This window comes from Ostrea edulis, chromosome 2 (assembly GCF_947568905.1).
Source record: "Ostrea edulis chromosome 2, xbOstEdul1.1, whole genome shotgun sequence".
NCBI lineage: Eukaryota > Metazoa > Mollusca > Bivalvia > Ostreida > Ostreidae > Ostrea > Ostrea edulis.
The window spans coordinates 107416960-107477907 of record NC_079165.1 but is presented as its reverse complement, the minus strand read 5'-3'; the positions used below and the strand labels follow the sequence as shown (position 1 = coordinate 107477907).

Below are 60948 nucleotides of genomic sequence, written 5' to 3'. Positions count from 1 at the left end.
GAACGTATAATTGTAGGGAATTATCTAAAAGAAAGGCGAAGATAACGAACAGTGATCAATCTCATAACTCCTGTAAGCAATACAAAATAGAGAGTTGGGCAAATACGGACCCCTGGACACACCAGAGGTGGGATGAGGTGCCTAGAAGGAATAGGCATACCCTGTTGACCGGTCACATCCGCCGTGAGCCGTTGGTCAGTTATCTATAGACAAAATCAGTCTGCCAAGAACGGCCTAACAATCGGTATGAAGCACGGCAGACAGCATTTGACCCAATGATAGGTTATAAAAATATCATTGCATTATTAACCTCCCCTATTAGATGTGCCCAAATCATATCGTCTGCAAACCTAAATTGTAAGTTAGTAATTATTCTGGTTTATTATCGTCACTCCGTTTACCTGATCAATATATAGGACTCATGGCGGGTTTGACCAGTCGACAGGAGATGCTTATTCCTCCTAGGCACCTGATCTCACCTCTGGTGTGTGCAGGGGTCCGTGTTTGCTCAACTCTTTATTTTGCATTTCTTATAGGAGTTATGAGATTGATCACTGCTCGTTATCGTCGCCTTTTATTACACAGTATAAATATAGAATTCACATTCATTATTTGAACAACAATAGAAATGCATGTATAAGGAACATGATGTTTCGTTTTCTAATACAAAATGCATCATATACAGTGTTATATGCTGTTTGCGAGGAATGTTCTCTAATCAATGTTTGAATACAGAATTTAGATCGTTATTGTTGCCATAAGGCCACAACAAGAGATTTTCTTTCATTATGTAGAACATTCTAAGTACTAGTAAGGAATAGCTGAAATCGTCCCATTTATCATAAAGTTGAGTTGTTAGTTTGTCGTTAATATCTATTTTCAATTAGATACATGTATCTAAGTATGAAGCAGAAGTGGACGACTCTGTGGTGTCTTTTATTTCGAGTTCACAGGAATATATCAAATCGACATATGAATGAAAATTACTATTGTTAATAGATAAATCGTCGTCGATATATCTAAATATCGAGTTGAAAGCCACAGCAAGAAATATTTTCTTCTTATGAAAAAGATTTTGAATAAATTCAAAACCAGGTCAGCTAATAAAGTGGCACATTTCATGCCCATGGAAATTCCAACAGACTGTTGGAGGACCTGATCATCAAATACGACGGATATATTGTTAATGAGGAACTCTAATACCTTTTTAATATCATCTATAGAGTACTTGTGTATACTCTAATACCTTTTTAATATCATCTATAGAGTACTTGTGTATACTCTAATACCTTTTTAATATTATCTATAGAGTACTTGTGTGTACTCTAATACCTTTTTAATATCATCTATAGAGTACTTGTGTATACTCTAATACCTTTTTAATATTATCTATAGAGTACTTGTGTGTACTCTAATACCTTTTTAATATCATCTATAGAGTACTTGTGTGTACTCTAATACCTTTTTAATATCATCTATGGAGTACTTGTGTGTACTCTAATACCTTTTTAATATCATCTATAGAGTACTTGTGTGTACTCTAATACCTTTTTAATATCATCAGTAGAGTACTTGTGGATACTCTAATACCTTTTTAATATCATCTATAGAGTACTTGTGTGTACTCTAATACCTTTTTAATACTATCTATAGAGTACTTGTGTATACTCTAATACCTTTTTAATACTATCTATAGAGTACTTGTGTGTACTCTAATACCTTTTTAATATCATCTATGTAGTACTTGTGTGTACTCTAATACCTTTTTAATATCATTTATGGAGTACTTGTGTGTACTCTAATACCTTTTTAATATCATCTATGGAGTACTTGTGTGTACTCTAATACCTTTTTAATATCATCTATAGAGTACTTGTGTGTACCTGTACAAAGAATGACTGATAACAGTATATGGATTTCATCTGTCTATGTTGTAATAAAAAGTCTAGACTTCTAGATATGAAATACAGGATGGAGACTTGTAGTTGAAGTATGATGGAATACGAGACTGAGCGTTTTATGCCTGTGTCGACATTTAAGTTTGCGGAATAGGCGGTGTGATTTGGTGTCTTCATCAGATGATCAAGGAATTATTCGTGGGTATTGGACTTCTGAAAATCCACTAACATTATTTTATAGCCATTCTAGACCGTAATAGTCCTTCAGATTTGTAGTTTTATTCTATGAATTATGCCTTTAGTACTCAATATTACCATTGAGTAAAGTTGTAAACTATACATAAAAGTATGTTAAATAGAAAAGCGCCAAGTCTTTGAACTATGATTCATATTTTCATTTTGATTAGCAACCTAGTGTTATATTCCTGTGTAACAATTCTTCGTAATGCCACAACACAAATTTCCAACTGGACAAGTACATACAAAATCACAGATACTGAATAGTTTATGATATCATTAGACTTTGAGTTGAGTTCTCGGCAATACACAAACAGGATGCCAGGCCACATAAGGGACATATCACCGGTGTCAAGTTTAGACCAATTTCACCTTTAGACAGAAACGTGCTTCAAATGAGCTCGATTGCCTTTCTGTTGAAATTCAACCCAATGCGGATGTAAATAAATATAAATATAGACGCACTGCGGATTTAAAACACAATGTCACTAAAACACTTGTCTGTAAATAGAGGAGCCTCTCGGAGCAGGTAAACAAATATATATTGAACTTACTGAAAAAATTCAATACACAAAGACGTAGTCATGGACATCGTTCATAATAAAGAATAAATAAATGAATAAAAAAACAACAACACACAAACAAATATACACCATGTCATTTGATTCACTTTTACCTTACATTAACAAACAATTAGGTATACATCATATTCGCACAAAATTTCACTTAGTTCATTTGAAAGTATTAAATAGATTATCTGAAGAATCCAAAGTAAGCTCATACTTGGATTTTTCAACACCCGAATACAGACTGAATTCTATGTTTACTGATATTGTCCATCACAGGCTCTTTTAACCACCGCAGATTACGGATGAAAATTCTTACGAATCATGCCGTCATTTCCGAAAATTTATGAACAAAGGAGAGGATGCTGTAAAGATCAGCAGTAATCTTGGTCATAAAAGTTCAGTTTTGCATTTCATGTCTACACTCTATATTTTCTAAAAATTCCTTCTACTATTGCATCCAATCTTTTTAATTACAATATTTACGGTGTACCCATCGTTAACAATTTCCACTATGGATTCGGGCTCTTCTTTAAACTATATGACCCAGATGGATTTGTCATTACTGAATATGCAAATATAGTTGAATATGATTGCCGAAAACAAGTCTTTTCAAAAAGGTTTAAAATTCAGAGAGCCCTGATCTTTCAACTGAACTTCATCTCTACTGTAAAAATAACCTGAAGATAACGAACAGGTGAATCAATCTCATAAATACCACAAAAATACAAAACAAAGATTAGCCTTGGACAAATACAGACCTCTGGAAACACCAGAGGTGGGATTATATGCCTTGGAGGAATAATAATCCTCTGTTGACCGTTCATACTCGCCGTCAGTCCCATTCCTCCATCCAACAAACGGAGTAACCCGTAGTGAAAATAAGTATGTAAAGAGCATATGAAATATATTAGAAACCATTCCATCTAAAATTATGTTGTATTTGCAAATGAGATAACTTTATAACGACCAGAGAGTACTAACTTTAAACGAGATTGATGAAGCCCCTGTAACATCAACTTGATTGCTATTAGCCTTTCTCGATTTAAAAACTGATCATATGCAAAGCATGCTCTCGAGAATTGAAAACGTTGAGAGACAAACACAACATGCAAAGGTAGCAATGGAATATGGAAAGTTAACGACAAAGAAGCTGAAGTTATACCGTTCGTCATAAAGTTTAGATGTTAGTTTGCCATTAACGTCTGTGTTCAGGAAAAATATTCACATATGAAGTCGAGGTGGCGTCTTGTATTTCGAGTTCAGCAGGAGATATCGAATCCACATACGAATGAAAGTGAATTTTGTTAAGGTAGCCCCATCGTCATGAAAGGTGAAAATAACGAACAGTGATCAATCTCATAACTCCTATAAGCAATACAAAATAAAGAGGTGGGCGAATACGGACATATGACTTTGACTTATTATGGGTTCAAACTAAAACAAAAACTGTATTTAATTTGCACTTAGTACATTTTTATGTAATCAATAACCAAATTACATGAATTAATTGTGCATATTTAGGAAATCATTATACTTGTATAATAGACATATAATGAAAAAAATAACTCATTAATTATAGAGAATATTAACTTTTTCATTGTCAAATAGTTTACCAGATGTTTAATTCATTTAAATTTAGTGAATAAAATTCCTACAAAAGACACATTTCTATCATGTATAATGCAATGTTTAATGAATTGAAAGATTTTGTAAAAATACATGACGTCACAAGAGGATAAAATTACCATATTAGATAAAAAAAAAATTACCATGATGCATCCAAATGTCGAGTTAAAGACCATAGCAAGCAATTTCTTCTTCTCAAAAAGTTTTAGATAAATGCCACATGAAAATTCAAGGACAGATCATCTGATAAAGGAGCTCAATTTGTGCCCATGCGAATTTCAACAGACTGTTGAAAGACCTGGTTTTCAAGTACTGCATACATTTTGTCAATGGAGAACCTCAGTATCTTTTTGATAATGTCTGAAGAATGCTTGTGCATAGAATAAAAATGATGTAATAAGCAATTTTGAATGACTTGGTTTTTTGACGTCATACTTGGATTTTTCAACACCTGAATATAGACTGAACTCTATGATTATGGATGTCGACCATCACAGGCTCTTTCAACCAGCACGGGTCATGGATATATTCCTTCTAAATCATGCCGCCAGTTCCTTAAGCTCCAATTTACAAACAAAGGAATTGATGCCGTCAACATAAGCAACATTCTTCATCATAAAAGGGTTCAGTCGTGTATTCCAATTTATTTCAAGTTCAAGTCTACACCCTGTATTTCCTACACCTATACTTCTACTATTGCATCCAAACTTTTTAATTATAAACAAACTTTGCAGTACCTAGATATAGACCATCTTATACGTAATCCACCAACGTGTTCTTGTTCTTCATCTTCTTTCAACTATAGTCCAGCTGGATATGTCATTACTGGTGACGTTGATATAGCTGAAAATGAGGACATCAAATCACTTATTCTAAAGGGTCCCAAATACAGAGAACCTCGGTCTTTTAATTGGCGACAGAACTCTATTATGAATTCTATCAAAGATTATGCCAGACGATGGGCTAAATACGAAAAAGAAGAACTTGATACATTGTCAGAATGGGTTAAAAGCATAAGAGGAATATTAAAATCCCGCATTAGACATATAAAAACAAAAGTACGTACCATCTATCCTTCTGTGTTTAGTAAACTAGAAGTGATAAAAGAATTAGATAGGTTACATGAGGAATATGTTTTGGTTCCAGTTGACAAAGCTAGTAATAACATTGTCTTTGTTTGTAAGGCGCATTATTACAACTGTATTTTCAACGAACTTGGCATTAATTCCACTTTTGGTAATCGTAATTATACTCCAACTGTCCTTTCAAAAGATGACGTTCTTCAAAACCATGCTTCAGTTTTAGATACATTTAATATCCCAGTCAATGGGTCGAATGAATATGAGTTACTGTACCTATACTGGATTCCGAAACTACATAAAAACCCTTACAAACAAAGATACATTGCTGGATCCAGTAAGTGCTCTACCAAGCCCCTATCTTTGCCCCTGACGAAAATATTAACAGCTGTGAAGGAAAAACTTCAAACTTACTGTGCGACTACTTATGCCAGAAGTGGTGTTAATCAAAATGTGGATTCTAAAAATTTTTAAAGACCTTTTAGTAAACTTGAAATTGCAGAATTTCCCCCAAATCAATAACATTAAAACCTATGACTTTTCAACATTACACAACCATTCCTCACGATAAATTAAAGACTAGACTTTTTGACATCATAGACAGTTGCTTCTTCAATAAAAATGGAAAACGGAAATATTCATATCTAGTGATCAGTCATTCAAAAACTTATTTTGTTAAACACCACTCTGATTCCACGCACAAGTACTCTGAAGTTGAAATAAAAGATATGCTAGAGTTCCTCATTGACAACATCTTCGTGATCTTTGGTGATCAGGTCTTCCAACAGTCTGTTGGAATTCCCATGGGCACGAATTGTGCTCCTTTGTTAGCTGACCTGTTTCTATATTCATATGAAGCAGAATTTATTCAAAAACTTCTACGTGAGAAGAAAAAATCTCTCGCTGTGGCCTTCAATTCGACATTTCGATATATCGATGATGTTTTGTCTATTAACTTAGATATTTTATTGAAAGTAGACATTAACGGCAAACTGACAACTCAACTGTATGACAAATGGGATGATTTCAGCTTCTCTATCGTCTATTTATGTAGCAATATTCCACTATCACCTACATATGATGTTTATATATCAACTGATACGGAAGAGCTTGTTCTGCATATGATCAGTTCTGAAATCGAGGCAGGCTACTGACAAACAAGTTGATGGTGCAGGTGTTTGACAGCGTCATTCAAAGTCAGCATTTCATAAATTCTATAGTTGTTAAAACGATCTAGTTTGCCAAGACAATCTATCATTGGGTCAAATACTGTCTGACATGTTTCATACCGATTGTTAGGCTGTTCTTAGCACACTGATTTTAACTACGGATAACGCGTTTTACCTGAGCAAGATATAGGGCTCACGGCAGGTGTGACAGGTCGACAGGGGATGCCTACTCCTCCTAGACACCTGATTGCAATTCTGGTATAGCCAGAGGTCCGTGTTTGTCCAACTCTCTATTTTGAAATGCTTATAGGAGTTATGAGATTTATCACTGTTTGTTATCATCACCTTTCAAAGATTGGATTCCATAGAACAGGACTGGGGCCCTCTATGGCTTTTTATTTTTATTACACACCTTTCTGATATAAATTATTAAATAAAGAATTATTTCCAGGCCTTGGATGGGGTGTTGGTTTTGGGGTTAAATCATGAGTTCTAGCCTATATAGCTACCACCATGAAAAGGGATAAGGACCAACCAGACGGTAAAATGAATATCGCATGTAAGAATTAAAAAGAATGATAAAGAAGGGGAGCAGGCTCCCCTCCCCTTCCCTAGAGCAATAACAGTAGAGGACAGGGGCACCTCCGCTCCTCCTATTGCAATAACAGTAGAAGGTAGGGGCACCCCGCCCCTCCTTTTGCAATAACAGTAGAGGGTAGGGGCACCCCGCCCCTCCTATTGCAATAACAGTATTCGGAAAGTCCCGTCTATAGGATGATACTGTAAAAAGGAGGGAGTTTTAAAGGAAAATTTGGTTGACACAGTACACTTGTTCCTAGATATTATATCACCTGATAAGCAGGTAGTGTCATATAACCTCTATATATGAAAAACATAATGTAATATGGAAAACAGAGAATTGCGCAAATTGACTCTGGGTATGGAAATAACTTTAAGTATGCAATTCAACAATTGTTTTGAGGCTGTAGATATTTAAACTAATCAGCCGGTACCGGCACATAGCATTGTCAAAAACGTGGAGGGTGGTGGTGGGGGAGGGTGGAAGCATCCCTACCCCCCATTGCAATAACAATATTCGGAAAGTCCCGTCTGTCAGATGGTAATGGAAAAGAGAGGGAGTTTTATCGGAAAATTCGGTCGCATACAGTGCAATTGTGTTTAAATGCCACTATTATCAAATCTCTTAAGCTGTTACGGTGTCATGGTTTCAGTTCTACAAAAATAGAATAAAAACGATATCTATTTTTAGACAATCGTACCACCAATAGACGTCACAAAGAAAGGAAAAACGGTTCTGTTTATTTACACCTGAAACAGGTAAACTGCTACATAAGTAAAATCGCACAGGTGAGTCACATTATTTACAATTCTGTGCAGGATTCTAGACGCTATGTAATCTTGGGGAAAAGGTATTTAGAATTTAAAATCATATATTTTTTTGAGTGTTTTGTTTTTATAAATTGATTAAATAAGCGATGAAATTAAATTTAAAAAAATACTTAGGTATTTGCCTTTGAATAATATAATGTAAGAAAATTGTGCATGAATTATAATCTTTTTAAACTGTATAAGCACCCGCCATTAAAAATCTATCATGGATTTGGATAGTTTTGACAAAGCACGTAGTATGCTCCTGTAATTTAAAAATTTGAAACCAGTAAAAAAATGCATAGAGAACTTTATGCGTGTACCTGCTCTTTATCTCTGCAAAATTTAAAGTGCATATCCAAGCTTAGCAAAGAAGAAACATATCTCAAACATTCACAAAGCGAAACCGTTCTAACAAAAGTATGTTCACTATATTGCACAAAATATTTTTTTTATTCAGCCAAAACTTGAAAATTGTAGCATGACGGGTTGAGTCGCTTTATCTCTGCGAAATTTAAAGTGCATACACAAGCTTAGCAAAGCAATGCATTTCAAAACTTTACAAAGCGAAAACATGTTCACTGTACTGCACAAATTTAAAATTACAGCATGATTTATTGAGTTTCTGCATGCAATCTTCATCCATTTCCAAATTCAGAAATTGTGTTACAATTTACGAATCTCCTTTTACAAAGATGAACATATTAATCATTCTGCGATAGCATTTGAATACTGGTATGGGGAAATCAGAATTGCATAATGTTCTACTCTCTTTATTTTATTCTTTGATTGTCAGACTACATTTTGTTTGTTTGTTTTTTACCCACACATCCCAGCATAAATAATTACATATTCTTATTTTAGTCCGTGATATGTTGTGGATGCCGTTAAACTGGAGCGTACTGTTTGTCAGCCTGGTTGTGGCTGAATCCCGCAAAAACAGACCAGATCAGGAAATGTTCCGTAACATCGATAAACACCAGCTTCTGCTGTCGTTGATGACCGAGTTACAGAGCAGTTACATATTCCGTGACGGGGCCAACGAAAAGCAGAATGGGATTCTTTGGGAGGTAGAACCGCAGAGAGACATATTAATGTTTTGTTTGGCTACTTAGAATGAGCGATAAAGATTCAGGAAATTGAAATTATTTTCATAAGTTTCCCGCATGGTATAAGCCATTTTAGCGTTGATGATGTAATTTAGTATGGCATGTACTGTTGAAGATGTAAATAAGTAATATTGAATAAAAAGATAAATAAATAAATCTCACTTTTTAAGTACAAAAAAAGTATCTGTTAGTTGGGTGTAAAGTATAATTTTCTGCAATGTTTGCAGGGAGCTGGACTTCCGGATAGTACAGTGGGCGCTGTTAGCTGTTTCTCAATTCTGACGGATCTGTCTCTTGCTTCTAAGAACTTTAAAACATGGTCGGCCTGCAAGCAGCTGTTTCCTGCAATAAACTTCACTACTTACCAGGACAGGGACAACGAAATCGATAACCGGTAATGACCCATGCATTCATTGTTAATGTTTCTGGTAGTACACTTTTAAGTAATGCATTTCTTTTATTAAAAAAATGTGAAAAGGACATGTGTTTTAAAATGAACTTTTATTTTTAATTTCAAGAGAAATAGTTGAATCTGAGAACAGAATTAGGACGGGCGACCTCTCTTCGTGGGGAAGTAAGATGATAAACTTCTAGATCATGTGACTACAGATTACAATGTCTAATTATAGAGAGGAAAATTGTATCTCCTCAATCTACAACTGCAGAAAATGTAATTTATTTACTTTCTTTTTCAGAGTACACGTGCAGCTGGAGAATCGGGTGTTTAGTTATCTGTCTTCTGATCACATTGAAAAGAGGTATGCAGTTTCTATTAGTAGAAAACGAACAGTGATCAATCTCATAACTCCTATAAAGGTGAAGATAACAAACAGTGATCAATCTCATAACTCCTATAAAGGTGAAGATAACAAACAGTGATCAATCTCATAACTCCTATAAAGGTGAAGATAACAAACAGTGATCAATCTCATAACTCCTATAAAGGTGAAGATAACAAACAGTGATCAATCTCATAACTCCTATAAAGGTGAAGATAACAAACAGTGATCAATCTCATAACTCCTATAAAGGTGAAGATAGCAAACAGTGATCAATCTCATAACTCCTATAAAAGTGAAGATAACAAACAGTGATCAATCTCATAACTCTTATAAAGGTGAAGATAGCAAGCAGTGATCAATCTCATAACTCCTATAAAGGTGAAGATAACGAACAGTGATCAATCTCATAACTCCCATAAACAATACAAAATAAAGAGTTGGGCAAACACGGATCCCTGGAAACACCAGAGGCGGGATCACGTGCCTAGGAGGAATAAGCATATTGTTTTTACAAATTAGATTTGAGGAATTCAAAAGGACTCACCATTTATGGCATGGAATTTACCTTCCCTGCTCTTCACCTCGTTTGAAGATAAATTAATTATTTCATGTTAATGATATGTTAATTTATAAAGAAAATATTGGTCATCATAAGGTAAAAGATAAATTTCCTCAGAAAATTGGTTTCTTATGGAAAAAGTGCATATTTTTGGTCCAAAATTCTTTCATGCAAACATACAGCCCATCGGAATACAAGAGTTTTATTGCAGCTGAATGTGTAGCTCTCGCTGATAAGTCAATGATGAAAAAGAAATCATGCTTCTCAAATGCACTGGTTGTTTCTGTAAATAAAACAAATAAAAATGAAGTAAATGCACACACACACGCACGCACGAACGCGATTCAAATAGGATTTCATTTTATTGCCTTTATGCATACCAATTTATCATCATGCACAAATCATCCCGTGGGAATTTGGGTTAGGATAGATCCTCAGTATCCCTTGCTTGTCGTAAGAGGCGACTAAATGGGGCGGTCCTTCGGATGAGACCGGATAAACGGAGGTCCCGTGTCGCAGCAGGTGTGGCACGATAAAGATCCCTCCCTGTCCAATGGCCATAAGCGCCGAGCATAGGCCTAATTTTTGCAACACTTCACCGGCAGTGGTGACGTCTCCATACGAGTGAAATATTCTCGAGAGGGGCGTAAAACAATATTCAATCATAATCAATCATGCACAAATCTCAATTCTGAATTAGTGAAAGACAATGTGATTATAAAAGAAATGCCAAAAAAGATCAAAAAATGTAAACATCCACACATCATATTATGTAAAATAAATGTGTATTTTGATTATTTTTATTTTGTAGATTATTTATGGAAGAGGAAGTTAGAAAGGTACCGACGGAATTCTCATTCTCTTCTCGAATTGTAAACAAATATCGGAAGCAGAATTCTGCAATTCATTGTCTTACAAGAAATGCTTTTAAAAAAGAATATATTATAGCATGAGATTATTCATACAAGAATCAGAGAACGTAAATTTTTTTTTTTTTTTAAAGTTGTCACAAAACCTCTGTTTTAGTGTTTCCCGGATCGATGCGTCCGTCCAGTGTTGTATAATATCTGATTGGCCGGAAGCGGTGCCTTATGTCCCGTGCTTCGCTCCTCTACGAGAAGATGATCTGGAGACGGACGCCTCTGGAAGGAAATGTCCGAACTTTTACCGCCTTCCCGGAAGCATTGACAGGAAATGTAAATATGCTACTTGCTCTTACCAATCCATCATATACACAATATTCAGTGCATCGACTTTAATTATCATTTGAGTGGGAGATATATCATATGATATTTAATACCGAATATCAAAATACATTGTCACGTCGAGCGGATTAAATTACATATCCAGGTATCCAGGAAGGTGACCTGAAAAAAAATGCCGGTTTTAATTTTTAATCCTATATATATATATATGTATTCTCAAAATCTCTTGATTTTGAAGTTTCTTTTTATTTCGATTTTGACATTTACAGCATAATGTCGCATTTTACAAGAACATAACGTGTATCAATATTTACTTACAGATGAACTCATCCGAAAGCTCTCTAAGTATCTAGCTGTGGGGGAGGCAATATACCGTGTCGGCATACTTCTGGGCCTAACGGCTACAGACATATGCATAATTAAACAAGACTATAAAGGCGATTCCAAGGAAATTGCTTACCGATGCTTGAAAAAGTGGACGGAAATTCGACCGCGCGAAGGATCACGGGAACTGGAGGACGCCATTGTAAAAGCCGGGTTAGGTGGTATACTTCAACGCATTTTGAATTAAATTGCAGCAGAACGGAACGATTGGAACAAAACAAATTATGTTAATGAATCTTCTGATTTTTCACCCCTCATACTAAGAATTGAATGCTCTTTGTGTTGTCAACTTTATCTGGCCTAACAATCTATCAAGCACATGCTTTCACACTTCATGCATTCCTTTGTATGGTTTATTGGATCTTGTAGTTTGTTCACCTCCTGGGGAAAATTGCAATTTTCTTCCGCGTTCCGATAGTCTAAAATAAGATTTCTATAAATAGAAGTTTTTAAATCGCTTAATCGGATACCTTGTTGGGAAATGAAATAATTCTAACCGTACCGTATTGAATAAACCTGATCAGATAACGATAGTATAATCAACGGTCTATTTAACGTTTTGAACACAAACTGAAAAATTACTTTCACTGCCAGCAGAACCAGAGAAATATATAACAATCAATAGGAATTAACGATTTATAGGTGGGGCCGTTACACAGTGTATGTCTCTGGCAGAATCAACTAAAATGTCAATTTTTAAACACATTTTGTCCAAATAGCTGTGTTTCAAACGTGAAAGCGATGCCGTTTAGAAATGCATATTGTTCTGTAGTTGTTCATTTTGCTTGTGAAGATTAATGTTGCTTGACTGAGCTAAAGTGCAGTACCTCAACAGATAGTACTCTTCTCTTGATGTGCTTGACGTGCACTATTGAACTTTGACGATTTACCGTTTGTTATGACGTTTGCGGAGAAATCTCATCTCCGTCAAACTGAGGAGACGGTTAAATTGGCCGGTAAAATGTACTTACCGCGAGGCCAGTTTTAAGAATTTTGTTCTTGTCACAATGTTTTGTCCTCTGTTGCAAAGATCATTAATGATACCAATAGATGATTTCTCCTTTCAGAAACTCTTGAGAATATTATACAGTAACTATTTGCATGTAGTCGATATCATAACTTATTTCAGTGGGTAATGAATAGCTTTGAGATAATCTTACTGTACACATGTATATCTACAAGAAATAGATAAAAAATATACACTCATCAGTATAATTACTGGTCGCGGTGGACTAGTGGTTATATGGCGATCGCGTTACAGCCATGAGGTCTGGGGTTCGACTCTCTATCTGTGATACACTCATCAGTATAATTACTGGTCGCGGTGGACTAGTGGTTATATGGCGATCGCGTTACAGCCATGAGGTCTGGGGTTCGACTCTCTATCTGTGATACACTCATCAGTATAATTACTGGTCGCGGTGGACTAGTGGTTATATGGCGATCGCGTTACAGCCATGAGGTCTCGGGTTCGACTCTCTATCTGTGATACACTCATCAGTATAATTACTGGTCGCGGTGGACTAGTGGTTATATGGCGATCGCGTTACAGCCATGAGGTCTGGGGTTCGACTCTCTATCTGTGATACACTCATCAGTATAATTACTGGTCGCGGTGGACTAGTGGTTATATGGCGATCGCGTTACAGCCATGAGGTCTGGGGTTCGACTCTCTATCTGTGATACACTCATCAGTATAATTACTGGTCGCGGTGGACTAGTGGTTATATGGCGATCGCGTTACAGCCATGAGGTCTGGGGTTCGACTCTCTATCTGTGATACACTCATCAGTATAATTACTGGTCGCGGTGGACTAGTGGTTATATGGCGATCGCGTTACAGCCATGAGGTCTGGGGTTCGACTCTCTATCTGTGATACACTCATCAGTATAATTACTGGTCGCGGTGGACTAGTGGTTATATGGCGATCGCGTTACAGCAATGAGGTCTGGGGTTCGACTCTCTATCTGTGTGCTGCATCAAACCTCAAACGTTTAACAGTTTTTTGGCCGAGCGCATTAGAAATGTCAGACATGGATCCGCTGTTCTAGCGCCAATCCACTTCTATATCTAAATTATGAATTTCTTGCTTTACAACTAAAACAAAAAGAAGTTTCTGATTAAAGGGATTCGATATCTGAGATGTTTCTGATTAAAGGAAATAGATATTTGAGGTGGCAAGTACGTATTTGTGATGACATTTTGGAAAGGTGCACCTTATTCCAAGATCGAACAAATAATTTGTGATGAATGGACGTAGATCTTTCATCATTCATATTATTATGAATTTGTTTTATTCAGAGATCAAGTATTTTCTATTTCTGAAATGTTTTTGCTTAATGGATTTGAGAAGTCTAGTATAAAATTTTGTTGTTATACTTTCATGTATATTAGACGAATATGATTGGTTTAGAAACATTGGTTAAAAAGTATCGTTACCCCACTGCGTGCATAAACCATGCCCTCCGGGTAACAGTGCATAGCAACGGTTGACAATGTATGGCGACGGGTGACAGTATAAAAATTGTTAACGGCGCAAAATGTTAGCGCGTACGGTTCAAACATTCAATGTAACACGAAAAATATCGCATGTTTTGTAGGGTAACATGTGAAATTGTCACCCCGCGAAAAACCATTGTCGATCGAGGCGAAACCTACAAAACATATTATATCTTCATGACTCTTTGGAGTGTTTTTTTAATTTCTAGATTGAACAAATATTTTTTTATCAATGGAACTAGATCGTTTATCATATCAGCACTCAAAAAATGTTGTTTTTTTTCCTGATGGAATAGAATTCAATATTTGAGAAGTCTAGTATAAATTTGTAATGACGTTTTGGAATGGTGTATTTTATTCCGAGATCGAACAAATATTTTTTGATGATTATGAATGTGTGATGTTTTATTCATAGATCAGATATTTTACGTTTTTTATTTTTGTACTACGAAGATGTTTTTTTATGAAATCAAATTAGATTATACTTGAGATGTCAAGTATAAATTTGTGATGACGTTTTTGGAATTTACTTTTTATTCCAAAAACTGAACAAATAATTTTACCAAAGATTGACAAAATGTTCTAATAATGCAGCTAGATCTATAAGATTGTGATGGTCTTTTGGAATGGTGTTGCTGTTCCTAGATCGAAAACATATTTTACCAATGGTGCTTTCAATATACAGATGGAGAGGTTTTTTTCCCTGACAATGGCTTTAGATTACATTGTTATTTAGTATGAATTTGTAATGACGTTTTTGGAATTATATATTTTATTCCTAAACCGAACAAATTCATTAAATGAAATTGATGTTAATAATTATATAATTATATATTTAATAAAGTATTTCAAGAAACCAACCAATGTGTTTTTCAAAGACATTGTATTCCAGGGCACCAATGCATTGTGTTTTGTATTCATCAACATCAAAACGTATTGCTTTTCAACAGTTTACACGACCTTACTGTGAATTAGAGACTAGGCCTTTTTGACATCACACACAACTGCTTCTTCAATAAAGATAAAACACGCAAATTTTCATATCTTGTGGTCAGTCATCCAAAGAAATTTCACTTTATTAAACACCACTGATTCTACACGCAAGTACTTTGAATATCATATTAAAAAGATGCTGGAGTTACTCATTGACAACATCTTCGTAGTCGTTGGTAATCAGATCTTCCAAACATTTGTTGGAATTTCCATGGGCACGAATTGTGCTCCCCAAGTACGGAATTGTTTTTATATGTAAAATATCTCTTGCTGTGGTCTTCAATTCGACATTTAGATTTAACAACAATATATTAACAATGCTCATTTTTATTCATACACGTGTATATCAATTCGATATATCCCAGTGAACTCAATTAAAACGCCTGAAAATCGTCCACATATGTTTCATACTTGGATATTTTATTGAACATAGATGTTAATAGTAAACTACATATAACTATGAGTATTGAACTTTATGACAAACGGGATGACTTCAGCTTCTCCGTCGTCAACTTTTCAAATTTATGCAACAGTGTTCCATTATCACTTGCATATAGTGTTTGTCTCCCTTAAACGATTCATTACTCACGAACATAATTTAAACAATATTTTATTATGAATAGCATAATAAGGATTAGGCAGCAGGCAATGCCTTCTCCTTACTCACGAACATGTTCGGCGTATAATCAGTTTTTAAATCGAGGCTTACAATTAACTTACAATTAAGCTGATTTTACAAAGGTTTCAACAGTCTCGTTTAAAGTCAGCATTTCGAAAATTCTAGGGTCGTTATAACGATTTACCAATACAACCTGTCATTTAGTCAAATTCTGTCTGACATATTTCGTACTAATTGAGGGCGTTCTTTACACACTGATTTTGACTACGGATTACTCCGTTTATCTGATCAAGATATAGGGCTAACGGCGGATGTTAATATATCATAGATCATAAAAGACGCTGGTTAACTTGATACTGCAGGTATTTACTTGCAACAAGTAGGTATATCTAGGTATTTTTCCTTTATTTCTTAGAATAGGTCCTCAGTAACCCCTGCTTGTCGTAAGAGGCGACTAAATGGGGCGGTCCTTCGGATGAGACAGCAAAAACCGAGGTCCCATGTTACAGCAGGTGTGATACGATAAAGATCCTGTCCTGCTCAATGGCCATAAGAGCCGAACATAGGTCTAAATATTGTGCAGCCCTTCACCTTCTCCATAAGAGTGAAAAATTCTCAAGAGGGACGTTAAACAACATACAATCGATCATCAATCCTTTATCTCTTAACGCTGTGCTTCTTTTTTCTTTATGTACTGCATTTAAGTTTTGTGTTGAGAGTGGCATATGGGCCCAAATGCGCCGGAGGGTTGATTTATTTTTATACTGCCTGTTAACATAATGTTTTTGAATAAACACATGTCACTATAAATAACTAAACTACTACTAAACGGCTCACGGTGGGTGTGACCGGTCAACAGGGGATGCTTCCTCCTCCTAGGCACCTGATCCCACCTCTGGTGTGTCCAGTGATCCGCATTTGTCCTTCTCTTAATTTTCTGTTCTTTATAAGAGTTAAGAGATTGATCACTGTTCGTTACCTTTAACTTTTCATTGTATAAAAAAGAATCAATTGCTTAAAAAATTATCTAAAAAACCTAACATTTGTGCATGTTTATTTCCCGTAGGTATCGTGTGGTTTCTAAATGTCTAATGTTTGTTGAAATGCGATGTCCATTGTGTGGGCAACTGAATATACATGTATGCACTTCTTCTTTGCGTGAATCGTCGCAGTTCATACTCTCGTGCATTTTTATGTATATTTCCTACATTTACATTTCTAGTTACATTCTACTTTCATTTCTGTCCGAATTCCCAGCCGTTTTAAAATAGAAGTATTATATCTATCAAGATCCATCCGCGCATTGTTCACAACATGAGGAAATGGATAGCGTTACAATTTGTGGCACATTAAAAGGAAAACAAAATCCTTAGAAATGTCAAATAACAAAATGTAGATCAGCTATTTCATGTATCTTTTTCGAAGGCATGAGTCAACAAATATAAATGATGGCATCACGGGATAAAAAGCATTTGAATATAAGAGGATAACTTTGGACCATGACTTTGAACCATGGCTACATTTGATGTGCTCGCCAACCGTCACCCGTAGATATGTTATAGTCATATAATGATATATCTAAATCGTATGCTTAATTAATTAATTAAAAACTCTCATTCACGATGTATTTTCGCCATAAATAAACCGCTTTGTTTTTTTGTTTTTTTAAATTCTTAAACAGTGGATTACTATTGAACAATAAATTTTTCTTAAATATTCCTGATTCTAAATTCTCGTGGGAATCCGGGTTAGAATAGGTCCTCAGTACCCTTGCTTGTCGTAAGAGACGACTAAATGGGTCGGTTCTTCGGATCGAGTTCGCCAAAACCAAGGTCCCGTGTCACAGCAGGTGTGGCTCGATAAAGATCCCTCCCTGCTCTAAGGCCGTAAGCGCCGAGTATAGGCCTAAATTTTGCAGCCCTTCACCGACAATGATGACGTCTCCATAAGAGAGAAAAAATCTCGTGCGGAACTTTAAACAATATAAAACCAACCAACCCAATTCTAAAGTTACATTGCTATTTATATAATGATGTTACATTTTAAAGTATACTATACCAAAATAGTAGTCAGGTTAGGCACTTATGAAAAATACAACATCATAAATCATTACGCTGACTTTGCCCCAAATTAAAGTTTGATGGAACAATAGGCGATCACTCTGAATGCACTCACAATTCATTGGTGTGGATATTTTAAAGACGATATCAATTGGTTTGTTCTTTTTTTTTGGGTGCAAAATCATAAAGATGGATTACCGGTATAACTTTTAATTTTTGTGTAAATCAAATATTTGAACAAGTTTTCTCTATAATGGTTGTATCGGTTACTGGTAAACCTTAATTCAATGGTTTATATAATTTATCCCTAATCAGTACGTACTTCATTCGCAATCACGTGGTCCCAGGTTCGACTCCGCATTACCGCAACTATCTTGTTTTCTGAATGAACGGAATTATTTCAGTTTACTATATATTTAAGAAATGAACATCACTTTTGAGCTGTTCATGGTCAGTATGAACGGATTTGGATTTGAGGCGCTAGCGATTCACAGAAAATTTGCCTCAAATCCAAATCCGTTCATATTGACCATGAACAGCTCAAAAGTGATGTTCATTTCTTGTATTTATATTCATTCACTAAAACACCGTTTGTTTACATTGTTTCTATTTTGTTGCATAATAACGAACTCCTAGCCTCTGTCACAGTAGTTATTTTGACATACGTCAACACATAGACATGACGTCACATTTCGTCTCACCCTGCCTTTTATCAACATTGCAAGGTGTATTGTATTTTGGAGGTAGGAAACCGCAAGCTTGAGATGATAATCCATGTAAGTTCACAATCTTAATCAAAAGGTGTGACTTGCGAGATCTTTGTAACAGATGTTCTATTTCTTTCAAATCATTACGCTCTCTCAGTCGCGTGCTTTAAGCTAGTTCATAATCCGTTCATAGTCAATGTGAACGGATTGTGTCTCGTGCTGAAATTGGTTGGTTCATAGAGGAAAATGCGATTTGTAATATATACTACTCAAAATTTGATAAGGATCATAGATATTTTTCTGTTTAAAAAATCAAGAACTGCATAACTGCAATATTGTGTCCAAGTGAAATCAAAAACTTCTTCAACAAACTTGCACGTGCATTTCATACCATGGGAAATGCGTTTCTCATCACAGTTTATGCTTTTTCTACCATTGCACGATTTTCACTCGGGCATCGGTGTCTGATTCTTTCTAAAATTTCAAACTCACTTGAGTGTTTACACTACGTTTATCAACACAATGCCCCCTCAACGTGTAAGGCGTCGCCTGACGACAGAACAACTGGGGAGATGTATTGGAATGCTTGACGCTGGCTATTCACAACGTGACGTTGCAAATGCACTAAACGTCAGCCAGAGCGTTGTAAACAGGACCTGGAACCGACAGCAAACTTTTGGTACAGCAGCACACCGACATGGGGGTGGTCGTCAGAGGTCGACAACCCAACGCCAAGACCATTTTGTGGCTCTTCAGGCACGACGCCATCCCTTCTGGACAGCAACCAGACTACGTAACGACCTCCTGAATGCCTCGGGGGTGAATGTGTCCACTCAGACGATACGGAATCGGCTTCACAATGCAGGTCTCAACTCGAGAAGGGCATGTGTTCGAGTCCCTCTGACTGTTCGACACCGGCGGGAGCGATAGGACTGGGCTGAAGATCATGTCACTTGGACACAGAACGATTGGGTTCAAGTTCTGTTCACCGATGAGTCCAGGTATTGTTTGGACTTTACAGACAGGAGGCACCGAGTGTGGCAACGACAACGTGAACGTTTCCATGATGCCAACATCAGTGAACATGACCGTTATGGTGGTGGTTCCATCATGGTCTGGGGTGGAATCAGCAGGGATGGAAGAACAGATCTACTGATCTTCATGTCCTGGAGAGAGGAACAATGACGGGGGTGCGGTACCGGGATGAGATCCTCGATGTTTACATCAGACCCTACGCTGGTGCTGTTGGCCCTGAGATCATCCTGATGGATGATAACACCCGTCCTCATCGCGCCAAGATGGTGGAGCAGTACCTTCAACAGGAGACAATTGTCCGTATGGACTGGCCAGCGCGCTCGCCGGACTTGAACCCGATTGAGCTTGTATGGAACATGCTGCAGGTTGCCCTTTCACGCCGTAGAGCACAACCCACGACTTTGGCAGATCTCGGAAACGCCCTCGTGGAAGAGTGGAAGAACCTTCCCATTGGAAACATCCGGGTGCTTATTGACAGCATGGCTCGACGTTGTCAAGCCGTCATTGATGCAAGGGGAGGCCATACCCGGTATTGACACTTCATCGACTAAGTGTAATGATGGACTATCCCCCAAAACTGTGTAATTCTTTCTCTGGTTTGCTGTTAACTTTTTGTAATGAAATGCCTTTTGGTGTTGTTATCAGATTTCAAGCATTCCGTATTGATAAAAGTTCATGCCGTTCATGAATTTTCATTCATAACCTGAGTAAACACGTTTCTGAGTCAAATTTATGTCTTTTGTTATGTTAGTGGTAAATTACACACATATAACCTAGTGATCCTTATCAAATTTTTAGTAGTAGTATATATATATATAATCTTCATACGTTCTACAATATGAAAGCAAATTATATATATAAGGTAGCAAATTTTGAAACTGTTGAAATTTAAATCTTGTCAATTTAAACCGTTTTTATGTGTTTTTGCTATGCTGTTTTACTGAAAATGTGAGAATGTCCGACGTTGACATCTTTATATATGTCGAACATCTTTACAAGTGTGGCAACATATGCATTTCCTTTGATTAATAATTAGATTAATCTATATTAATTATAGACATTGATATACTTATAGAGTTATATACAATTATAGATATTAATACTGTTTTTTTTTTCTATTTTGAATCGTTAAAGTGACGTAATATTGACTAAAATACAAAATAAACACGGACATGGAATATCGTGAAAATCCCCTACTGTAGAACACGGAATGTATAGGAAGACATTAACAGGAAGCATACTAATGCCTCATAATTACTCCCACGCTATAAACATCTCTTTTGTAAAATAAAGGCCTTGACATAGTCCTAAAATCCATAAATCACATAAATATTATTATATCAAATGTCCTCCCTCGCTATAAAAATCTCTTTGTAAAATAAAGGCCTTGACATCATGACAAAATCCTAACAGATACCATTATATATAATATGAATTGAAATCTTTAATTCAAGGATATACATTGAATGCTTCCAAAATTCTATTGTTAAGAGTTTATTCTAATTCCGAAATTACTACAATTACTCTTTGACAGAGAATGTGTTCGCATAGAATTAACAATCTAACACAAGTAAATACGGACTAAACTATACCCATAGTCACACGAATACACACAGCGTTGTTAGATTACAAACGTTAATATAAACATTAATATAAAGACCTTTGACAGAGAATGTGTTCCCATAGAATACAGTAACAGACCAGGTAAACAGAACCAAGCTCACACGGAAAGTTAGATCCCGGTTAGGTGTGAAACGTACAGGTGACCTAGACGAAGGTAAACACGGAACTTAATTATATTACCCATGGTCACCAATATGAATGCACTCAGCGTTTTTACAAAATAAGCGTGGGAGGTCACGGTATTTATAAAGTAGTTCATATGCACTTTCAGTGTTCTTGTTATTACATGTATATAGAAAAGTGTGACTACAACACTATATGGCGATCATGTTTAGTAGAAATGACCACAGACATGTACCTCATGATTTACTTTTATTAAAACTTCAGACACACGGGCAAAGAGCTATCTTATAATTTTTATTTGTTGAGAGGCGTGACCCAAGGGTCCATCCCTTGGCCGATAATTTTTAACACCTTTTGAACGATATCTATTTTTGTCTCAAATTATGATATTATACATATACATTGTACACGGACGATAACACTCTGTCATGTGCAGGTTAAGATATTTCAGATGTAAATCAATTTTTGGAATCAAATAACTTTTACTTAGTACAATGTTTTTCAGATAATCGGATGTAGGCAAACCCCGATGAATTTCAAGCCATTTGCATTGGGAAAAAAAACAAATACTGCAATGACTTTTAATATTGATGGAACAGAAATTCAGCCAGAAGATTGTGTGAAATTACTAGGTGTTACCATAGATTATCAACTGAAATTTAAGCAGCATAAACACAACACAACTATCACGTCAACTAAATGTCCTTTTTAAAAAGAGAATAATTGAAGCTCATTTAAATTGATTAGGAAGACTTACAATATACCACACTTTTATCATATCTAACTTTAAATATTGCCCATTGGCCTGTCATTTTTGTGATGAAGCTGAGACAAAGAATCTTGAAAAGATACAGCAGCGTGCTTTATGTTTTATTTATAGAATTCATGTCAGCTCTTATGAATGAAAGGCGAAGATAACGAACAGTGATCAATCTCATAACTCCTATAAGCAATACAAGAGAAAAAGTTGGCAAAACAAGAACCCTTGGACACACCAGAGGTGGGATCAGGTGCCTAGGAGGAGTAAGCATCTCCATCAACCGGTCACACCTGCCTTGAGCCCTATATTTTGATCAGGTAAACGGAGTTATCCGTAGTCAAAATCAGTGTCAAGAATGGCCTAACGATCGGTATGAAACATGTCAGACAGCATTTGACCCCATGATAGGTTGTATTGGCAAACTAAATCGCTATAACGACCATAGAATTGGCAAAATGCTGACTTTAAGCGAGACTGTTTAAATCCCTGCACCATCAACTTGTTTGTCAGTAGCCTGCCTTTACTTAAAAACTGACCAAGTTATGCTCTGCTTCTTTTCGTTTTAGTGCAGGAAAGCTATGGAACCCCCTTTCTGATTTAGACAAATTTCTTCAGTGAAAGGTGAAGATAACGAACAGCAATCAATCTCAAAATTCCTACAAGGAATACAAAATAGTGAGTTTGGGAAAACACGGATCCCTGGACACACTAGAGGTGGGATTAGGTGCCTAGGAAGAGTAAACATCTCCTGTAGACCGGTCACACCTGCCTTGAGCCCTATATTTTGATCAGGTAAACGAAGTTATCCGTAGTCAAAATCAGTGTGTCAAGAACGGCCTAACGATCGGTATGAAACAAGTCAGACAGCATTTGACCTCATGATAGGTTGTATTGACGAACTAGATCGTTATAACGACCATATAATTTGCGAAATGCTAATTTTAAACGCGACTTTTGAAACCCCTGTAAAATCAACTTGTATGTCAGTAGCCTGCCTCGATTTTAAAACGGACGATACGCAGAACAAGCTCTTGCATATCGAATCAGTTGAGAGATATAAACACCATACGCATGTAATAATGGAATATTACTACATAAATATGGGAAGTTGACGATGGAGAAGCTGAAATCAACCGTTTGTTATAAAGTTGAGTTGTTAGTTTGCCGTTGACATCGATCGTCAATAAAATATTGAAGTGCGAAGCAGATGTGGAAGACTATATGGTGTCTTTTATTTCGAGCTCACTGGGATATATCGAATTGACATATAAATGTTGATAGACATAAAATGAATTACAGTTATGACCGGAATAATAATTTAAAAGAAAAAAAAGGGGGGGGGATTTCGTCAGGTTGATGATAAGTACATTAATATCAACATGACCTTGGTAAACTGTTCGTAGTCGGTGAATGTTGATTTCATTAATTTACCAGAAAGCTGATATAATTAAAATTACTACATGAAACAATGGGAGATCAGTGTTATGTGTACAGAAGTACTAATTGCATAACTCGACCCAAATTAGCACATATCAATTAGAACAATGAAAATTTATTCTGATTCTTTATTTCAATGAAAACAGAAAGTGGTAATAAAGTAGAATAAACCACAATAACAAGCAGCTATAACAATCTATATTTCAAATTTTCTACATTAGCTGACTAGATTAAAAGTTGCTATTTGTTGTAAGGCGACCTCGAAGTTCCGAAGAGTAACGGGCCCGATAACAGTATCACCGTGAAGGTTATCGCGCCACTCTCCTCGAGGAATGTAAATGTCTCTCGACCTTGAACCCCTGTCTGTAATCGGGGCGACCAGTAACACATCTCCAACCAGGAATTCGTCGTCACAGTTTAAAGCCTGATCAACATCTGGTTCTATCCACCACAACGGCCGGATCAGAGGTGCTCCTGAAATTTAAAAATGACAATGTCATTCCAAAATCTGCATTTCTCTAAATTCAAATAATTATAGTATTTGCTACATCGTATTATTCAGTGTTAGTATATTCGCTGTTGTGTTTTAGGTGATGTCTCGAAACATGGTTTCGTTAGTGGAGGTACATGTAACTAACCCGATTTTTGAGCTTCCATGGAGGCCTGAAATAAGATTGGAGTCACCACCTCTTCATGCACTTTCACCATCTCTTTTGCAATCGCAACAACTTCCTCGTCATAGTCCCATGGCACAAACGAAAATTGCATTGACGGTAAATAGGCCGTAAGCTGCATCCAGCGGATGTACAATTCCCTCTCCGGCAAAACCACATCAATACCGAGGTTTTCTCCATAGCCATTCCCACCGATCATATCCGGCAGTACGTATGGATATCCCAGAATCCCCATGGTAAGGACTGTGGGAATAAGACTTTTAAACCCATTTTCATAGCCCCACGTAGATTCTTTATCGCCCATTCTAACAAACACAGGATGTCTCTGCGATTTGTAACCGCATCTTACTTCTATCATGTCACCAAATCTGGAAACCATGTCAACATAAAGTGTGGTAAAGAATCCCGGATTTCCCAGTCTGTATCGAGTGGAATAGGAGGATGGCATGTACGTCATTTCACCAGCATCAAACTTGAAAGAGTCGATTTGATATTCAGTTTGTATGTCGCGAAGGCGCGTGACAAACCAATCTACGGCTTCCTCATTAGTGACGTCGAGGATTGCACCTATTCCTTGCCACCACTTTACCAGCGCCGGAACTTTCCCGGCAATATCTCGCAACCAATAACCTTTCTCTACTCCATCAGAGAAAGCATAGGAATCCAAGTTAGCAAAGGGTGTTATCCAAACTGTTGTCCGAAATCCATCTGCCTTCAGGTTTTTAAACATTCCTAGCGGGTCCGGGAACTTCTCTGAATCAAAGTCAAAATCTCCGTACTTTACTGTAAATTTATCGTCAATTTCAATCTGACTGTTAGAAAATCCTTTGCTTTTAATTTCTTCAGAAAATTTTATGACTTTCGTTTGATTTATGAGAGTTTTGTACCTCGCCCACGTTGACCAGATTGGACTTTTGATCATCTTTTCGTCCGGCATACCATTGGGAATATCAAATATTAAATCATGAACGAAATTTCTTATCTCTTTAACATTGCGTTGCTTACATACTGTATAATTAAGAGAAAGATACTGCGATATAAGTTCTGGAAAGTGTGGGTCTTCATATTTCGCCTGAAGGCAGAGCAGACGAGACTTCTTTTCATTAATTGCAACATGCAAAGGGGAGAGATCGCTCACGTACAGACCCACGCCTTTAGAATTGATCCAGTACGGCTCCAAAACGTTACCAAAAGCAGTCTCTTCTGGAACGATATCATTTGAAATGAATGGTTGCATTGGTAAGTCGACGTCATTGAGTGGCCACCTTTGTGTGTGTAATTCCGCGCCCCCGTACCACGCAGCGCCCTCTAGCGGAATGCAGGATGTGGGAAGAATGTCTGATGATGGCTTCGATGTGAAATTCAGCTCAAAGCATTCCTTGCTTTTCAGAGATTTCCTTTTCATTACTGCCTTTAGAGAATCTCCCCACGTCAAACAGAACTCGTTGCGGGATTCGCGACAGTCGGTAGGTGTAAGTGATTTTAAGGAGGCTGGAAAGAACTGTTCGATGAACTTGACACCGTTTTCTGTGATGGACAAACTGACGGAGTCCTCATTGTAAACAAGATTTCTCACCAGTGAACCACATTTGTCAGAATCACAATATTCGTTGTTTATATCGTCTTTCTTCCCTTCAACATAATTTGTTCCCAGAGTAAAACTTACAAGAAGAAGCATACCACTACTACATGTCACAATCATGTCGTCCTCTACGGCCTATGTTCATTAATCTATTCTTCTTATTTTTTTTACAATCAACTGTAAAGAAAAAAATGCTATTGTAGAAGTTAATGAATCAGAGAAAGAATAAGATCAGATAGGAAGAACGCAGATCAATGAGGACACATCATAAAGGATCAGTTTGCATAAAACAGAAGAGGTCACTCTGTTAGGTGAAATAATACACCCTCCTGATATTACAACGACAGATATTGCAGAGCTTAGCGACAATGGAATCTTTAAATGCTTGTATAGGCATGTTATAAACATGGATCCGCGCGCCCTGGTTCACTTATCAAAATAATCTGAAGGATTGTAAACGGATATCAATAAAAAATGTCTCAGCTGCCAAGTGTTATATATCAACTAGATCTTGTGATATACTCTAATACTATACAATTTTGCAAGAAAAAGACACGGTTGCATGCAATATCAACATGCATTACGTCAATACATGAGAGATTATCTTACCGGAACTCCGTATCGCAAACTAAATGTATTGGAACCTGATACCGGGACCAGACTTATTTATAGAACTTAAGGACATTTAATATAAACCTCCCAAAATGGATACATATGTTTATATTGAGGTTTAAATCGACAACAGCGCCGTGGTCTTCCAACAACTCTTAAAATGTGGAATCTAAAAAGATACAAGGCCAACAAGAAACTTATAAAAGCACTGGGAATATATATAATTTTCGTATGGTCCCCTAATTATTTCTTTACACGGGATTACTATACTTCAGCACCAATATTTCTTTCTTTCGTATTTTAGTTTATCTTTTTCTTTTGAAAAACATTTTCATCACAGTTTAACACCAGTTATATAGCGTCACTCCTCCAGGTACAAAATACTTATAATGACCCGTCATTAGAACGAGTCGACAAACCGATTTTAAATTATAGTCTACATTAATAATCCCATTCTTTTGTTTATAACTTCATCTAGCGTAGAGTTAATTAGTTCAGTTCAGTGTTGACGCTCGTTCTGAGCAGACATTGTTATGTTGCCTCATATGTTGCCCTCGATAATTTCAATATGTAGACCTTCTGTCTGTTTTCGGGTTTTGTAGCTTAGGTTTAGTTTATTTAAACAATGATTTATTCACTAATAAGGGAATGGGATCGGGTAGTAGGCATAGGTTTAGTGCTACATATAGTTTGTAATTTTATTGATTTACCGGTAGTATTTCTATGAAAATATTATAGTCCTGAAGAAGGAACAGGTCGTCCCAAAACTTTGACAATTTCATATTGTTCATGTCGTTCATGTGTGTTATATATGGCTTAGTTTGCAAATATTACAAATATTAAATCTATACTTATAAATTAACAAATTTTGCCAATAAACACCGAAACGCTGGCTCCAGAGTTACTGTTTGCATCTTTAATATTGTTTCATATAAGAGGTGAAGTCCTATCTTACTTGATTAGTAAATATCGTAAAACAAATTAAAAAAAAAACTACTGTCGTTTTCGATAAAATACCTGAAATAGCAAAAATGAGAGTAAAGTGACGGGCGCGCTTTGGCTGGCGGATCTAAGCCAGTTTCCTGTTGTTTATTTCTAAATGACAACATAAGAAAATACGATATGAAGTAAATCTGTTGTTTATCGATGCTTGATTTTGATCTTACAGAAGAAATAAGTATTGATAATTGTTGAATAAATAAAATATGCTTGTTCGTTTCTTCAATCACGAGGCGCCTTCAACGAGGCAACATCATAGGCCATTTTCTCACCAGAGTTACGCAAGCTTCACATAAACGTAGCCTGGTACCGAGGCCTTCCGATGTTCAAAGAAGGTCTGTCTCAATCGGAACTCCTCGAATGTATCGCGCACTCGACATAGATCTCGGATGTAATACGATGGCATCCATGAGTGAATTTGATGCATTGCCAACTCCATCGTAATATAATCACGGTGTGACCGTTGGGGCGAGCGCAGCATATCTGAATACATTTTCAAAAAATTTATATTGAAAACAAGGAAAACTGATCTGGTTCACTGTCAATACGTAGGATTACTGCCTTGCTCTTCTCGCCAATGTAGGAACCAGTTTAGCGGGAAATGCAACGAGCTTGTTGTGACGTAGGATGATAGTTGTGACGTGACTGTTTACATTTCTTTAGACAATATTTTAAAAAGAAAAAGGGAAAAATATGATTGTCATCCTTTCCTTTCAAATAAGAAAGGTTTGTAATACTTCAAAGATTTTTTTAATTATTATTTTACGAATCGAACCATCCACCATTTTGTACGAGGGACTTCTGGGATTGTCGTCAAAAAAAAATTCTTGTTAGAGGTTGAGATTTAGCTCGGATTATTTCCCGCGCTCTAGTCATTAGAGCTCGCAGTACGAGCCAGCGTTCCGCGCGCTGGCTCGCTGCGCTCGCTATTACATCCGAGATCTATGTCGAGTGCGCGAGACATTCGAGGAGTTCCGATTGGGTCTGTCTCTGGCAGCACGGAATTCTGGGTAGAGAATGCATCATAGACCTCACCTCGGGCCTTTCCGCCAAGCCCAGAAGTTGCGATTGATTTACAACATGATCAGCATAGAATTGTGTAGGTGTTCAGTGTTAGTTATACTTATACTAGTTTTGACGAGGCCCAAATCTATCATTTTATGAAGATTTATAATCATAATATGTTTTACGGCGTGACCGTGTTTGAGGGCGAAGCAAACAAATGTTGGCATTAGTATCAATATCCAAAACAGAACAAAAACAACCCGAAGTTAGCACGAGGACGGAGCTGTATCAAAGCATCCTAATTTTGGATATTTGATCCGCCTATATATTGAACGCGGGAAATATAACGCAATTGATGTAAACAATACATTGTGACGTCATATTCAGCGTCGTTATTTAGCAAATTTACAAACATAGCGTCTGAACCACAACAACAAACATGGCGTGAATGGTGGAGTGATTATATATGATTAAGAAAATAAGATTTACATGCTTTTACGAATTTTATGTAACATCTCAGAACGACGTGAACTAGGGTAAACGAGATTCAAAATGGAGAAATACATGTCCACGCGATAGTATTCGAATCGACGCCATTAGTACCAAAATTTTCAAGTTCCATAGGTATGGTTTAATTTTTCATTGTTTTCCTATATTTTCCTTTTAAACATGTATATACGTGTTACCTATAGGGAGAGCTCCGCTCTCACGGCCCTTCGGGCCGTGAGAGGGCTTCGCCCTCTATTACTTATATACATGTACATCTCACTCAACGAAGACACCCCTCCCGAGACCAACGATCTGAAACATGGACAATTTTTGAAATACGATAATATGTTTTACGGCGTGACCGTGTTTGAGGGCGAAGCAAAAAAGTTTTGGCATTAGTATCTCTATCCAAAGCAGGACAAAAACAACCCGAAGTTAGCACGCGGACGGAGCTGTATCAAAGCATCCTAATTTTGGACATTTGATCCGCCTAAATATTGAACGCAGGAAATATAACGCAAATGATGTAAACAGTACATTGTGACGTCATATTCAGCGTCGTTATTTAGCAAATTTACAAACATAGCGTTTGAACCACAACAAAAAACATGGCGTTAATCGTGGAGTGATTATATATGATTAAGAAAATAAGATTTACATGCTTTTACGGATTTTATGTGTAACATCTCAGAACGTCGTGAACTAGGGTAGACGAGATTCAAAATGGAGAAATACATGTCCACGCGCTATTATTCGAACCGACGCCATTGGTACCAAACTTTTCAAGTTCCATAGGTATGGTTTAATTTTTCATTATTTTCCTATATTTTCCTTTTAAACATGTATATACGTGTTACCTATAGGGAGAGCTCCGCTCTCACGGCCCTTCGGGCCGTGAGAGGGCTTCGCCCTCTATTAATCTGATATTTTCGATGTTCTTATTTTTTCCGTAATTATAAAAGTCACTGTTACAAATTTTTGTAATATTTTTTAAGAGTTACTGATATGTAAAAACACATGGATAAACGCAATTTAAAAAAAATGTTGAACATATTTTGTGATAATACAGTTCTTGAAAGTAAGTAATAAGGTGAAAACTGGATATCAAATGGTCCAGGACTGTTCTCGGAAGTTTGCGCCTTATAACTCTAAATTCAAAACATTTTACCGAAATTATGCTGTACACTACCTGACAATGTCCAAGAAACCAGGCCACTGTTTACAATTAAATATAGCAGTTTTTCTGTTTGTCATTCATATAGTGCATTGTGTTTTCGATCATTGCGCTTGACGAGAAGAAACAACGTGTATTCATAATTTTGCCCTTAAAGTGTCGCACTGGACAAAACTACCATTATACACACATTCGCAATACTGAGTTTCAAATTTTGAAATTATGAACGACCGTTCATTTTGTCTTTGGTCAACTGTTCGGCATGACGGATTACAAAAGCATTCGTAAAATCATTACCTAATTTTCGATACGAAGAGAGATCATTTATGTTACATATACACTGAAAAAAATACCTAGTTAATTTAACTAGGATGCCTCGTAAAGACTTGCTCATGACTAATAAGTAATGTATTTACTAAGCAGGATAGTAATGTAACTAGAAATATGACGTCATAAGCATCGTGACCCGTGTTGCCCGCGAAAACTGCAGCAAGGTCTACTCTGCGAGACGCCATTTTTATTGGGATGCTGGAGAGGGAACATTGACTTAAAAGGTTTGTCATTGAACTTATGACTGTTTTTTTTTTTATTCTTGATGTTTATTTATTAGAAATCCTACACACAGCTTGATATTTTTTAATATGTAACTTAATACATTTTGTTCTGTTTTTGTTTATTTAGATGCCGATGACTGTTTGGCAATCCTGTGTAAAGAAAAGTTTGGGAAATCCTGATTACAGGTTCAAGAAATTCCACAGAAGATACATTCCCCATCGCAATCAAGATTGACCAGAAGATCATGTCGACTTTTAACTTCAGATTAAAGTCCTTGATGTTATCTTCTGTATTCAATTTTTTGAAGGATTAACAGGGCGATTTTACTTGTCCTATCAGTTAAATTACTAGAATGTTAGTAATTTTGGCAATGGAATACAGGAATGGAAAATTAGTAAATCTACTGAATGCATACTAATATTTACTATTGACTGAAGTAATGTTTTACTGTCTGATTAGTTAAATTACTAGTTAACAAATAGTAAACTTACTTAACACCTAGTAAAAACTACTTTTAAATTAGTGATTGTATGGACAGTAGTTTTACTAGTTTGCTAGTTATTTTTTTTTCAGTGTAAGGAATATTAAATTTGGAGCTCCCAGGGACTTCCTTATAATCAAATTTTATTTACTATACATGATATCAATAAATATAAGATAACATATACACGCAATAAATTGTTCTTAAATTCATTTGAATTAAAGAGATCTTTCATTTAATTTAATTGTACGCAACAATTCAAACACTCATATAAAAGTCCGTCCTCGATGCATACATTCTCTACCCAAAGTTCCGTGCGCTCCAGTTGATAAATAAGGAACTTGTAAATTTCCATGTGATGTTCAAATAGACATGTACTACTGTTGCCTATGCCATTCTATACAAAATTAATTTTGTGCTTAATCGAGAAATCATGGGGATAATTACATTCCACAAGAATTGTGAATTGTATTTATAAGAACATGAATTTAGTTTTCATCATTTTGAAAACAGTTTATAGCAAGTGTCGTTTAACATCTATATGGTGATTTCCTGTAGGCCTATATACTGCGCTTTACATTATTAGCACTTCTCAAACTCGAGTTCAAAAGCTAGTCGACAAGCAAACACATTAATTTATGATCCCCTATCCTTCCAATAAATACCAAAAGTATTCCCCCTGTATTCATATTTTCAAATTTGAGGATGGTTTACAGTTTTCATTCAAACAAATGCCATCAGATATCAACTTCATATCATTAACAAAAGCACCAATATCTCACTACTAGCACATAGGTACCACTCCGTGGATACTAATTATCTAACTACAAGTGCTACCCAGTGGATACTAATTATCGACATACTAGTACATAGTATAGGTACTACCAGGTAGATACTGGCCAGTACTACACAGACATTTCTACTGGACATGTAAATATTAAATGTAAAACTTCATATTCAAAGAAAAATGATCCGTTTCGCCATACTCTAAAAGGAGCATGAAGATTTCATAGATGATAGAACATTGTTTTTAAAAGGTTAACTTGAAATAGTGTGAAATATCGTCCTACCAAACGTAAGACGAAATATTATTAACATATGTCCAATGATGTCTTATTTTTGCTGTTTAAAAATGTATTTATGACTGTAACAGATTATGTTTAATTTTTAATCTTTGTACGTTGTTCAGTGGATAATTTGATTTAGTCATCAGAATTCTTCTTCGTTTTCTTCTAGTAAAACTTTTCCCATGATAATTGCTATGAGATGGATTTTAAAAAAGAAAAAAAAAAGTTTAGAAATTGTTCCTATCCTTTTCTATATCTACACTATAAAGAATGATCAAACAAAGATAAATCTTCAGCGTGCGTGTACATTCGATGGCACGAAAAACAAACAGTGACCAATCTCATAAATCCCATAAAGAATTCAAAATTAAGAGTAGGGCAAATACAGACGACGCATTTAACAACATTCCAAAAACAATACATTCTTCTTAGACATCGGCTTCCTGTTCTACGGGGCTGCCTTTCTTATAGTGTCACTAATTATACCTTATAAACTATAAGCGCAACAAAATACCCTATCTTTAATGGCGAACACATTCACTTCTTGGATAAGAAATACCATTAAAAGAGCACACTATTCTTTAATTCTATATACCATTATGTACAGTATATCGAACTGAATACATGAAATATACGCGTATACTCACTATCAACAAATTGTGTTTAAATATTTAAGTGTATCGGGTAAACAGTAAAAGTATGAACCGTCATGTGTGTTAATCGTATGCATTATAGTATTCCCATCTAATATACTCTCAGTAACATATGACTGCTTTAAGGGAATATACTCTTTCAAAGTGAACGAGAGATTGGTATCTTGGTTAAGGTGTATGACTTGCAGGCTTTCACTCTTTTTGTTTGTTCAGACTTCTTTGTGGTGGCTGCTACTTTAGGAATGGTTAAGCTTCCGTCTTTAGGTGTTATGGATGATGCTTGTGTTGTGAAGTTTAGGAGTCTGTGAAGCTTTCTCTGTCTTTAGATGTTATGGATGATGCTGGTGTTGTGAAATTTAGGAATCTGTGAAGCCTTCTCTGTCTTTGATCTGCCGTTAAGTTTATCCAAACTTCATATGCCACTTTTAAAATTTCCGCTGACTCTTTTATGGTAAAATCACCCCTTGAGTGCAATGAGTCTCGGATATTCGATGTTTAATTAATGAAGTAAATCAATCAGTGCCGGAACATGATTTTCCAATCTGTTTGCAGTTTGATTACATTGTTATAGGGTTCGTTGCTGTTGTTTGTCCACAATTTTGAAATCCTAAAATTTGTTGCTTTCCGAGGTATAAAACTTTCTTCCTTTACTTTCTGAAGGAAAGCATTGAAGTAAGGCAGATTGTACATTTCTTGGATTTCTTTTTCAATTTAGATGTAGACATCGTCAGTTTCAAGGGTGAAGAGTCCTGTAGATTTATTGAATAAAGAGTTTATAATATCCTGAACTTCTGGGTTTGCGAGACTGTTTTTCCAACTGTGCCTTAAATTGTCTTTCAAGTGTCTTGATGCTGGAAAACAGGATTCAATTGCATTGGTTAGAGCGTTTTCTCCATCGGTTCCAAATATTAATTTTGTTTGATCTGTATCAGGAAGTTGAATCTGTAAATGGGATAAAAATCGTGTGATTCCATGCCAATGTAGGTACATGGATCCAAACATTATGGGAGATTCGTTACTTTCGTTCTTCACTATATTTTTGTTTTTGAATGTCGTCACGGTCAGGTAGCAAGAACCACCGTTAAATGTTCTGTCAGTTCCAATAATGCATTAATGATGGAGCTACGCATGGACATCATATGTTCCTCTGAGGATAATATTACATTTGGTGGTTTGTTGTTTGTTGAAGTCAAAACTTCTTTAACAAAGGAGACATCTTCATATTTCTTGTTTGACACTGTTATTACCTCGTCGGCCAAGTTCTGTTTATTTTGAGAATGCTTTTTCTTTTCATAATTGTACTTCACATTTCTGGCAGTTTTCAGCGACATTGGGTCATCTGGAATGTTATGTCAAACCTCATTTTTTATATCTCTTGGCGGTTGGTTCTTGTTTAGGCTAGATTGTATTAACTCCTTCTGTTGTATATTTGGACGTTGGTATGGAATGTTGTTCTTGGGTTGCCGTGGATGCAAGGGCGATTGACAGAATAAGCCCCAATGTACTCCACGGAAGCTGTTTCCAGGAAAGTTTGGTTTTCAAACCACGTGACTCTTTTTCTGTATTTTTCTTCCCTGGCGAGAGTGGAATACTATCTTTTCACCAAAAGAATCTGATCTTCGCTAGGCTGTGGTGCAAGTGGGATTTTCTTTCCTTTCAGCTGTCTGAGATGTAATCCAGATTTCTCACGTCTGACGGTTTTGTAGCCAAGTTGCGTCTTGAGGAAGAACTCTAGTTTTGTTATGGTTTTTCACTGTTTCCAAGCACTGCAGTCATCCGGATATGATGGATTTTTGTCGTCTGTCCTTCTCTTTGCATTGTATTTATAATCAAAAACAAAGAATACATTTTCCTTGACGCCTTTTGGAAACAGGAATGTCTGCAACTTTGGTAAATGTATTCTGATCCTTCAAAATTTCAATTTGCTGGTCCAATGACAGAAATTTTACAGATTAAGAATTTTTATCGGGGGTTTTGTCCGGCTGGTATACATCATCTAGAGATGTTGCGTTCAAAAACTGTGAATCGTCTGGTGGCGTCATCTCCGAGTTGTCGATACAATGTGTTTCATTAATGGTATCCTTGTTTGACTGTGCATGGATGTCATTTGTATGTTCTTTTTGTGTTACTTTGTCATCACAGCATTTTGTTTGTGAAAAAGATGACACTGGGCTAAGTGGAGGAATTTCTTCTTCATTGTCAGTGTCAACCGTGTTTGCTCGAATACAGCTTGATCCCAACATTGGGAGGAAATGATTTGGTGTCCATGTTCCGGTCCCACGTGTGGGTCCACTCCACATGATCGTGATTAGTTGCCTTGAACTTTTTAGTCTGTTGAGGATGACTACGCAATTGTCCAAAGGCCCATTCACAATAGGATATACGGAGTTGTCAGACTTCCCTATGACTGAGCATGCTGCGTGCATAGACCAAACAGATAAAAAAGAGTGATTGATGGTGCAATCATTGATGGACTTATCTATGCTTTCACAGCACAGCGCATGATCAGCTTCTTTGTGTTGTTCTACGTAATACTTTTTGTTTTGAATTAGCTCATTTGCGGAGCGGAGGTGAAGCTCTGTAGCATAATCTCCATGACCCGGCGACTGATATAGCGTTATACAGACATTTTCCATTTCCTCTACAGCAACTGGAACAAGACCAGCCCAGTTGCTCCCCAGCAAAGACATTGCATCTTCATCTCTGCTCAGAGCCCAGTCGATGAATGTAACAAGGAATCTTCGCATTGGAACTGAGGTTGCTTTCACAGAAATATTGATTCCAATCGTGCAGAATCACATAGCTTTTTGCATCATTTCGGAGCATCGATAATCTCTCCAGGGATGACTCAAAATCAAAGCTTCCGTCAGGATTTAAATTACAATTGCTACAGTTCTATGGTAAGTCTATGCTGGTTAAAAACTTGAAGTCAGAAGAGCGCAGACATTCACAAGAAATGTGAAACCAGTCATTGCATTTGTCGCAAGCAATGTATGCGGTGTTCTCTGATTCTTCACCACATATACCGCATGGATATTCAACAGCGGTGGGTGGCGATAATGGAAACCTCTGGGTGGATGGAGACGTCTGGGTGTGTGGAAACCTCTGGGTGGATGTAGACGTCTGGTGTGTGGAAACCTCTGGGTTGATGTAGAAGTTTGGGTTGGTGGAAGCTTCACGGTGGGTGTTAATGTCTGAGTGGATAGAAACCTCTTGATGGGTATCCTCGGTTTCAATTGGATGTTGGTGAATCTAAAAAAGAAAGTAAAATATTTTCATTTTTAAAAATGCTTGAAAAGGTTAGGTGTCCGTATGAAGATTCTCCATTTAATATGAGTGGGTATAGATACGAGAAAAACTCTACACAACCCTTACATATAAAACATATACATACATATATAATCATAGAAATGTGATCTGTCTTTGGTATGTACGCATCTCATGCTTCCCTACCAAAGTCATTTACCATGACATGATAGTATCGCTAACATTTGACTCTCTCCGCAAAAACCTTTACACAGCACGATATGGTCTGGGATTCCATGAATACTTACCTTGGTCGAAGAGGGCGATTGTCAAAACGAAGCACAATACTTGTAGCAAGAATGTGCCTTTGGTAATTTTGTGCATTAAGGTTGTCCCTAACTATAAATAAAATCCAGCTTAGAGTCGTAGGAAACACGGCCCCACATCATAAATGATCCGCCACCAATGGAAATCATCTCTACAATATTTCGTTCAGCATACGTTGCCATCATACACACATTCGCTCATCTGTGATATGTAGCAAAAAGTGATTCTGGCCGCGACCATGGGTGGACTTTCCTCCAAGACGCTATGTTCCAACGTTGGCGAGCTTGACATGATTACATATGTCCTGCTCTATGGTTGGGTGTAAGCAAAGATCTCTTCACGAATCTTCTTGCATGATATAGCCAAGTGACTTCAATCGTCCAAGCAGTGCTCCTGATCTGAAGGTTAAAGGACTAGTCCGCGAATGTATACATGTCTATTTTGTATTGCTTGTAGGATTTATGAGATTGATCACTGTTCGTTATCTTCACCTTGCATGTAAACCACAAGAGATCACTGTGCGGCTGAAAAACGGAAGCAAAGTAGAACCCCCTTTTCTATTCACCGGGAGATTGTAAAATATTGACATGTGTTGCTGGTATTTACACGTCAATTTCAATTATTTCACTTTGTTACACGTTCATTGATTTTTTTTTTTTTTTTTTTTTTTTTTTTTTTGCTATACATAATACATGTAGGCCTATGCTAGAAAAATGAAATAAATAAAAAAAAGTTTAGTGAAATTTCAATCATATTTACCGTTAATAACGAAATATATGCAACTATTTGGTAAAATGTCAGCTGATAGATTATGATCGAGGGTGATTCCTCTATATAGCTCTAATACATGATATTCTAGGACATGAAATAATTTTATCGAGAAGATTAACAAAGAACGATAACTCTATAGGGATTTGTAACTTCGAATTTTGTGGAGCACATATTCGCTTGCAATTGTTTGCGAATCCTGTGTGCATATTCCTTACTGTATGTATATATATATATATAAAATAGAAAGAGTTGATATCACACAGTCAAAATAATTCAATAAAAAAAGCAGGAAAATATACAGTTCCAAAATATATTTTTTGAAAAATCACTAGCGCTTTCTGGATTTTAACATCCATCCTCAGGTGAATACAAATTAATAATGTACTCACCTGAGGATGGATGTTAAAATCCAGAAAGCGCTAGTGATTTAGATATAATTTGGAACTGTATATTTTCCTGCTTTTTTATTGAATTATATATATAGATCTATATATATATGCTGACTTAACATTTTTTATCAAATGACTTTATTCAAATGAAATCTATCGTTCACGCATGTATGGTTCTGAAGTATGAGTTCAGCATTAACTTTTTTTGTAATTTGCAAATTGGGTGTATACAAAAGTAAATGGACAATATCAGTGCATATAACAACATATGTATGTGATAAAGTTAACAAGTCCCTGGGTCCCCCCCCCCCCCCCTCGATCCCCCTCCCTTTTGTCAGAAAACTATACTTAATTTGAAAAGGTAAAAATAACGCATTTTAAGGGTGACCCCCTCCCTTTAAAAACCGAAATTCATGGTAGAACTCCCTTTCCAAAATTCCTGGATCCACCCCTGGAACTAACATGTACTAATTGATAGGTTGAACAAATTCTTTGATCCATCTTTCTACACCAACCAAGAACAGTAACTCTTAGAACTAAATCATGCTTCGCGGAAAATAGCCTCTAACCAATGGTATATTTCGTGGCAATCCATTGTTGGCCGCCATTTTACTTGTTAATGTGGATTAAAATTGTTGAATTATTTTTGCATAGAATAAGTACTTAAACCATATTTTTACCTGTGTCATTGGTGAAGTTTTAGCCAAACGGGCTCGGCACAACCTCCATCGGTTTCGTTTGGTGAAGGACGCCACCCATTACAAGGTCATGGCCGAAACGACGCGATTCCCTTCAACATGCAAGTCTATGTTACGGGATAGTCATGAGACTTTCACTTTCCTGATTGCAGTCGTTCGTTGCCACAACACTATTCAGTGAGTTAATAACTTTGTCACATATGAGGAGAAATTCTCTGATTTACAGTAACGATATGTTTTCAGATTTCTATTGTTGACCAGAACGGCGGCATGCATGGGTTGCTCGTTAGGCGGGTGGTCGGTGTACCCGCCCCGGTATAACTTAGTACAATGAGAAACACTGAAAGGTCGACATTTACAATAATTCACGAACTGTCTTCATGGTTTTTTGGTGTCACATAATATAAACAGAGCGACATTACCTGTGTAGCCTGAGTTCGATTGTGTCGATTCCCACATGTATGCATCTCTTGACCCTAGATCTAGTATGTAACTCTACTTGTTTACATTCTTGTACATGACCAGTGTGATATATAATATATGTTTTCTGATGAAACATTATATTTTGTCATTGCAGGTATGAATTCTCTAACTGATGTAAGTATTTCCCCAGCTCTCCTGCAAGCTATATCGCAGACCTTGACATCGAAGGAGGGAGGAAACCAGTCTTCACAACGAAACACTAACATGCATCCTCGAATAAAGATTAAACAGGAGATTATCGAATCTAGGAATTCGTCATTGTCTGAAGAAAATAAAACTGACAGTGCAGAGAGTGAAACGAATGCTGGCATTGTGAACATTTTACAGGGTATGCAGAGATCATCCAATACTACTGAAGAAATAAGCCAATCCTCTCAATATCTGAGTCCAGAGGATATTAAACATATGTTGAAGTGGAAAATAAATCAACAAAATGTACAAAAACCAGATGGACAAAGTGAGGACAATTTGGTTGGAAACTATGGGAATGGTGAACAGGAGACCATGGTGAATGTGCTAACTTCTCTTGCCATACAACAAGCCAAGAGCTTGTCGATGGTGTCCAAAGGTTCTAATAGTGCTGACTTACGATTGGCTGAAAATGTTACCATATCACCATCGCAAGAGGAGGTTGTCGCAGGTCATGGGACTCTGATGATTGAGTCAGCCGGCCAGACGTTTTATGTTCGGACCTCCACTCAAAGTTCCCTACCGGAGAGTGTCCCTTCGAATACTAGCGAGCCTCAGTTACAATTTTCCACCTCAGTATCATCCTCGGGAGATATGTCTAGCCAAGAAAGTATGCAATCAGAAATGGATGTTTCGTGTATTCCAGAGACGGCCATGTCTCAGAGTGATGAGAATAGTATGTCCAATGATGGCTTCCAGCCCTGTCCTGTGTGTGGAGATAGTGTGTCAGGTAACTGGTTTATTCCTTTTAACAAGACTTGTTTAGGTAACAAAACTTGACCTCATGACCTTAAAGAGTTTTACTTACGTTTGAAAAACTTGAAACTTGGCCATAACTTTTGAAGTTTAGTGCTAGGACTTTCATATTTCAGATGTAAAATGTTCATAGTAATAAGGCTTTCTAGGTCACCTGAATCATTCAGGTGACCTATTGCTATCTGTTTTTGTCCGTCGTCGTGCGTTAACATTTGAATATTTTCAACTTCTTCTCTGAAACCCCTGAACCAATTTCAACCAATATTGGCATATAGCATCTGTGGGTGGAGGGGAACAAAAATTGTGAAATTCGTGGTCCCTGCCCCCCTGGGGCCTGAGGGGTGGGGCAAAAACCATCAAAATGGGTGTAATTTTAAAAAATCTTCTTCTTTACTCCTGGACATCAAGAAGCCAAACTGTGGGCATAATTATAATGAGCGTTGAGCCCTCTACCAAAATTGTGAAATTCATGACCCCTGGGGCAGGGGTTCTTGTGTTAGGGTGGGTCTCTATTGGTCATATAGTGAAAATGTAGAAATTCTTTGAAAATCTTCTCTGTCACTGGGTATTAAGTAGACAAACTAATAGCATGGTAATGATGAGCAAGGATGCCTCTTTAAAAATTGTGAAATTCATGGCCCCTGGATCAGGGGTTCTGGTGTGTTAGGGTGGGGCTCTATTGGTCATATAGTGAAAATGTAGAAATTCTTTGAAAATCTTCTCTGTCTCTGGGTATTAAGTAGACAAGCTAATAGCATGGTAATGATGAGCAAGGATGCCTCTTTCAAAATTGTGAAATTCATGGCCCCTGGATCAGGGGTTCTGGTGCTAGGGTGGGGCTCTATAAGTCATATAGTGAAAATGCATTATTTCTTTGAAAATCTTCTTCTCTGTCCTTGGGTATTAAGTAGACAAACCAATAGCATGGTTATGATGAGCAAGGATGCCTCTTTCAAAATTGTGAAATTCATGGCCCCTGGGTCAGGGGTTCTGGTATTAGGGTGGGGCCCTATTGATCATATAGTGAAAATGCATTTTATTTCTTTGAAAATCTTCTCTGCTGCTGGGTATTAAGTAGACAAACTAATAGTATGATAATAATGATCAAGGATGCTTCTTTCAAAACTGAAATTTATGGCCCCTGGGTCAGGGGTTCTGGTGCAAAGGCGGGGCTGATTGATTATACAGTGAAAATGCAATATTTCTTTGAAAATCTTCTGTTTTTGTCCGTTGTCGTGCGTTAACATATGAACATTTTCAGCTTTTTCTCTGAAACCCCTGAACCAATTTCAACCAATTTTGGCATATAGCATCTGTGGGTGGAGGGGAACAAAAATTGTGAAATTCGTGGTCCCTGCCCCCCTGGGGCCTGAGGGGTGGGGCAAAAACCATCAAAATGAGTGTAATTTTAAAAAATCTTCTTCTTTACTCCTGGACATCAAGAAGCCAAACTGGGCATAATTATAATGAGCGTTGAGCCCTCTACCAAAATTGTGAAATTCATGACCCCTGGGGCAGGGGTTCTTGTGTTAGGGTGGGGCTCTATTGGTCATATAGTGAAAAAGTAGAAATTCTTTGAAAATCTTCTTATATTGGTTTTATCTAAGGAGTAAATAACCCTTTTCTTTATGATGTCTCAGACCTAGGTTTTTTAAAAAGGATTATTGATTGAACATAAAAATGACACATGTACTTCATGACCACATAGCTATTCAATGTTTCTTCCATCCAAAAGTAAAATTCTTAATATTTAAACACAAACCTAATTCAAACATTGGAAGGTTGTTACATGATACTCAGGTGACCTATAAGGCCCCTGGGCCTCTTGTCTTTTGTTCTTTTGGTACTTTTTTACTTCATGATCTTGGTGTTTACTGAATGTTTAGCCACACTGGCCAGGGGGCATGTGTTTCATACCCCCCCCCCCCCCCCCCCTTCCCATCATCTTTTTATCTGGATTACAGGGCTTGAAGCTAACATTTTATGTCACAAGTCCAGTCGGACTGATGGGGTATAATTTCAACCAGTCCGCAGAAAATTTTACCAGTCCAACAGAGTTTTCAAGAAATAATTAAACATATTTCGTTAATGTTATTAAAATGAAATTAAACTCAATATGCCTCAGACAATATTGTAATACTTAAATGTGGGATTTATATTTACGAATCAGATTTGTCTGATATCTACAGATCGAAGCATGCCAAATGTGTGTATAAAATTTCATAAGTATATCTTCCAAAATGATGCTTTAGAAAATTAACCAGTCCCATCGGACTGACTAAAACAAATGTCAGTCAGTCCGCCATACTTTTAACCAGTCACAGACTGTCGGGCATATGTTAATTTCGAGCCCTGGATTACAGTACCATATTGCATCTAAATGAGAGTCATATTTGATATTTAAAGGGACTGATTCACGATTTTTCCCAAAATTTTGTTTTTCACTTTTAATGATCAAAATCTATTGTCTAATGTGTTTAAAAATATTTCACAAAAAAATTAATGTTTTAAATTATCACAGAAGCTCATTTTAGAGAGTTTATTATGTGTTTTGTAAACAAAGATTGCAGTATGTTATTGTTTATGAAATTTTCAAAAGAAATGGATATCGATCTAAGTTTATTATATCTTTCACATTTCAAGCATTCTTCGGGTAAAATGTGTCATCTAAAAGTTAAAATTTATGAGTATGCAAAATTAAGATGCTTTATTTTACAAAATCAACATTTCATTGGTTTGTTTGTATACATAAAAAGACTCGAGTCTTTGTTTACATAGTTTTAACACAGATTTAAGGCTAAAATATTGCTATTATTCTTGTGTTCAGAAGGTCAAAAGTTTGGCTGTCAACATTAATTCAGTTATATTTTTATGCCCCCAAGATCGCAAATCGGGGGGCATATTGTTTTTGTCCTGTCTGTCATTCTGTAATTCTGTCTGAAACTTTAACCTTGCTAATAACTTTTGAACAGTAAGTGATAGAGCTTTGATATTTCACATGAGTATTCCTTGTTACAAGACCTTTCCGTTGGTATTGAACCTTTTGACCTTGACATTTGACCTACTTTTAATTTTTTTTTTATATTGGTCATATGTTTTAAATGGTAAATATTAGAGCTTTAATATTGTACATGAGCATTTCTTTTGACAAGATCTTTCTACTGGTACCAAGATATTTGCCCTTGTGACCTTGGCCATCTTCGGAATTGGCCATTATCGGGGGCATTTGTGTTTCACAAACACATCTTGTTAATGTTTAACATCAAAAATGAAAAATATTTTTTTCAGAAATCGTGAACCAGTCCCTTTAACTTGAAGAAAAGTTAAAACAAAGACACAGTATATAAATATTGCATCTAGCTGAGAGTAACATTGAAAATTTTCACCCCAAGAAAACCAAATGTCAACCCTCGATATGGAAAGGGCAATATATAAAATTTGCAAGAAAGTATATATATTAAAGAGTTGTTTCATTTGGTTTTCCAGATTCAAATAAATCTTGTGCATATGAAAATTTCAACATTTTACTTGTCTCAGAAAAGTTAACATAAGTGAATGATAATTAAGATTTTTATTATCTTAAAGACATATATAGTAATATACACACTATAGTGACTACATACAGTGAGTGTTAATGATCTTGAAATTTTAATGTTACTCTTATATTATAGTTTTTAACCCAAAAAGTTTCCAATCCAATTATATGCCGATCATCGATCGGTTACAGTCATCCGATGCTACCGATTAATCAATTATGATTTCCAACCGATTTGACAACACAGGGTTCGAAATTAACTCATGTCCGTAAGTCCGAGACTAGTAAAAAACGTGTCGGACTAGTGAACTCTCTAGAGCACTAGTCCGTACGGACTAGTGAAAATCCGGAAATCAATCTTGAATATGGTAAAAGATTTTTAGCAAGATTTGTCCAAGTCTCTTAGATGTTTGAACTTATGGTCGATTAATTACCTGCATGAAGTGTTTGCGTGACTATGACATCCTGAGCTTCCAAACACATGGAGTGCATTCGGGACCGCCGTTCTTCGAACGTGCACAAATTGTCAAATTCCTGCCGATTCTGAACACCGAGTACACATCACGAGAACATGTTCTAGGTGCAAGAATTGCAAGTAGTGTGGTCTGAGAACATGCATGTTTATGCGCACATGTTCTCGTCATTCGCAACTCTAACACAGTAGTTCATAACACTATAGCTCATGACTTGGTCAATCGAATGAATTTTATTGACTTTATTGATAAAATTTCAAACTCCTGTGGCTCTAAGATCTGAGCACCAAAACAACAGGAATGTCGATCTCGAGCGCACTTATGGATGTTTATAATAGGATTAACTCGGAGGTTAATATTGTATGCTTCTGAAGATCTTGAATGCGAAATAAAATATGGTGGTCTCTTTCTTCTGTACGTGTCAGAATTTAAATTGATTGCAACTGTGATGTGTTTGGTTTCATTAAATACTGTTGAATAAAATTAAGATCATTTAATATGATGTACTGGACGGACTAGTGAAATGCTTTGCGGACTAGTGAACATCAACAGTGACTAGTCCGTACGGACTAGTGCTTGAAAAAGTTAATTTTGAACCCTACAACACTAAAATTTACCGGACCGAGAGTCAAATTACCGGACATGTCCGTCAGTCCGACGACATTTTGCTTTCACTGCTTTGGGAGTTTGGTTCTACTATCACTTTGATAATTTGACCATTTGTTAATCCGGGAACTTTTCAAACACTTTTCTATATGAACGATCAAATATACCGCGTCCCTGCTCCAAATTACCACATTATCTACCAATAAGATAGTCGAGCAAGAAGCTACGAACTCCCCCGTCGAGGCCGGATCGTATAATTTGTGTACGAAAGTTTGAAAGCCATGTTTCTTGAATAAAAAATCAGGTGGGATAGCGCACCAAAATTATGGCGGACCACGAGTCTGCGTTCAAGTTGATGGTCTATATTTCTGAAAAAGCACGCATAAAATTTTGATATGGGATTATTTAAATGTTATGATGATTTAATAGGCGAAAGGCACATTTTATTTGCTCTTAAGCTGAGACACACAAGTGGAACATGATCGTCACAACAAATCGAATGCTGTGGGGAAGTTGGCTTTAAGTGATATTGAGCAATATTAAAACTTATTGTAAATTTAAGTGATTACTATTATGAATGTCAAACCTCAAATAGAAGAATTGATTGGTGGTAATAAAAAGGGATGTTAATTTATTTATTAACAACTGTAGAGGTCCTCATCTGTGACGAATACAAAAACGTCCTGAGAAAATTGCAGGAGACATTGGAAGGTTTACGTGTATTATATACAATGTACAAAATGAATGTTCTAAACTCTATTCTGTCTGGCAGCGTTATGTGTTTAATGAAAACATCAGTAAATTTGATTTACATGACGTTAAAAAGAAAACAATAAACCAAAAAACCGACCTACTTACCCGACTTGAAAAATGTGGGTCGGAGTACATCAAACAAAAATTTTTTTAATGATGGCCTGATCATAAATTTATATATAACATTCAGTGATGATAAAACAAATATTGCATATAGTATACTTGAGGGTAACATTGAAAATTTCACCCCTCAAGAAACCATTGTGAACCTACGCCTCCGTTGACAATGGTTTTCTCATGAAAATTTTCAATGTTTATGCAATATTTATATAATAGCGTATTGACCCTATCATGAAATTTCTTGTATGGGTTAAATGGTAATCTGCAAACCTGAGTATTTACAATTCAGATAAAATCAGAGGATACAGACTCTGACAAAAATCAACGAGGAACAGATGAGACAAAGAAAAGGGATCATTTCTCTTTCGTTATTTTGTCCACTTTTTGTTGTTGAATAGAATGTCAGGAATTCATGAATGGTTCTTTTTACTAATGGTAAAGGAAACCTTTCCCCTTTTTGACAAAAACTAATTATTTCCCCTTCCAAAGTGTGATAAAAAAGTCTTAAATTGAAGAAATACCCTATACTGAATTCTTAACAAAAATCCTTTAGTTTTAGTCCAACAATGTAAAGAATGATCAGTGATCAGTCATTTATAGATATAATTGTGTTCTGAGATATTGTAATCTGAGAATGACCCCCCCCCCCCCCCCCCTTCAGTACCCAACACTTCCATTCCCCCTGGGAGCTCATCTCTGATTCTCAAAAATTCCCCTTCAATATGAAATGGGTAGTAACATCTAAAAGATAGATAAAACCCTGAATGTGTGTACCACAACAAGTTGATTCCTTTACCTTCAGTTAATGAACAAGATATTTGTTTATATCAGTATACAAAAAATATGTGGTCATTAAATAAGGGTTATAATTTGATTAGCAATTTTGATTGTTCTCATTGTTGATCAGATATGTAGTTTTTCAATAAATTTGATTGTTTATGAAAAGTTTCCTGTTTAGCAATTGACGTGTAGATTTATTGTGTTGGTACAGTTTATATGTGTATTCAGTATGTGGATGTCATTATTTTTCATATAATCATGATAATGTCATTATTAAATACAATTTCTGTAAATTCATAAATTATAAATTCTGTATAACGATCTCTTTACAGGTTATCATTATGGAATTTTCACTTGTGAAAGTTGTAAAGGATTCTTCAAAAGAACTGTTCAAAACAATAAAACATTCACTTGTCATCGAAACGGGGATTGTGAAATCAGTCGAGGAAACCGCAAGAAATGTCCCTGCTGTCGATTTGCCAAATGTGTTCTCATGGGCATGAAGACCCAAGGTAATTCTCACTTCACGTATTTGACAAGAATTGCATAGTTAATACAATTGAGGAAGGAAGGCTGCTAGGAAAAGCTTCAATATTCCCATGGACATCATAAATCCCTTGCATTATATCTCTCCAATAAAAAAGGCTGTACAAGACTTGCTGGAATCACCAGAACAAAATAGAAATAATTTAGGAGTACTGTGGGCCTTGAGATTTGAAAGGAAAAGAAAAACTCACTTTTCTGCCAGATTGCTTTGAATTTTGGGATCGTTATTTTTATACAAAATTTATCTCTCCGACTAACCCTCTTTTGTTCTCAGAGTAAATGTACCAGGCTTCTGCATTTTTTGATGTTTCAGCTTCGCTGTGATACAGATTAAATATGTCAATGAATGTGGTTTTATCTGGCAATGATAACTTAATCACCATTATCAAAATGCTTGAATCATTGATGCAATCATGAAAAATATAATTGAATAAGATTTAGAGAAAGTAGAATGTTACTCTGAAGATTGAAAATCTGACTTATTGTGGACTTTTGTTCTTGGAGGCGGGTTTGAGGGGTGGATCAGGAGAGTGGATTGATTGGCAGAATTTTATGGTTTAAGTCACGTCAAGAATTTTTCACTGGTATTGAGATGTCACCAGCTATTGGTGAAGTACCACAAATTTAGACCTAGATGCTTAGTGCTCAGGCCTGTAGCAGTGAGGGTTCTTTAACGTGCCAATGTCTGCCGTGACACGGGAGCTCCGTTTTTAAGGTCATATCCAAAAGACCTGTGATTCTCACTTCTAAATGCCAAGTATTTGGCGAAGGAGCAATCACTACCTATTTTAACATCTTAGGTTTGACACAGCCATGGCACGAGCAGGGCTCGAACTCGTGACCTCCCAGTTGCGAAGTGAACGCTCTACTGAGCTACCCTGACCAGCCCATGAGAGTGAAATCTTTGCCTAATTTAGTATGTAAGCTTAGTTAACAATAGAGTGGGTGTCTCACAAAATCTTCTGAAGAACCGCCAGTCCCTAAATCACTAAATCTATACAGTGTATAGTAATATTTAGAATTGTAATTTATAACCATGACCAGTAGGGCCACAATGGGGATAAATATTCATAAGATAAAAATGAGAATAATTACCTTCAATTGATTAACAAAGCTTTCTGTGTAATGATGTGGGTGTGTTGTAAGTATGTGGTATTGTTTTCTTTTTACTAAAAACCCACTGGGCACAAAGTTTTTGCAATCATGTGTCCCCCACCTTTTTTAAGGCAAAATTATGTGCTTTAACCATGTTAACATGACGGTACATATCATAATAAATTTTAATTCATAAATTCTTATTGAATGAACCTTATGTATTTGGTATGTGATAGTGATGAAACGATTGTCGCCGACAATTGATTGTCGATCGTTTTTGGCTCTTCGATTCGGGGGAGAGTCGGAGTGGGCTACACATTGAAAATTGGGAATTCAGTGACACCAGTTAGTGTGTATACTGCACATATCCATAAAACTAAATAGAAATAACTCCAAAAATAATAACCATAATTATTAACTACATGTAAATACCGATTATATTGATCATTGATCGAAATAGTTCTTCCAATTATGACCGATTATTGATTATGAAATTTTTCCGATTTTTCAACACTAGTATGTGAGAGTATTTCGCATACATATAATCCATTGAATTTTGTTAGATTGAGCAAGATCCTCAGGTGTGTGATGTGGCCCATGGGCCTCTTCATTTAGTTTGACAATTTGTTAGGTTTTATTTGATTGGTGACAAAAATTAGTCACAGCAATTTGACCTTCTATTTTTCAGCGGTTCGACTTGATCGTACAAGAGGAGGACGTAGTAGTTACGATGGCTGCTCTCCTAGAAATCGACCCAAAATACCAGTCCCCATCAAAAAACCGAAAACCAAGAGGCCACAGTCTGCGAGAAACGTTTCGTTGGAGGACATTAATGTGACTTTGCCGACTGGGGAAGATGTCTCAGGAAGCCAGTTAATGGCCATTTTGAATAAATCAGGAAAAGCCCTCCTCCATGGCATGGTAAAACCAGTTGTGCCCCAGATCTTGTCTGACATTATGGGAATGGAGTCTCTATTGTGTGACGATGAAGCAGAAACAGACTTTCCTATGGAGAAAATCTCAGACACGGATCCGAATGTGATTATGTCTATGCTGCAGTTGGCAGAATTAAAACTTTACAAGCTTGTTCGCTGGGCTCGCAATTTACCACAGTTTAGTTCTATTGCAGTAAGTGTATGTTCATGTAGAGAAATTGAATTATCAAATATCAAATGTACATCTGTGTAATATTGTTCTATAACTTGGACAGGTTGACTATAAACGAGCAGGAAATTTTTTTTGATACTATTTTAAGTGATATTTCAGTGTGGCAAAAGAGAAAAAAAAAATCAATCTTTGTAGTTTACACAGTTATTGTCATTGTAACCTGGGCAGTTGTTTTAACATAACTTTCCTTATTTATTTGCAGACAGATGACCAAATCTTGCTGTTGCAGAACTCTTGGTGTGAAATTCTGACACTGAATTGTTGCTTCAAGTCCATGAATAGCCCTTCAGAAATTCAGCTTCCGTTTGGGAAAAGCATTGATCTGGAGAAGGCTGTTAGCATTGGTCATGGTGTAGATGACATCATCAGTAGGATGTTGTCCATTTCAGAACATCTCGGCCGACTTCAAGTGGACCAACATGAATTCGTTGCACTAAAAGTTATTATTTTAATATCACCAGGTACTTTCACACTTGCTTACTAGGTTGTGTTCAGAGTTACTGTTCTTGGTACAATCTGTCTTCCTAAAATTCCATTTTTATTGATATTTCAAGACATACCTGTACTCTCCATAAGAAATTGTAACATTAACTGCTCATTGTTTTACAATTTGCTGTCCTGATTTTTTCACAGACATAAAGGGAATGAAAGACCCGAGTAGAGTTGTGGAACACCAGGATGTCATTATAGAAGCCTTACGGCAGTACACTGAAAGCCACTACCCACAGATGCCCAGTAAATACGGTCAGTTACTGATGAGGCTGACAGAACTGGCCAAAATCAGCATGCTGACCAAGGAGGCCCTGAACTCTATTGTGCCGCCCAGTCTGCAGTCATGCGGTCTTCTGTTTGAGCTCTTAAAGGGAGACACTGGCAAAGAAGACACTTAGATCTAAATCAAAAGTTGAGATGCAATAGTGTGGAAGTGTCGTGCTCATGTGAACTGGTGTTGTAATTGGAGGTTCTTTTATAAAGGATTTTATTCTGCATTATGGTTATCTTTTAAAGAAAAGCACTTAATCTGAAAGTATGGAGTGGGGAAAAAAACTATTTAATAGTACTCTTCAGTCACGCTGTAATTATAGAGTCTAAACAGCCTAACTATAAAGTCTGCAGAAGAGAAGACTTTCCACTGCTCACAGTATGTAGGGTCAGTACTTCTAAAGATATGTTCATGTTAGTTTCCCTCATTTTCTTCTTTTTATATTGATGCATCAATTTCATTTTGATCATGTGATGTTCATTTTTAAGTATCACTTTCACATTTTTTAATGGTGTAATGATTTTATATGCATAAAAATCAGGAGGTGTGAATAGTGTAATGGTTGTGTATTGATGATTAAGGCATTGGTTAAGAATGAAATTTTTTTCCACTGTCAAAACCCCTTGATGATGAAATGTTAATAATTTTACATTTACTTGCATAGCTATGAATTGAAATATTTCAATTGCTGAAGGAAAACAAAATTGTATTGGAAATCTTGTTGGTATCGAGCTGTATTGTTTACAACATGGGGCAGAATTATCTTACATGATCAACAAACTTTTATTGCATCAACACAGGTTATCTGCCCTTTATGATATTCATCGGATTAAAATGCCCAATAGATTTTTGTTTAAGAGATACGTAAGCATGTTATCTAATATGAAGACTATTAGACCAAGAATGAAACTAGTTGGAATTATATAATGTTACACTCGTGGCGTATCTTTTCCATTGACAACCTCTGTAAAATGTGCTAATCTAAGAGAGTTTATAATGAAATATAGTCACTACATCTTGATACCCTGCTTATAAACAGATGTGTCTAACTGTACGGTAGATCATTGTCAGAGAAAGGAGAGTAAAACACATGTATAGAGAAAATAGTGTTTTGAAATTGTGGTTTTTAATGGGTATTGTCTAAGCAATAGATAGTGTCCTTAAACCTTTAATGTCATATGGTAATCAGAATAGATTAAGAACATTGTGCCAAATATTTTCACATCCATGATTTTAGTACCTGAATAATTATAATTTTCAGCCAGAGAGGATTTATAATTTTGTATTGTCAGTTGGGATAGATTTTACATGGACGATTTTAAACCTGAGAGTATGAATATGTAAACTGGAATAGAAAATACAGAGGGGATTTTATTTCTGAATAAGTCAAGATTTGTGATGAGGTGTAACAATTGATACTTATTACATGGATCATCTATTTTGTATTGAGATTCAAAATTCTTAAAAAGATGCATGCATATAAACTCGATATCACTGGCTTCTATAAACTTAATCCTGGGTAGCGGTACAATACCATTATTTTGGTTTGATGTGAATCATTGAATTTTTACACTTGTTGTTGAATTAGTTAAAGTGTTCCGCCTTAGATTTTGATTTTTAGTAGTGTCAGGTAGATACTGTACATTTTTCTCTTTTAAGATTTGAATTGAAGATGTAATGGTGTTCAAGCAAGCTTCAGATTGTATGTATTTTTTTATGACGTGTTGCGGCAGATGACTCCTCGGTGTCATTGTATTAAGAATTTCTCACAAGATATGGACATACGGCAAATTACAAAATCACAGCGAAATTTGGGGGTGGGGGGGTGGGGGGGCGTGTTGTTATTCAGTACGTAACGACCGTTCTCCACTAAAACCATTGGTGTATTTACCACTTGCGTTGTCAAAATAATCGTGTCTGTGAATAAAGCACGAGTATTGGTGTCACAAAATGACCTGGAATGTTTAATATTATTCCCATTAGATATTGTAAAAGAAATATTGACAGCATTTTCAGGTTGGGGTTGGTGAAAATCAAGAACACCATTTCTCACAATGGGTTTTTCAATTGAGCAGACACAATGTATACATTATGATAAGGAACATCTTCACAAGTCGAGGGTTATTGATTCGTAACTCTTGACTTGTGAAGATGGATAAGTAAAGCAACTATTTTACCATTAAGAAACCAAGCCTGATGCTGAGACGCAACCATCAGGAAAGGGAGATAACTAATATGTAGTAACTAAGATACACCGTGTATGTGACAAAAATAGCAAAGGTTTCTGGGGGCATTTGTGTGTATTTTCATGAAGAATTCCATAAAGTTGAATGTTTTCAGATTGTATATTCAAGTGTTATGGATGACACCTGTATCTAGATATTAGAATTGATCATTTATTCTCGAATTGTAAATTCATTTTGTACAGTTGTTTTAATTTGAACCTGATTTATAACAGCGAATAAAATGTTCCTATACTTTATGTAAAGAGTGTGTGTTTGTCGTTTCTTGGTAAATAAAACATTTACTCTACAAACGGTGCAGTCATACAAGGAAAATACGAGAAAACAGCGGTCGTTTATTACTAGTATTTGATCATTTTAAATTTTATTCTTTTGAATTATATATAGAAAAAAAATTCAGATGAAAAAATCTTCATCTGAATTTTTTTTTATATTTTACCTATACCAAGGACTTATTTATTCATATATACATGTATTGCTTAGTGAATTTTCATGCTACATTAAGAAGTAAATTTATTTCATAAAGCGCTTCACGAAGTATACTGGTGAGAACCCCGTAAGATGAAAGAACTTGTGATCGAACCATTTGTTTATGAACTTATACAATACGATATGTTCAAATCACGTATACTGAATTATCACAGCTCATACCCTCGTGTACAAAATCGATCCCGAGGCGATCAGGGTTAGAATAGGTCGCTTGTAAGTAAGTAAGTAAGTAATTTTTATTTAAAGTCGGAAACTATATACAGGTAAACAATAAACCTTGTACGAGGCGACTAAATGGGACGGTCCTTCGGACCGCAAAAACCGAGGTCCCGTGTCACAGCAGGTTTGGCACGATGAAGATCCCTCCCTGCTCAAAGGCCGTAAGCGCCGAACATAAGCCCTTCATCGGCAATGGTGACTTCTCCATGAGTGATGTTAAACAATATACAAATGTACAACCAACTGTAATTGGAGATTCGGGGGTATATAGTTTTTAGTCTGTTCGCAAAAACTTATCTTTGTACAGTTAGTGTTAAGGCTTTCATTTCTCGTGACAAGATATTTCTTTTGGTACCAACATTTTTGCCCTCATGACCTTCACTGCGGAGATTAACCTTCTTTCGAAAAACTTTGGCCATAACTTCTGAATGGTTAGTGATAGGGCTTTCATGTTTTACATACCCTGGGTATGTATTCTTCGTGACAAGACCTTTCTTTTGATACCAGAATTACTTGCCTGTCTTACGGGGGCATCAGGATCTCACCAACACATCTTGCTTTAGATATATACATATATGTACATTCTACTTTCATTTCTTCAGAAATCCCAGTACCTCTAATAACTGCGGCTTCCTCAAAAGTTCTCGCATTCTTATCTTCTAAATGTGTTTTCAAATCTTGATGAACACACTCCTTAAACTCTTGAGGTGACGAAAGCTTTTGAAATTTTCATTAATTCTATAAGATCTGAACCATTTTTCTCTTGTAAATTCAACAGATATTTGATATAGTCATTTTTTGGGTTGTATTTTCTGAATTTTTGTATGTACGCTTCAGTATACATCGCCCGACCACTTTGCCAACTATTAACTAATACACTTTGTAACAAAGTAGACCAAATATACCGTGACCATTTAAAATTTTCTGAAACTTTCTCAAATGGAGAAAAAAAAAATATCTACTAGTTTTTGAAATTTTGGAACTAACAACAATTTTAACTGCATCGAATTCAGTCCTGGCAAGTAAAAGTTCAGATCCGCGCTGCAATCTTATTTTCTCCTACTCAAATGTTCTCTCTCTCCGCTTTTCTTTTTCTAATTTCATTTTTTCTCGTTCAAATCTCTCTGTCTCTCGTCGTATTTCTCGTTCTGTTCTTCTCTCTGTTCTTTCATTTTCTAATTTAATTTTTTCCATTTGCATCTGCATATAAAAAAATAAAAATAAAATAAAATAAAGATTTAAAAAAAAAACACAACAAAACTACGAGTCATCTACCTTTAACTGTACAGATATTTTGTCCAAACACAAAAACATGCTATATAAGATTGTAATAACTAAACATAGGCAGAGGTATTTATTATGCTCAAATTAAATATCTACATGTATGTAGCATATGCTGTAAAAGTGGTTATTGACGCTGGCGGTTAAGCACGCGTTTTCCGCGTCCAACATTACCATGTGATTACGTGTGGGGGGAAAATAAGCGGTAACTGAATAAAATGTATATCATAAGAATATACGCGCGGGTTTTTACGCGCTTATTTTAATCTCGGCTGAATATTTGGACTGACACCTTCGCCGAATATCGGAGCAATCCTTCATGCTTACTTATGTCTGGAAATTTACATTCAACTTCGGCCGGTTCTAGCAATGAATGTGCACTTAAATAACACTGCTGTTCGCTTCAATTAATCAAGTTAGTAGATTATTGAACCAACATTCGATGAAGGCGTCAGTCCAAATATTCAGCCGATCCAAATCTCAGCTGAGATTAATTTTGAGATTAATATAGCCTACATATCGTCACCGGAAGTCACCGGTGACAGCGTCAAACAGAGGGCATGCGCAGTGAATGATCCTTTGTCAATCGCGTTGTATCAAGAATGAAAGTTACGGGTCTTTCAGATGAGACCTTATAAACTGAGGTACGTTGTGGCGGCAGCCGTTGTGTATAGCGATGAGAACCCCCAGTACTACGACCCTGAGGACCATGCATAAGGCAAAATGTATAGCACTTTCATCAAATGTTTCTGTAGGAATGATGGACCTATCATTGGGACAAATGTTACTGTAGGAATGATGGACCTATCATTGGGACAAATGTTTCTGTAGGAATGATGGACCTATCATTGGGACAAATGTTACTGTAGGAATGATGGACCTATCATTGGGACAAATGTTCTCTGACGTGTTTCATACCTATTGCTAGGCCGTTCTTTATACACTGATTTTGACTACGGATTACTCCGTTTAGCTGAACAAGATTAGTCCCCGAGGGTCTCTACAGCCCAGTAGCTAAGTACTTCGTTACTAGCTTGAAAATACGGATGTATATTTAATTGTTGTTATAAAATTTAGAAATGCATTTCAAAATTAAGGATTATCTCCCTCATGCATAGCTCTTATCCTTGGACGAATTTGGCTCCACTTTTTTGGCACGCTGTTTTTGGCTATATTTAGCTCTAAAACTTCATAGTTATTTCGGATTTCAAAGATTTCGGTTGAGCATCACTGAAGAGACATTATTTGTCGAAATGCGCATCTGGTGCATCAAAATTGGAACCGTATAAGTTTTACATTGGGATCAGGGGGGGGGGGGACCGGTTGTCCGACATGGGATGCTTACTCCTCCTAGGCTCCTGATCCCACCTCTGCTCTATCCAGGAGCCCATGTTTGCATAACTCTTAATTTTATATTCATTATGAGATTAATCACTGTTCGTTATCTTCACCTTTTATAGGAGTTATGAGATTGATCACTGTTTGTTATCTTCACCTTTATAGGAGTTATGAGATTGATCACTGTTCGTTATCTTCACCTTTATAGGAGTTATGAGATTGATCACTGTTTGTTATCTTCACTTTTATAGGATTTATGAGATTGATCACTGTTCGTTATCTTCACCTTTTATTGGAATTATGAGATTAATCACTGTTCGTTATCTTCACCTTTTCATTCTAGAAAAGATACAAGTCCATCTGCTATGAGTTTTTGCATATACAATTTCTATCTGTATATAAATGTAAGTGTCGTTAATGAAATGACAGAATCTAGAATATAACGTAATCTTATTTCGTGTAACATAAATCTTTTAACATCACATTGGCGCTTAATATACCACAGCATTTCAATTTAAACATACATGTATCACCCTAATATTTTGATAACAATATGATAATTGGTAAAATATTAGTCAATTAAAAGTTTTCTCTCTTTGCTGATGAAATTAAAAGATAAATCGGCGGTTACGAGGGAAACACGCCTACAAATTTCAAGAGCTTCAGGTTTTTCATCGTATCGTTGGTTTTCATTTATCTGATTATTTTTTTTGCCAACATTTTCTTTTTTACTGTTTATAGAATATCAGTAAAATTTATTATTTCAACTGCTTTAATTCAGAATCGTTAATTGATGAAAGATTGACGTTTAACAGTTAACTTTAACTGACAATTAACTTGAACATTTATATAGCGTTAAATTGAAGTTAACTGTCAGTTAAACTTAAATAATTCCAATGTTATTTATTACAATTGTTTTGATTGGGCAAAGATAAATCTAGAATTTACACATCAATAAATCCAAAAACGCTATGTATACATACGCGCTTGAAAACAAACAACATAGTGCGGGGAAAGTATTCAAATTACTGAAGGTGATAATGCACGGAACGAATTGGAATTATAAGAATGTTTAATTCTATAATAACTTTTGTGCAACTGGACCCTGGGCGTTGTGGACGTTTAACGTCCTGTCTTAAATATCAATTTTACCTTGCAGCGTGTTGACTGATCATTCCTCCTATCACACCGTGACTCTGCGACAATTTTCCGATCCGGGATGCAAAAACTTTACCCTCCATTAAAAATATCACGCCCTTTGATGTATATTTCACAGCGTAAGATATTTCTAAGTGTTGGAATATGTCTTCTTTCACGAATTAAATATAAATAAGATAAAGTACTGTACATGGATACCATCTGATTTATTGCCTTATTTTTACTGTTTATGTCATTTATAATCAATTTTCCATAAAAAGACGTACGTGCATCTAACATTAATAAACTACGTTATGAAAATCTAAATAGAACAGACAATGTTGAGCTCAAATGTTTTCCTAGCAATAACAATAAAACAGACCAGTATCTTCAAATTCCTAATTTCTGTAAAATAATTTACAGATTTATGTTTCATTGCAAAAATGCTATTTTATTTGCATGTAATGCACACTTTATAATGATGAATAAACAACCTAAAAATATATTTACATCGTTGTTTAAAAATTCTAAAAATCTCGAAAAAAAAGTTAATTGTTTATAAAACAGAAATTCCTTTTACATCAAAATTAACTTATTAACAAATCTGCAGAAAACATTTTCATCCCCCTGAAACACAGCGTAAAATAACGGCGTAATAAAATAGTTTATAGTCGGCAACATGCATATATTGTATTCAAAACTTTTTAGAAAAGATAAACTCCTTTTTCATAATAAAAGTTTATGAAATAAACTTAGTCTACAAAGTTATCTGCAGGTTTTGTATCGCTAATTGTATCCATGGTGATGACGACGATAACGGTTTTCATTGGTCAGTCTAGATGAGCTGTCGATCATAAAAACGTCCAATAATTGCAGCCCCCCCCCCCCCCCCCCATATTCGGTCAATCAACATAACGAACGATTTCAGAAAAAAAATCTTACTGCCTCCGTCTTTTCTTCAACCTCTAAAATATCTAGATAATTTTGTTTTGGCAAACAATTTATCCTTATCATTGTGAATTCTGTCATTTACTCCATGGTTTTTGTATCAATTTGCTCTATGAAATTATACATCGATGACAGATTGAGTAATATGTTATATTATAAATCGTGAATAAACAGCTTTTCCCACAATATTGGTTTCCGTCTTATTTTGGTAAAACTAGCTCGGAATTTGGTCTGTAAATCTCAAAGCGTGCCAACTTCCATAAATGAACTTCTAACGAACGGACCAAACGAAACGAAGCTTATTAGAAATTAGAATAATTAATTCACAGCTGCGCCAATGTCTGCGCCTGAAAATCAACTCTGAAAATGACCTCTGGCTTAAGCATTTTTGATGCACCAAGTCTGTATTTACTATTTGTAGGAGCACATGTTTGTTCAGAAAGTGATATTTTCTCATTGTACGATTTTTTCATTGTATAAATTTTATTTTTTTTCAATAGAAATGCTCTTAACTTTCGTTTAAAATCAAAATTATTCTACTTTGGACACTGGTTAATTTGAACAATATACGACAATCACGAATATTCTGTCTTTATATCATTCCATTAATATTGCCTACAAGGTTTTACCTATATTGATATAATTATATAGTTTGCGTGGCGAACTTTCCAATAACTTCAAGAAAAGGGTACGTTTAATTTAAATTAAATTAATTTCTGTTTGATATCATTTATACTTTTTAAAATATGCTGACATTTTGAAGGGATAATTGCATCTTATTCAAAACAAGGATTTATGCCTTGGAAATTCTTTTAATACGAAACGTATTTTCCAATATTTTGCAGAGTTTTTTTTTGAATTTTGCTGGCATTTTGAAGGGACTTTACAATTATCTTCCACGTCAAACACAATGATGAATGGTCTGGGGCAAAACGAGAATCCCTGCCCTGTGTAAAGAACATTTCTCTTGAATTTTTATTGTTTACAGACGGGAAATTAAATTGGAATGATGCCATCACGCAAATATTTATTGTTTCCAAGAAATATGAAAGTGACTTGGTTTTAACCTTTTATCTGTGGTTAAAGATTATGCACTTGTGATTAAAATTAAACTGGTAATGACTTTTAATTTTGATTTTAATTGAATTTTATGCAAATACTATTTGTTTGCAATATTGCAACACTATGCAATTTTGAAATTAGCATATATATTTCCTTCATGTGTCACCATCGTTACTTTTACACGTAGCAGTCTCCCTTCCCGCGTTTCACTGGAAGATTTTGAAATCCTCGATCTAAACACCTTTCTAGGTAATACATGTATTAACAGTTATCAATGACTTTGGCAGCCTTTACTTCTGTTTTTCTTTCATGGCATGTCAACAGATTAATGCAATTCTTTGTACTATTTTTTCAATATGTAAGTACAGTGTGATTTATTTAGCATTAGTGACCATTGGAACAATACATCAGGTCCAGTGGGTGTAAAATTTATTAAAGACAAATTAAAATTGGACAGAAATTGAACAGTAGATCATGTTGTGTATCATAAAGTTTAAAACGTTGTTTTACAACTTGAATATGTTCAGCCATGGATATTCGAAAACATACGATCTTTATTTCACGGCTGAAAACATAATACAATCTTTATTTCACGGCTAGAAACATTATACAATCTTTATTTCACGGCTGGAAACATTATACAATCTTTATTTCACGGCTGGAAACATTATGTAGTCTTTATTTCACGGCTGAAAACACTGTACAATTTTTATTTCATGGATAAGAATGCTGAAAACATTATACAATCTTTATTTTACGGATGAGAATGGCTGAAAACATTATATAATCTTTATTTCAGGGCTGGAAACATTATGCAATCTTTATTTCACAGCTTAAAACACTGTAGAATTTTTATTTCATGGATAAGAATGCTGAAAGCATTATACAATCTTTATTTTACGGATGAGAATGTCTGAAAACATTGTAAAATCGTTATTTCACGGATATGAAAGGCTGAAAACATTGTATAATCTTTATTTCACGGATGAAAACATTGTACAATTTTTATTTTATGGATAAGAATGCTGAAAATATTGTACAATCTTTATTTCACGGATAAGAATAGCTGAAAACATCTGACGTATTAGACAAAAATAATATCAGAATTCTAAGATTTACTGAAAATAAAAATAGTAAAAAAAGTATTGCAGAAAATACTCCACTAACACTTTCAATAATATTTATCATTAGATTGATGCTTTGTACAATTAACCAACAATAGCAGATATATCATTTAAAAATCAAAGTATATCAATATATCTAAGAAATACAACCTTGGACATTACAACCATCAATGTAAAACAATATAATTACGAATAAAGTATGTTATAAACTGTAAGGCTCTTAGAGAGTCTAAAATGATGCGGATGTGACGTTTGATCACGTGTTCCGAGCAGTTCCACCTTCTTGTTCAGAAATACAGAGGATCGCATTGTATAAAATAAGATTTCAAATACACATACATGTATACACATATGCATATATACAGATAAATAGTTTTACATTGGATCAAGACATGGTCATGATGATTCAAAACTATGTGACACAAGAGCATAACTAATATATATTTCCCTAAACTAACCAGGGTGGATATGTGATGTGAAACCAATAACCCGATTAATTTTTTAAATGCACATGGTGATTTGTAATAAAACTCAATCATGGATTTTTTCTTAAAGCAGTTAATGCATTTACAAAATAATTTAATATATAATATATTATCAAAAGTCAAAACATGAGTCGAGCACCTTCTCTGTTTTCTCAATTTTCAATTCCAAATTTTGATGGCAGGGGACAGTTTTTTTGGTTCTGAAACATGTGGGTAGGGGATATACATCAAAGTCAGATTAGGACAAACTAATGAAAATCATATTTCCCTTTTATGTCAATACTTGTATTTCATATTGGTGTAGTTAATAAATTATGAACCTAAATTACATGTAATTTATACATACTGGTGCTGGTGCACAAAACATGCTCTGAGCAGGTGTCCCTATTTTGCTTTGGGTTTCTCTCATTTGGGATAATCCGCACCACCCCCACACCATAACAGTACCAAACGTGGGGATTTAAACACTGTGCAATATCAGGAATCATGAAACCTGTCTGCCCTTCTTAAAAATCTACCTTTCATATGGGACCATCCACCTTACTTCTCAGCTACAGACCTCTTGCTGGACCATGCATGTTTTCCCGGAATTTCTTCAGCAAATGACTACGTGTCTTAGTTTCGTATTTGCACCCATCTATATGTTAGGAATCATGTTGTATATAAAAAGTTATCCTAAAAATTTTCTATACTTTTTTACACATGTAATATCACTTCAAATATGGGGTATTCCATTTTAAAAAAAAGTTGACCGGGCCTATAGTGCGAAAT

General features: G+C 35.9%; 4 protein-coding genes across 6 annotated transcripts; 2 read left to right on the top strand and 2 right to left on the bottom strand.

The window, feature by feature from the left end:
- Nucleotides 1-7862: 7862 nt before the first annotated feature.
- LOC125681580 (uncharacterized) lies at nt 7863-15366 on the top strand. 2 transcript variants are annotated; one of them, XM_048921737.2, is made up of 8 exons: nt 7863-7946; nt 8832-9037; nt 9304-9470; nt 9595-9650; nt 9772-9834; nt 11229-11256; nt 11444-11613; nt 11943-15366. In XM_048921737.2, exons 2-8 carry the CDS (start codon nt 8840-8842, stop codon nt 12191-12193), a joined length of 933 nt encoding a protein of 310 aa, XP_048777694.2. In that variant the 5' UTR covers nt 7863-7946; nt 8832-8839; the 3' UTR covers nt 12194-15366. The 2 variants fall into 2 exon arrangements, with proteins under 2 accessions (XP_048777694.2, XP_048777693.2); XM_048921736.2 differs by having other exon boundaries at nt 7945-8008.
- An 8610-nt stretch (nt 15367-23976) lies between these two features.
- On the bottom strand, nt 23977-26765 carry LOC125681575 (myogenesis-regulating glycosidase-like). 2 transcript variants are annotated; one of them, XM_056155999.1, is made up of 3 exons: nt 26729-26765; nt 24502-26296; nt 23977-24337 (listed from the first exon to the last, which is right to left on the bottom strand). In XM_056155999.1, the coding sequence occupies exons 2-3, from the start codon at nt 26237-26239 to the stop codon at nt 24081-24083; spliced, it is 1995 nt and encodes a 664-aa protein (XP_056011974.1). In that variant the 5' UTR covers nt 26240-26296; nt 26729-26765; the 3' UTR covers nt 23977-24080. The 2 variants fall into 2 exon arrangements, with proteins under 2 accessions (XP_056011974.1, XP_056011975.1); XM_056156000.1 differs by having other exon boundaries at nt 26712-26734.
- Nucleotides 26766-33062: 6297 nt separating this feature from the next.
- On the bottom strand, nt 33063-38696 carry LOC125681585 (vertnin-like). Its single transcript, XM_056155998.1, has 2 exons — nt 38568-38696; nt 33063-36406 (listed from the first exon to the last, which is right to left on the bottom strand). The coding sequence occupies exon 2, from the start codon at nt 35899-35901 to the stop codon at nt 35107-35109; it is 795 nt and encodes a 264-aa protein (XP_056011973.1). The 5' UTR covers nt 35902-36406; nt 38568-38696; the 3' UTR covers nt 33063-35106.
- On the top strand, nt 38441-52339 carry LOC125681576 (nuclear hormone receptor FTZ-F1 beta-like). Its single transcript, XM_048921730.2, has 6 exons — nt 38441-38762; nt 39163-39987; nt 46613-46792; nt 48610-49049; nt 49291-49549; nt 49722-52339. Exons 2-6 carry the CDS (start codon nt 39165-39167, stop codon nt 49976-49978), a joined length of 1959 nt encoding a protein of 652 aa, XP_048777687.1. The 5' UTR covers nt 38441-38762; nt 39163-39164; the 3' UTR covers nt 49979-52339.
- Nucleotides 52340-60948: the final 8609 nt, after the last annotated feature.

Bases quoted from the DNA above. Each gene is read 5' to 3' on its own strand.
- LOC125681580 (XM_048921737.2), top strand. From the start codon at position 8,840: ATGTTGTGGATGCCGTTAAACTGGAGCGTACTGTTTGTCAGCCTGGTT. The intron at 9,835-11,228 runs GTATGCAGTTTC...TTTATTTTGTAG, and splicing joins TCTGATCACATTGAAAAGAG to ATTATTTATGGAAGAGGAAG. The intron at 11,614-11,942 runs GTAAATATGCTA...ATTTACTTACAG, and splicing joins CGGAAGCATTGACAGGAAAT to ATGAACTCATCCGAAAGCTC.
- LOC125681575 (XM_056155999.1), bottom strand. From the start codon at position 26,239: ATGATTGTGACATGTAGTAGTGGTATGCTTCTTCTTGTAAGTTTTACT. The intron at 24,338-24,501 runs GTTAGTTACATG...TTTAAATTTCAG, and splicing joins CATGGAAGCTCAAAAATCGG to GAGCACCTCTGATCCGGCCG.
- LOC125681585 (XM_056155998.1), bottom strand. From the start codon at position 35,901: ATGCGAAGATTCCTTGTTACATTCATCGACTGGGCTCTGAGCAGAGAT.
- LOC125681576 (XM_048921730.2), top strand. From the start codon at position 39,165: ATGAATTCTCTAACTGATGTAAGTATTTCCCCAGCTCTCCTGCAAGCT. The intron at 49,050-49,290 runs GTAAGTGTATGT...ATTTATTTGCAG, and splicing joins CACAGTTTAGTTCTATTGCA to ACAGATGACCAAATCTTGCT. The intron at 49,550-49,721 runs GTACTTTCACAC...ATTTTTTCACAG, and splicing joins TATTATTTTAATATCACCAG to ACATAAAGGGAATGAAAGAC.